The 68,845-nt window shown below is 56.0% G+C and overlaps 3 protein-coding genes across 3 annotated transcripts in view; 2 read left to right on the top strand and 1 right to left on the bottom strand.

The window, feature by feature from the left end:
- CCL21 (C-C motif chemokine ligand 21) overlaps positions 1-467 on the top strand; it is a 3,065-nt gene extending 2,598 nt beyond the window's left edge. Inside the window, exon 4 of the mRNA XM_074855545.1 lies at positions 1-467. This exon is cut by the window's left edge and continues 1,153 nt beyond it. The gene's annotated coding sequence lies outside the window, so the exon portion shown is untranslated.
- A 6,358-nt stretch (positions 468-6,825) lies between these two features.
- CCL19 (C-C motif chemokine ligand 19) lies at positions 6,826-10,008 on the top strand. The gene is made up of 4 exons (XM_074856212.1): positions 6,826-6,948; positions 8,045-8,168; positions 8,498-8,594; positions 9,126-10,008. The coding sequence occupies exons 1-4, from the start codon at positions 6,891-6,893 to the stop codon at positions 9,144-9,146; spliced, it is 300 nt and encodes a 99-aa protein (XP_074712313.1). The 5' UTR covers positions 6,826-6,890; the 3' UTR covers positions 9,147-10,008.
- A 21,913-nt stretch (positions 10,009-31,921) lies between these two features.
- Positions 31,922-56,307, bottom strand: IL11RA (interleukin 11 receptor subunit alpha). Its single transcript, XM_074856540.1, has 13 exons — positions 56,223-56,307; positions 38,096-38,195; positions 37,676-37,736; positions 37,395-37,561; positions 37,092-37,206; positions 36,155-36,187; positions 34,748-34,911; positions 34,444-34,607; positions 34,187-34,328; positions 33,632-33,727; positions 33,321-33,420; positions 32,541-32,623; positions 31,922-32,436 (listed from the first exon to the last, which is right to left on the bottom strand). The coding sequence occupies exons 2-13, from the start codon at positions 38,193-38,195 to the stop codon at positions 32,420-32,422; spliced, it is 1,242 nt and encodes a 413-aa protein (XP_074712641.1). The 5' UTR covers positions 56,223-56,307; the 3' UTR covers positions 31,922-32,419.
- Positions 56,308-68,845: the final 12,538 nt, after the last annotated feature.

The following is a 68,845-nucleotide window of genomic DNA, read 5'->3' on the forward strand; positions in this document are numbered from 1 at the left end:
GGTTGGTGGGGAAATGGCATCTCCCCATGGCTTGCAAGCCCCTTCCAGCATGCCGAGAAGGACCAATTTGAAAGGCTGTACCGCAGCTGCAGTGCTATCTGCTTGCAGAGACTTCAGACGTGAACTTTAGTCAGTAAAGGTCTATTAAGTCATATAATTGCAATAACAGGATTTGTAAGGCTTAACAGTATCAGCAAAGGCTGTGTGTTGGCTGGAGTAAAGCTTGTAGCTGAGTGTTTCTATCAAGAACATTTATCTGGCTTGATTGCTTATTAGACATACGTTTAGATCTACTATTTTAAGGCAGTGTAAAGAAACTGTGAAGTCCAAGATACCGGCCCTGAATAGGGGACGGGTGCTGAGCTGGCTCTGTGCTGCCCTCTCCTCCATGTGGGAGTGTGTGGTCGTCTGCCAGACTGGCTTTTGGACAGGATGCGAGGCAATAAAATATATCCTTTACAACCAAACTCACTTCTTCTGGCTGTTGTGATGGTCTTTGGGGGGAGCGGGAGGGACTGCATGAGTGTCTGCTCTCCTGCCTGACACACCATCATCCCCCAGGTCCTGGCCTTTGCAGCTCCCCCGGGTGCTGCATCCCTGGGGTGCAGGGGGTGGGAACTGCTGATATAGGGTATGGGGGCCGTGCAAGTCCCCTCTCCTGCAGCCGTGTTGCCCAGCAAGGTGAAGCCATTCTGTTTACTCATCCATCCCAGCCAAGGGGTCCTGAAATGTCAGCAAACACGGGGGCACAAACCAGTTTTGTATGTGGTGCCTTTTGCTCATGGCAGAGTTTTTCCCTCCAACTCCAAACTTCCCTGGACAAGCACTGCTTGCTTGAAGCTGGGGGTCTTTCCTCCCTGCTGCTTGAGGGAAACAGCATTAAATCAAGTTATTAGTGAGGTTGTGCTCTGGCCTGGGCTTTGCTGGGACCCTGGGAACTGACCTCCATGCATTGGGAGTCAACTGGAGTTCCTGTGGGAGGACTGGAGGCAACCCTGGATTTGCTGGGGACACACAGCATTCAGCCCTGTGAGGCTGGCCCTGCCTTCTGCAGGACTCCTTCTTGTACTGGGTGCGACGTCAGGAGATTGTGAAATGATTGCACAATCCCACTAGAAACAAGGCCCAGACAAATACATCTGCAACCACAACCAGAAAAGCACGAGTAGATGGCAGGAGCAAGCCAGCATGTGAAATGTATCCTGGTGTCTCTGTGGCTGCAGATGTAAACACTGCATGGGTGTTTTTTTTCCCCTCAAATGCTAGATGGGCATTAGGCTAAAGCAGGTTAAGAAGACATGCCCATTGGGGTGTTCTAATTTAGCCTAAATTTTATCCTAAAAGCAGGGCTTGTGGAAGACCACTGGAGTTTGTCCTGTGTGCAGGCACAGGTACCTGCTCAGGAGGGCACACGTGAGCGTGGACACAGATGCATAAATGCAGCTCCGTGTGACTGTGCCTGCACACACACGGGCATTTGCACACCACTTCCAGATTGTGTTTTTAAGCACATTACTGCAGAATGCTGCTTTTAAGGAAAATAAGGTGTCAGGGTTAATGGGAGTCTTGCTGATGAGACAGGTGGCCACAGTGCAGCCATAGTGAGATGGCACCAGGGAAACACCTCCGAGGAGATTCCCTGTGAGAGGCTGAAGGGAGAGGCAATGGGCTGGGATCTGGAGTGCACAGCAGGGGCCAGCACCCCTTCCTCATGGAGGAGCTGAATCCACAGACCCCAGCTGAGACCAGTGATATAAAGAAAATGCTCTACGAAGATGCCACAGTGAAGCAGCAGAGGAGGATTCATGCAGTTGTACCTCTGGGCAGGACAAATCCACTACTTCACCCTATGCACAAAGACAAGGCAGCATTGATGCAGCGTGTGCTGGGACAGCGGGCGTGCAAGGGCTGTACAAGCCATACTGACATTCTGCAGGGAAGGCAAGAAAGTTACAACCATGTCAAGCAGAGCAGAAAGTTAGGAGAGCTTGGCCACCCTGAAGCAGAAAGGCTTCGGTGACAGCAGAAAGTAGCGAGGCAAGACAGAAAGCACAGAGTTCAGCCAAGAAAAGGGAAGTCTTGAACCCAGGCCAAATGATTAGCTCAAGTTGTTAGCTGGCGCAGACGGCGCTCCAGGCTTGTGCCGTCAGCGGATCGTGCTGGGCAGCAATGCCGGGCTGAGCTCCAGCGAGGCTCACCTGGAGACGTGTACCAGCTCCGTCCATCCACCCTGCACTGTTCCTGAGAAGCAGGAGCCAGATATGCTGCAGCAGCCCCGAAGGTGCCAAGGGCTGTTTCTGGGGCTGCGTGGGTGCTAGAGGGGCTGTGGTTTCCAACTGAAGCTTCAAGGTGTTTTTTGGTGCTCTCTCCACCAACGCTGCCATCCTGGGGTCTGCCATGGTCTTGAGAGCAGAGAGAAGGTGGAGAAGTGGCTGGTGGGTAACAGGGATTCCCACCCTTCCTGCCACAAGGTATTTCCCAGTTCTGGCCATTCCTTGGCCCCCATCCTGGACTAATGGTCCCCAGCTCAGACCCTCCTCTCAAGCCCTTCTTCACCTACATGTAGTAGCTCCTAATTGCCCTCCTTCCCCCATTCTTCATTTTGCTGGCTGGAGACCTTTGGCTTTGGGGTGTCCTTGTGCTGCCAGTCCTCTTTCTGTTCCCCAGACACCCAGGTCCCTGTGCCTTCCTCCCATCCTGCTGGGGATTTCAGACCTGCTTCTGGGCTGAAGCTCTCCTAGGGACAGTGGAAGAGCATCTGCTCTCCTCTGAGGATGTCCTATAGTGGGGCCAAAGTGAGCCATATTCCAGAGCTGCACCAGACCAAGAGCCCTGCACCCTCCTCTGGCCAGTGTTGATCTAAAAGCCAACAGAGCAGTGAAAGACAGCAGCCTTCAGGGCTTTTAGTCCATCCCATGGTGGTTTTAGATCTGTCCACACATGAGTTTGGGTGCAACCTCACTGGGCATGCTTCCTGCCAAGTTACATGGGAGATGGCAAGGAAATTGCTGATGGGCTGCTTTTTGCACATGTCTTAGAGCTGTTTCCCAGCCATCCTCTCCTGAAACCTCTGGAGAGGTTGCAGAGAGGAGGACAGGCGGTGTGATGGCAGTGAGCCAGTGCTGGGGGCATCCCACCTGGCCACTGCTATCTCGGTGCCATCACAGCATGTCCAAGGTCATTTGCAGGAAGCACCTGGCTGGGAAACTGCGCAGCCCAAAGATGATGTTGAGGGACAAGTGTGTTGCAGGGACCCTGGGAGATGGGTGCTCACCTGGGGGGGGGGTCGATTGGGCCCAACTGAAGGGTCTTGGCTCTGCTTCCTATTGTCTACAGTGACCTCAACATCAATGGCACTGAATGCAACAGGTGTTAGGGACAGATGGGCTCTAACAGAGCAGGAATTGGCACCTTCTGTATCCCTCTTAGCCAGATCCTCAGGACTGTCTTTGCTCCCTCTGGGCAAAGTCATGGCTTGCTCTTTTTTTTTTCCTTAACTCCAGTTAAATCAGATTGATGAGGTTCCCTCAACTAGAAGAGATGCTGTGGGGCCCTGAGCCCTGTGGTCTGGTGGAGGTCCCAGTCCCTGTGCTGCACAAGGACTGGGACTGCAATGGGACCTGTGCGGGAGGCTCCCTCATGCTGGGAGTTGTAAGGGAAATTGGAACAGCTGCAATGCCTGCCCAGTATTTCCCAATGAGGTGAATGCAGCCAGACCAGATCCTGCCCCAGGGACTGGCTGTGTCTGGAATTTGCTGAAATTCCCCCTTTGCCCCTTCCAGGTCCATAGTTTGGAGGTGGAAAGCAGAGCACCGCAAGGCAACCTGGTGAGTGTGCTGGAGCCCACGAGCTGGCAGGGAGCAGCTGCCCTGGGGGCTCCTGCAGCTGGCAGGTCTCCGGGAGGGTGTCAGTGTGGCTGGTGCTCCCCAGGGAGAGCCTGGGGATGGAGGTGATGCTCACACAGCCCATTTACATCTTGACGGGTTGGATTTCCCATGGGGATCCCCCTTGTGCATGGTTTCCACTTTAATTAACAACTGCATTATCGAGGCTTCTGTAGGGTTGAGTGCTCAGGGGTGCTTCACTCTGCCTGTGGTGTCCTTGGGGCTGGAGTTCCAGTGCTCTGAAATTGCTCTGGATGAGGCTTAAGTGGGTCAGCGTGAACAATGCTTTTCCCTCTTGCTAAATTGCACTGGATCCCCTGACCATTCCCTGCCTGCGTATGCTTCTGAAGAGCCTGCACCCTGAAACATCCTCTATCCCCCATCTGTGCCATCTCTTCTGGTCCCCGAGGCTCAGCCCTGCAAGGGGGATGGGGTGACCTCCCTGCATACCACAGGGATGCACTTCAGAGATGACCACTCTCTTCTTAGAAATCCCACTGACCCCAGCAGAGGGGGGAAACCCGTCACATTCCCCTTTCACAACATGTGTGGAAAGCCCCTTTCCTCACTCTCCAGTGCCCCTCCTGGGGAGCAGAAGTGACTGGAGTAGCTGTGCTTTCACCCACTTGGCACCCAGACAGCTGCTGGGAGGAAGCAGAGCCTTTCTTTCCTGCCCATATGTTGGCAGGGTCTGCAGGCAGCACGAGGGCAGGGGGTCCCCTTCAGCCAGAGGCAGTTAAGGGGATTATCCCCAGAAGGATGTATTCCCAACACTGGACACGCTGCTTTCAGTGAGTGGCCAGCCGGGACCCTCCAGCAGGTGGGAGCTTCCTGTGCCAGAAATGTGTCTTGCTGCAGGGACCAGGACCCAAGCAGTTCCTGGAGGGGGGTCCCACAGGACAGGACCCCCAGCACCCCCCAGCACTCCTTTCCAGCCCGTTGAGCATGCTTTGGTAGATGTCAAACACACTGAACATGTGAGGAGGCAAGCATTTGGCGAGGGTCAGGGTTCTGATTTTGGGGCCCCCTCTTCGCAGGGGGCTTCAAGTTGTCAGTCCAGCCCCAGGGAGGAGATGACTCTGGGTTAGGAGTGACTGTGCCTGGAGGTCTGACCACCAGCATCAGCAGCCAGGAGTCACTGTCCTCCCTGCTGTGGCATCTCTTTGGCAGCACTCTGGGGAGATCAAGTGGAGACCAGGTCCCAGAGCCAGCCTGCATCCCCAAACCCGCAGGGAGGCTGGGGCTGATGACTGACACTAATCCTCTGACACTTAAATTCCCCTTCCCCAGCCAAGATTTGTCTTCAATAGCTTGTGAATGCTAGAAAAAGGTAGGTGCTGACTGAAGTTAAGCTGGCACATCCTGTCTGTGATGCTCATTTTGCCCACCCACCCCTGCCTAATCCCTTCAGCACAGCACCAGCTTGCCAGGTCACAGGAGTGGCCGGAGATGATCCTCTCCTGATGGAGGAGACCACCCCATGCACGAGGCTGGTGCCAGTGCCAGTGCCAATGCCAGTACAGGGATGGAACACCTTGGCTGGTGACACAGCTGGAGTCTCCTCTTGCTCCTTACCATGGAGCAGGGAAGGGACAGAGCTTGTTATCTGTTACTGCTGATAGGAGAAGAAACACCTACTGAGGTCCCCAGGTCCCAGCCCTGCGTCTTGTCCTGTAGATAATTTTCCCTGTGGAAGGGATGTGGAGTGCTCTCCACTGAGGTGTGAGGACAGGCTGAAGCTGGAGCAAGTGAGAAAGTAGAGGGATGAAGATCTTGCTCCAGGATTTTTTCAACCCTGTGGGGAACTTTTTTTCCTACTATTAGTGGGAATTTCCCTGGGTGCAACTGGTGCTGTTGCCTCTCATCCTGTCTCTGGGCCCCTCCAAGAAGAGCTGGACACTGGCACCTCTCCAAACCCCTACAAGGCAGCTGATGGCAGCAGTGAGACCCCTTCATCATCCCTTCCCTAGGCTGCACAACCCCACTGCTCTCAGCATCCCACATGCCACGTATCAGGGCTGAAGCAGGCTGGTTAAGGGACATCACTGCAGGTGGCACTGGCATGGTGGTGAGTCACTATACCAAGGAGGAACAGTCCCTCGTCCCTGCATTCCTGTGAAGGTTTGCAGTGGCAGCGCTGGTCTTCACTCCCTGCAGTACTCACACAGCTGGTGAGCTGCTGGCAACCTACTCCCTGCACACAGCCTCCGTGGGGGATTTCTGTTCTTGTGCTGAGAAAACCTGTTTCCAGGAAGATCTGTAGCTGCCTTTGGCCATGATCCTATTTGCTGGGACATCTGTAAAGCAGGTTGTCTTTTGGCATGTGAGATCGTGGCCCTGGAGCGGAGCATGCTGGCTGGGCTCCCCTCCATCCACCAGCTTCAGATGTGCCCCCACCCCCAGCCAGGAAGGGCAGGGTGAGCCAGACAGGCTCCTGTGACCAGAGGTGGGGGGGCTCAGCAGTAGCCAGGCATCACCCCAATACTGGTATATAACCAAAAAATGGGACTGAGGCAAGTTCTCCCCCCAGTACCTGTGGGTTGAGCCTATGCAATTTCTAATGAGAACAACTGAGAGATGTCTCAGAGGAGAGACTGGGAAATGTACAGGATTAAATCCTCCACATGCTTGCCCAGGGCTCAGGGGTGCTTTTGCAGGATGAAGGGATGCTGGAGATGCTTTGGCCCTGCCCAGCAGCCCCTGTGGTCCGGATGCCGGCAGCAGAGAGGGCAAGAGGTTATTTGACTGGAACCACAGAGCATCTGGCTACAGGGAAAGCAGGCAGGATATTCGGGAAATGCTCAAAGATTAAAATTCAGCCTGTGGCAAGACTTGTTGTAACTTCCCACCCTTCTTCTCCAAAAGAAAGTGAAAGCCACAAGCTGGAAGGATAAATAGGCAGCAGGGAGCACCAGCAGCAGAGCACAGGGAAGCTGTTTAGGGCTCACCTCTACCACCCGGAGCACCGTCGCCTCCAGCCCATCCTCCGCCAGACTCATCAGCAAAATGCAGCGGCTGTATCTTCTCTGCCTTAGTCTCCTGGTGCTGGGACGTATCCTGGATGGTAAGAGGGAACCTCTCGGACTGCCTTTCTTGCAGAAGGGAGAGGATCCAGTTTCTTGCTCTCCTTTGCATGTCCATCAGACTTCTAGAGGGACTTATGACTGGGGCTCTGTTGCAGCCCTCCCACGTACTCTTCTTGTAACCTGTCCCAGAGGGACCCTGTCCTGCCCAAAGTCCAAGCAGGAGCTTGCAGGGCACTGGGGCTGGAAAGCCGAGCTTGGGAAAGGCCATGGAGCAATCCTGCCTCCCAGTGCCCTAGACCAGCTTGTGCACACCGGGCTGGGTTCACCTTGGTCCCATTCTCCCCAGCACACCAGGGGAGCATCCCTGGCACTCTTTGGTGTGGGGCAGCCTGGCGACAAGTGGCAGGGCTGAGAGGGAAGGCATGTGTTAGGGCAGAGCCCATGTTTGAGGGGCTGCTGGTGTGGGACATGGGGTTTGCACAGGTCACAGCTGTCTGGGTGTGTGACACCAGGCCCTCTGCTCTGCTGTGAGGAGCTGGGAAGATCAGACACTTTGTGGTGTTGCACCACACCTTGCTGCCTGGGGTTACAGGCATCCCTAGGCACTGCCAGCCTTGATGGGCATTAACAGTGAATACAGCATTTGCTGCTCCGCAGTGAAGTACGGAGACCTGTGTCCCCCAGCTGTCACAGGACCGATTGGTATGGGTGGGCTGGTGATGAGGTAGCTGCAAAACCTATGACTGCTTCAGCAAATAAAGCTGAAGTCATTCTCAGCCCCTCAAGAATGGGTGTCTGTATTGCAGCGTTCTGAAGCCAGGTAAAGACCCCTGTCCTGCTTTGCTTGGTGCTGGCACTGGCCCTGGGGGTGCAGGAGGGACACAGGCATGCAGAAGGGTTGTCCTCTGCCATTTCGCTGTGTCTCATCTCCTTTGCTTTGTGTTGGAAGGAGGTAGAGGGCTCCTGGTGCTGGGGCGTGGGAGCAATAAGGCTCGTGCCTGTGTGTGCAGCCGGGGCGGTGTGTGAGGGCATCTCTGACGGGTGCCATCCTGCCCCTCCTCCGGGGAGGCTGGGTGAAAGTGCAGCCAACCCAGGGAGAGGATACTCAGCCTGACTGTTGTGTTCCTCCTCCAGTGCATGGTGGGAACAACGTCCTTGACTGCTGCCTGCGGACAAGCGAGATACCCATCCCGCGGCGGATAGTGCAGGATTACCGGCTCCAGTTGGTGCAGGATGGGTGCGACATCCCGGCTGCCGTGTAAGAGCCCTGGGGTGGTGATGGCTGAAGGACGAGAACCAATTGATGGACTCTGCAGGGAGGCAGAGAAGGGTGGTGGAGGGATGTTGAGCTAGGTTTGGGGGCAAGGGGAGGGTTGTGGAAGAGACCCTGGAGATCAGAGGCTCCATCAGAGCAGGATCTGCTGGGAGGGGGAAAGTGGGGACAAAAGTCAGGGAAGAAAGCCATCTCAAGGTAGAGGTGGAGGAGGGCAGTAAAGGGAGGCAGTGGGTGAGAGCTTGAGCTGTGCTTGAGTATCCCCTGGGTGTCCTACTCACCTCATCCTGGTTTTTTCCCCATGGACCTGGCAGGTTCATCACCACAAAGGGCAAACGTCTCTGTGCCCCTCTCCAAGCCCCGTGGGTGGTTCGCCTCCAAGAGAAGCTGGATGCCAGCTCTGCCAGGAAGGTAAGTTGTCCCTGTTCTCAGCTGGGAATGGGGGCAGCCCAGGGGTGGGTTTATCCACCACCAAACAGGCTTTTCCCAGTGTGACTGGGCTGCTGGGAAGAGCTGGGACATGCTCTACTGAGGGATGGGTACTTTGTTGCGGTCTCCATCCCTCCTCCTTCCAACTGGGATCAGTCTGGCTCCTTTGCAGTCCCTTTTCCACCCCAAATAAATGCAGTCTTGGGGCTGTTGCCCACTCAGGGCTACCCCGGGCTGAGCCTGATGGGTGCCACAGCAAATGACACTGGGAACAAACCCCTACCCACTTCTGCCCTGCAAGCTTGGAGCTTTCAACTTGTACATCTTCACTGGGAGGGCTTGCAATGAATTCAGTTGGTGCTTTTCAAGCCCTGTCAGGTCCCTGCTTCACTACCATAGTTTGGCCAGGGGAGGGCACCTCTTGGTGACCACCCTGACCTCGAGGAAGGGACTCTGAGGAGGCTCCTGTCCTGAGGATCACACTCATCAAAGATGTCTTTTTCACTTCCCCAGGCCAAAACCCAGGGCAAGTAAGCTCTGAAGAAGCTTGTGGCCAGTCCCAGCACCCGGAGTGGGGCTGTCTCCCAGCTGTGAATCCGAAGCTAATGGAGCCAACATGCTTTCACCTCTAGCCGACCCTCCTGGGGACTCGTGCCAGTGCGTGGGGCTGGGCAGAGCCCTGCCTGCTCTCTCTTCTTCCCTCTGTCTCTACTGTGACCCAGCAACCTTTGTCAGGCTGAGCCAGGGGCTACCGGACCAGAGACCCTGCCGCCTTCACAGCCTGGAAGCTGGTTGATGGACTGTTCTGCAAGATGAGTTTAGAGGGTCTCAGCCTTCCCTTCAGCACAGCAGCTGTGACCTCCAGCACTACTCTGATCTTTTTGGTTTCCATCGTCAGCCCCAAGCCTGAGCCCTTCTATATCCCTGGAAAGGGCTGTCAGGATGGGACAGTGTGGGGATGGAGGGGAGGGATGGAGATGTTCCTCACTGGCCATGCACTGTGCTGCTCCCTCGCTGAGCACAGCCTAGAAGCCTTTGGGCAGAGCATGGCTGGTGCGGTTCCTCTCTCATGCCCTGACTTCCCTGCATTGTTTCCCCTCCTGGACTTCTTTCACAGGTAGAAATAGAGCCAGTAATGCGGTGGCGGCAGAGCAGGCAGCGATGTTGCCCTTGGCCCCTGCTCTCCTCAGGGACAGTGCCCCCCTTCTGGGTCCCCCATCCCATCACTGCATTCAAACCCTGTCCTGCCCGGGCAGGGATGTGTGAGCAGTGTTTGCACCACTCTCAGGTATTTGCTGCTAGATCTGTTCAATGCAACAATTACAGGTGTAAGTTGCTTCTTTTCTCTCTTTTTTATTGTGCTGTGATTTTGTTAAATAAAAAGAAATGCCAGTGAGTAGTTGCCCTGCCTCATGTTTGAGACCAAAGGGCAGTGTGGAGCATGGGGTGTGCAGCCAGTGCTGCTGCAGTTGCAAGGGGGCTGCACTGGGGTGCAAGGTGGGGGAAAGGGGCTTTCATAGAAGTGAAGGACATGTTCTACAGCATCTGGGCTGCAAGTGTCTCCTGGGAGTTTCTCGGCACCATGGCAAGGCAGGCGCCCTGCTCTGCGCCGCTCAGCCAGGCTGCTGGAGTGGGTCCCCGGGGGGTTGTATTGCACCATCCAATCCAAAACACTTCAGTCCCACCAGCTCAGCTTCTGAGCTGGAGCACCCCAGCTCCCAGCTCCCAAAGGAGCATGGGCCATGGATGAAGAGCTACGGGAAAGAACCTTTGTCTTTGTGGTGAAGGGAAACTGAGGTACAGTGTGGCTGTTCAGTTCTGTTGATTGCCCCGGCAGTTTGGTGCTTGTTAGCAGCTGGGGTGCAGGTGAGGATAAAGAGCTTTTGGGGAAATGGAAGCAGGTGAAGACACCTGATCCTGGGCACATCCATGGATAAGGCATGGAGGACAGCCCACAAGCTCCTGCCCCTCATCATGGATGAGCTGTGAGTCCCTGGTCATTTTCCTCCTGAGCCCTGGGTCTCCGGGGTCTGCGCACCGGGACTACAGTCTCACTGCCCCAGAGTAACCTTATGTCTCCTTGGGAAGTGCCCTTTTGCCCAGGCCATGTGAGGTTTGAAAAAAGCTTCTCTGTTCAGCTGAAACATGGGCTGAATGTGCATGAGTGGGATTTGCATGGCCAACAGTCAGGCACCATGCTCTGCTCCTGAAGTCCACAGTGCCAGCCAGCCAGCCTGGGCACCTGGGAGTGAGACGACCCGGGACTGTTTCTGAAGGCAGGGACGGTGTGACCACCAGCCCCTTCAGAGGATGCCATCCACAGTGATGCAGTAGCTGGGCTGTCCAAGTGAGGGGATGTCCAGGCACCTGATGGCTTTTGCTGAGACCTGTTGAATGCAAATTTAGCCCCGGTCCTTTTTCTCTTCAGGTCTGCTGGCTTCCTTGGTTGGTAGCCATTAGGTTTCTTTTTCAAGTGTTCCCCCCTCGGGGGTCTTCCTCCCTGGTATCTGTGCACACACAGTGCCCTGGGTGAGACTCGTGGCGTGACTTTCCCAGAGCACCAGCTTTGTCCCAGCTCATTAACTATAGTGACAGCCCCAGCAATGCAATACTGAGGAGAAGGAAGAAGAGAAGGAAGGCTGGTATGGGAAGAGAGGCCAAGACAAACAGCGTGGGTGGGAAAGGAGGATAACTGGTGCTTGCTTGGGCAGAAGCCTTCCTGCTGCTCACTCAGTGACACGCGAGGGGCTGCGGCTGGGGAGGGGGAGGATGCTCCGTTTGGAGCTGCACCGGGGCTGAGCTGCTGCAGCTGGTGTGGGTCCCTGTGCAGGGCAGGGGCTGCTTAGTGTGGGGTCGATCAGGCTCATCTTTGGCTGGAGGCTACCCTGACGAGGAACACAGTCTCCTGGCCCAGTTCCTTGGGAAGCTGAGGGAGAAGGGGCTTGCACCAATCTCTTGGATGTTGGAAGTAGGTCTATTTCCATCAGAGTTTGAGGAATGGCTTGGCCAACCTGCCTGTAAAAGCGTGTCTGCAAAACTCATGGCTCCCATCTATTCTGGGAGCAGTAAACGCACCCTCCTCAGAGCAATGCAGCCATTCATCACATATCCCTGCCAGGTCTGTCTTCTGCGTCTCTCAAGGGGGTGGTGATCCAGGTCACAGCTCTGGCAGCAGGCTGCCCTTACTCCCCAGTGAAGTACAGGAGGAGATGCTGTCCTGGGCCAGGTATGTGGTCTTGACTCTCTGTCCCTCCTCCAGCCATGCAGCAGCTGTCCCTACTCCAGAACGTGACTCTTGGAAATCTGTCAAAAACTATCAGGGCTCAGCAATTCATAAACTACTGAGTGAGTTTTTTCTGATACAAAATGGCAATGATCTCTTTAGAAGGAAGCAGCCACTTTCCTTAAAGAAAGCAGCTAGTCACTGCCATGTCAGAAACCTTGAGTCCCAGCCAAGAACTAGTTTCGGTAAAAAATGTTCCAAGTCCTCCTGCTTCTCTCTCCCCAGCTGTGTTTTTCCTGCTCTGTGCCTACCCTCACTGCATCCTCAGGGAATGGTGGGTCAGGATCAGGATCTGTTGCAGTATGATGCAGATATGCCCTCAGTAGGTCTGGGGCTATGTGCAGCAATCACTTTGTTGTGAGGTATTCTGGACCATCGGCTGAATCACCTGCAGTCCTTTTATCTATGCCTGGGACCTGTATTTCACATGTGGGATAATAAGACATTATAACCGAAAAGCTTTCCTAGGGAGCTGACAAAACAGCTGCTCTCTTGGTGATGGTGCACAATGCCGGGAAAGAAAGACAAGGCTGCATCTATGCAAGCAAAATAAGAATGTTTTGTGTTGTTCTCTGGTTGTCAGGTTTCACAGCTGGGATCATGAGAGCACTCCTCTCTCTCCAAGGCATGGTGAAAGCTGTCTTGGATGCTTCCCAGGCTGCATTCAAGGGACACAAGACACAGCAGGCACAGCTGCTGTGGTCTCAGGGTCTGACCTGGCATGGACATTCCCAGCCAGGAGGTAGGATTGAAGGTCCACAGCAAAAACACCCGTCTGCTTCTCTGTAGCAAGAGCAGGCACCAAAGGGAAATGCTATGCTGGTCTCAGCTGGTGCCATAATACCCCTTCCAGGGGCATTACTGGAACTGGTTTGTCCCTTGCCTCCAAAGAGATGGTGTGCAGAGTCTTTTTCTGTCACCAGCATCCCTTGTGTTGTACATGTTGCTCCTGTAGTGACTGGGGATGAACTGGCTGCACCTTCCCCACAGGTACCCGCAGGCAAAGTAAGCAGCACTGCAGTGTCTAAAAACTGTTCCCTCTTCTGCAGCCCCCACACGGCCACTTCACGTCACTTCTTGGTGCAGAGTAGTCCATGGGCGCTGTGAATGTGCCCTAGGCATGTCTGCCACTACAAGAGCTGTTTTTCCCTTGTGCTGGTGGTCTCCTCTGCTTGGTGCTCAGGCAAGGGGCTGCTCTCCATGGGCAGAGCTCCCTCGGCACCAGTGCTGGACCCAGCTGGCAGGGGCTTAGGGACCTGCCTGGTTTTTTTTTATGAGATGGGACATGTGGATGGCTAGGAAAGGTGGGAAGCCAGGTAAATAAAAGCCCCTTCTCGTCCCATTGCACTGTTTGCTCTTGCCTAAACAATAAAGTGTGTGGGTGATGGAGAGGATCCAGGCCTGGCATCATCCTCCTCGGGCCAATGCTTACTCCCCTCTCATTCCCAGTATGTCATCACCGGTGCTGCTTGTCCAGACACGTTCTGCTGAGATGAGTCCTGTGGGAAGATGCCAGCATCCTTGGCCAGGCTGTGGGGCTCTGAGCAGGAGCTGGTGCCTTCCCTGCCAACCTCCTCCTGCAGCTGAGCTCTCCCTGGTGGTATCACCCAGCCTGCATCTCCATGATCTGGCTTCTTGGGTCTGATGCCCAGGACTGGAGCACGGGACCAGGGTGCTTTTCCTGGCCTGGGTCCCTAGAGTCAAACTGAGCCCAGAAGTTCTTTGATATGGGAATCCTTGTGTCCATGAAGGGCTCAACCCTGCGCTTTTACGAGTTGCAGGTACTACAGGTCATTGCATTGCAGGCTCAGCCATGAGTCAGGCGCACCCTTGCCCAGATCCCAGGGCTCAGAGCACCCTTTGAAAAGGGAGGGGTGACCCATCCTCTCTGCCCTCAGATGCACCCATCTTCTCTTTATGCACAGTAGCAGTAAAAACTGGAGATTAAAGAGAAAACCAGGAGGACAAGCAAATAGGAGACTTGTCCTGCTGCCAGAAGCCTCTGGAAAGTACCTTCCCCATTACCCATCCTGCTCAATGAACCAGTAGGCAGTGATGGGAGGCTTAGTGCAATTTCTGTGGCACTTCCCACTTGTCCCTTCTGTTTTCCTGCTTAGCTGTGCCTCTAAGTAAGGTTTTCTCTGCTTCCTGTGGTGTGCCCCCTGGCCAGGAGTCTGGGGGAGAACCTGCCCCTCCCTCTTTTCCCCAGTTGCTCTGCAACCACAGCAAAATGACACGGCTGCGTGGCAAAACAGAGCTGGGTCTGTAGAAAGTTGAGGTGAGGTGGCACCACCTGGCTCAGACTGTGGGGATGAGGCTTGGAGGGAACTAATGAAGATCTAGGAACTCCCTTAGCTCTGCTTGGGACCAAATGGGAGGGACAACCATGGGGCAAGAACTGGGCCAGGACAGCACCAAAGAAGAGAATATTTTGGAGTTTCTCATGTATTTGGGAAATTGATGTGCAACCTGAGGTTGGCTGAGATGCTTTAAACCCATAAGCGTGAAAAACCTTTCCTTGTCTGGGGTGGAAAGGGAGAGCCAGAAGATTGCTAGCAGTAAGGCAGACTCAGAGGCTCTTCTTGTGATCCTTGTTTAGCTCTGTCAAGTGCAAACCTCTAACCCTGGGGTCTCCCTTTCCCTCTGTCTGCTTGGCCTTGTGCTGCCCAGTTTCTGCCCAGTTTCCTTGGACACTTCTGCCCCAGGGTTTACCCGGATGATGACTATTCTGTGCCTGTCCAGGGGGATTTAGCAGCTGTGTTGTGTCACTGCAGATGTGTCAGGTGTGGTACGGCTGCTTGTCTTGGGACGTTCACCCTCTGCAGCCTTTGGTCTGCCTCCTCCACAAACACATCTCATTCTTCTCCACTTTCCCACAGAAAACAAGATTTTCTTTCTTGCAGATGTTTTGGCTGGGAAAACCCCTCCTCTGCTGGGCTGTGCACTGACTGTCCCCATACTGCAAGCACACAACTGTGTTTACATGCATGTTCCTTAATCTTGTTTAAATTATCAAGCCATGACTTTCTACTGTCTCTGGGGGGAGGGTGCTCCAGAAAAGCAGCGTTTATTATCAGGAGTCTCGTGAGCTGCTGAGGTGGTCTTTGGTGAAGAAATCAAGTGCTTTCCTTAAAAAACCCTGCAACTTGTAGATTCCCACCTTTTATTTAGTCGATGTGGCTTTTGGAAAGGCACCAGTCAGCATTTTCAGTGATGGATGACAGCCACTGTATTTCAAGGAACAAAAGCAGAAGTGTCCCGGATATGCTACAGCTACAGATTCACTCTCTTCTCACAGTGTTTGGTTTCATTTCCCAGCTACTGCGCAATGCTCCAGCATCCTCCTTGGCTCCTGCCAAGGCCAGCTACCCCAGGGAATTCCCGGTGTCAGAGCCTGCAGAGCTGTGTGTTTCATTGCCTGCCTGGGGCGAAAGAAGGGCTGAAGTGTGCTGGGTTGATCCCTGCTGTTTCCGAAGGCTATGTGCATGCTGTGCAATGGCTCTTTGCTGAGTGTGTGGGATTCCGTTGGCTTGGGCAGGGCAGCATGTCCTGGAGATCCTGGTACTCATCTCTGCCCTTCTAACTTAGGGCAGAGAGGGTCTGTCCTGTTTGTTTTGCATTGCCCCATATCTCGGCACAGACACTAGAAGCAGTAGGTATTTTGGAGCATGACAGGGGATGGTAGGAGGGAAGCTCTTTTTACCTTGGCCTGGTTTCAAGCTAAAATGCTCACTAGCCCTTCTGCTAGCAAATCCAATGCAGGTGGCTTGTTGCAAAAATTAGCATCTCCTGGCATGCTCGTATGCTGTAGAACCAGTGTTTAAAACTCTGTTACTGCAGACTAAAGCAAAAAATCACCACAAAGAGTCATTTGTGAGTCAGCCTCATACCAAAAGATGCTCAGATCTCCAGACCAGCTTGCCAGCTGGTGCAGTGGCAATGGGAGGAACGGGGGCTGCATTGGGATGAGGACAAGGGGGTACATGTCCTGCAAGTTGCTGCCACTGCCTCCAGGCACTGTCCCCTTCCCTTCTGGCAGGGACAAGCATTTTAATTTATCTCTGAGCTTTGTTCAGTGAGGATTTGGACATCATTCATGAGTGATCCCGTAGTACAGGAGTTAAGTTAGTCTTGGCGGGAGATGTGGTCCTGGGTGGGACAACTGAGCTCTGAAAAACCATGCACCCACTTGGGAGGATTGTGGAGGACAGCAGTGAGTTTGGTCAGAGGTCTGGATGACCTGGCCTCCAAGCACAGACTGAAGGAGCTTGGGTTTACCCTGCTTCCAGTAATGGATAAGATGGATACCAAGTACACAAAGTGATACTGCAAAGAGAAAGTGAAAAAAGTACTCTTTGAGTTTATTTCAGATAGGTCAAGAAACCACAGGGGTCCCTGGGGTCAGACTTTAGGGGGAAATTCCATTTAGCAGGAAGAGGCAGTGAAGAAATGCTACATCTCCACTGCTGGTAACTTTTATGGTTAGACCAGTGCCTGTCAGAAAGCTCTAAGTAGTGCTGGCCCTGGCTCAGCACAGGATGCATTAGGTGACCTGGGAAAGTTCTTCCTAATCCTTTTTTTCCTGTTATTCTGGCCTACTAGGTTCCTAGTGGGTGAGGTTGGCTTCCTCTGCCTTAAGATATTCCTCTGAGGGCTGCATGAAGTCACAGGGACCATGACCTTGGGAATCTCTCTAGAAGGTGGAGGTGGGAGGATGGAGTCACACTCTGAGCTCCCCACTCATTTGTTGGGTGCTTGATGTCAGACTGCCCATGGCCACAAGAAACACTTGTCTCTGGGTGAAAATCCAGGAACTGACCTAGTGCCCATGTGATGAAGGTGCCTTAGGATCATGGGGAGAGCTGGGCAAGCTGGACTGAAGGAAGCAGATCTTGTGTGGCATCCACGAGCCCCCTTTGAAGTGAAGCAGGCTGTGCAGATGCTAATAGCAGAGTGTGAGGTATTGGTGGTGAAAAAGAACGTCCTTTCTGTCACCATCCGGGCTACATGCTAGTGTGCTCCTGGCAAGGGCCTTGGAAGCCTTGGCTCTGTTTCACCAGCATAATTTGAGTTTGGGTTTGAGAAAAAAAAAAAGCAACCCAAAGAGAGAAAAGAGCTCTTCAGGGTGAACGTGAAGCCTAAGAGTTTAACATCAAATGCCTTTCAAAAGCAGCTGTGGAGCCTTGCTCCGAGATAAATAAAGGCTGGTTTGAGGCTGGAGAGCTAGCTGGCAGGACACACTGTTCCCATCTTGCCAAATGCTTCCTGGGCCACCTGTCCTTGCAGGGCTGGGTTCCCTGCAGAGCTGCCACGGTGCTGCACACTCTGGTGGAGGGGCTGGGTGTATTGCCAGGGTCCTGATGCTCAGTCCGGGCTTGGAGCAAGGGCAGGGCTCAGGGTGTCATGGGAAGGGGGAAGCCCTCGAGGGGTCTTTTCTCCCTCTGGAGAGCTCATAGATCTGGAGACCTTCCCACCTGGTGGTTTATCTTCACCCCTGTGAGGTTTTGAGGATTTTTGAGTTGGAGGCAGATGTGAGAGTTTGGCTGGCAGGAGATGTGCACTGCCTAGCCCCCTGAGTAGTACCAAGTGGAGGCTATGGTTTTGGGTTAGTGCAAGGTCTGATGCATCTAAGTTGAGGGAGTGTTAACCAAAGCAGGCCCTAAAGTGTCTGTGCTCAGTGCTTTAATAGAATGAGAAAGGGTTCAAGCAGAAAACATCTGGAACAAGATCAAATGCCAGACACGCTCCTAAACAAAGGAGATACATGGTCTTGGAGAAGAAAACAGACATGTAAATGGAGACAACAGGTTGGGTTTCTCTGGATCTCATTTGTCTTCCTTGTGCTGCAACTGTCTAAAGTCAATGCTGGGGGACTGTGGTGTGCCAGAACATGCCGGGGTCATTCATCATGGGCTGTGCTGGCAGTTGGGACAGGGACGTGACAAGCAGGAGCTTCCAGGGGCTCTGCCTCATTTGCATCATCAGTTTTGAGGCTGCAGCCTTTCCTGTACTGCATGCAGGCAGATGTGAGGAGAGAACAACTTCTTTCAGCAGGGCATTAACCCCTCCAAATGTGACTCTGCGGTGCTTTTCTACAAGGGCTCTGGCTGGGCTTCAGGAAGGTCATCGCTCTCTCTGCTCCCAGAAACCCTTCAGCTAAGTCCGGGAAGGGATTCCTCCTGGTCTGGATCTCGCCTCTTGTAGGGTATTTCTGGCTGCACTCACACAAGCCTCTGGGTCAGTACTTTCCAGTCTGCTCAGTCCCAGTCTGCTCAGAATTACTTCTCTCCTCTAGAAGCTGCTCTCCTTTTCTGGACAGGGTGTGTGAAGTTGGAGGGCAGGTAGTTCTGCAATGATTTCATATGGATCTGCTACAAAGGGCTTTCTCCAAAAGCCAGGAAACTGAGTCTGGGAAGAGCTCTGGTGTGAAGAGAGTGTGCAGCTCTGTGCCACACTTGTGTGGGCCATCAGGGACATCACGGGCAAAGAGTTGAATGTAGAAATTCCCAAGTGAGCCTTTTTCTCAGCTGCTTGCAAAGGGAGCTGGAGGAAGCCACAGTGGCTGGGCCTTTGGGGGCTTCCCCATGGAGTAGAGGGGTCTATGCTGCTCCAAAGGCAACATCTTCCTTCCCAGACTTCCTGTGGAATACTTCTGTCCAAGGATTTCCAGGCAGAGTATGACCAGGGCCAGGAAAAAGCCATCAAAGAGTCTACAGAGGCAGAGATGCCAAGAGTGCAAAGGCAGCACAAAGCAGGGGAGCAGGGGAAGTCGCTGAAGCAAATAAGATGTACCAGGCTGGTATTCCTACCAGGGCACAGCAGCAAAGAGTGGAAAGTCCCTGGCTGGCTCTTCTGTGTCTGATAAGGCAGGCTGGCTCCATGCCCTGCCAAGGAAGGACTTACTTGCGGATCCTTTTTTACAGGAAACAGAGGAGAGTCATCAGGATAGCAGTCAGAAGAAGGATGGGAAAAGAAAAGGCAGCCAGATCCTTCCTTCGGGCAGCTCCAAGCACAGCCATGGTGTTAGCTGGGCCCCTACACAGCATGCGGAAGCTCTCAGGAGGTCCTGGGCAGCAGGTCCAGGACTTCTTATCTGCAGGCTGTGAGTATAACATTGAATCCTGCTAAGCTCCTGAGCTCCCCTCTCCTAATGCTACCATGGTCCCCTTAGAAGTGCACTCCCCGCCGTACCTAGAAACCCTGAAAGTCTTTTAAATCCTCCTCGTGCTTCACGGAGGCTGGCTGAGGAACCCCCTTCAATTTTGGTTAGAAACATCCTCCTCGCACCTCCTCTGCTGTGCTTCCAGGGTGAACCTAGCTGCTGCTGTACTAATGCTGTCTGCAGGCCTAACATGAACTGTGTCCATCCCTGAAATGATCAGGTTGCAAGTTTAAAGCAAACAGGATTGCCCTTTTCACACCTTCTGTAGGTAAGTGATGGAAACCTGCAGTGCAGGGTGCTGGAGAGGCACAGCCAGGGGTTGGACAAACCCATCACGGGTGGGTGCACGTGGGTCCCACACAAGCTCCACCTGGGGAAACTCCTGCACTAGTGACTTCTGAGTGCTGGGAGAGGGGGACAGGGAAGGATGACTATCATTTACTCTGCTTCTTGTGCTTTTCCTTATGTATTTAGTAGTGGTCTCAGCTGGAGAGAAAGCCAGAGTGATACAGCCTCTGTCCTGACTCAGCACTGCTGTTCTTGGACTGTCTCTTCTGCCCTTTGCACTGCTAAATTTCACCTGGTATCTATTACATTCACTTACTCTTGTAATATATATTGCCACTGCTCTGAATCATCTGAGAGCATCATTAACCTGCTCCCACTTTTGTGTTGATGTCCTGTGACCAGCCCCACAAGATCCTGGGGCAGCTTGCTGATGGACCGAGCCCCACAGTTGCTGTTCTTTCCAAACGCCCTGTTAGCTGCAGCCACCCCTCACCCCCCAGCAAGGCTGGGATGAGGGGTTCCAGCAGAGGCTCCTCCCTGCCCTTCATCCCCAGGAGGTCTTTGCCTACCCGGTGGTTCTCACATCCTGAGGAAGCAGCTGCTGACAGAGGAGCAGTGAGCACAGTCTGGGAGGGAGTCTGCCGGTCCTTTGACCTCCTGTCCCGCGGGAATAAGAACTCTCCTGGCTCTCTGCCTTGCCCTAGCAATGCTTAACCAAATGTCCCTGCCTCCCTGAAAAATCCCGGCCAGTAGAAAAAGGCAGTCACCCGCCGGGAAGGAGAAGGAAGGCACTGCTGAACCTTTTCTTGTTATTGCTCGGACAGGCAAAGTCCAAGGCTAGCTATCTATCACAATGAGCTGTTACCGGCCATATGTGTGTGCCAGCACATCCCAGAGACCCACAGGAACTGTCAGCAAGGAAAAGCAAGCTGGAGAGGACCCAGAGGGGTCCAGGGCTCAGGACACCATGCATGAGGTTGGGCAGCCTTTTTTTGTGCTCCCTATGATGTTCTCCACTCACTGCGACAGTTAGGTCCTGGCTGCCCAGGGAGGTTGGTTGCTGAAAGGTCTGGTACAACGTTTGTGAGCAGCCTGGACCACATCCAGTGCTGACTGTGGAGCTGAAAACTGCTGATAGGTCACTCCAACAAAAGAGTATTTTGTGGTTTGGTTGTTATTTATGTTTGTTGGGGTTTTTGTGGATTTTTTTTTTTTAATTTAAAAAAAGAGTGACTTCTGACAACAGGGATGCTTGGGGTAAACATGGCAAGCCTCAGAGATTGACACAAAGTTGGGTGTTGCTCTGAGACAGGCTTGTCCTCCATCTAAATCTCTTGCAGCAGCTGATGCTGCATCCCAAACACCACTTCTGGAGGGGAAAGAGGGTTTGTGGTCACCTTGTGAAAAGACACCCCTTGTCACCAGTTCTAGCCCCAGCAGAACAGATAGGCACCTGCCTGTGTCAGAGAGTTTATCAGGCAGACGTGACTGCAGCTCTGAGCCCAGGGAGCACCTGGGTTCTGGGGGAATGACCCTGCAGAACTTTGGGTCAGAAGGGGTCATCCTTCTGCTGTGGTCCTGCCATGGTCTGTGTGTGTCGCTCGCTGTCCCTCCCTTCCCTGTGTAATGGAGTGACAGATCAGCTCCTCCACTCATTGCCTGCCTGGTCTATTTAGATGAGATTGTCAAGTCTTCAGGGTCCAGTGTAGGTCTGACATCACCCCTAAAAGAGTCACGATTCCTACATGGCTTGGGCAGGCGCACGTGGCTGGCATGTCCCTGCAGTCTGAGTGCTGATGCTCCTTGCAGTGTTCAGGAAACCCAAGCCATGGTGCTGAGTGCTGGCACTAACCATGGCAAATGTTTCAGCACTCTCTTTCTCCCTCTAGTGTCCTAAAATCCCAGGAGAAGACTGCCACAATTCTCCAGGCCAGGGGAGCCCTGCTTTGGTCACGTAATGCTTGTCTTTGCTGGAGACACTATTCCAAGGACTCTGTGATGTGCTGGGATGGATCCACAAGCCTTGCTCCCCGCAGCTGCCTTCTCATACAAACACAGAGCAAGAAGAAAGCATCTCCCAAACCTCCATCAGCACCAGTAGCGCTTGCAGGGAGGCAGAGGGAGCTGAACATGGGAGACCTCCACATGTGCCCTGCTGCTCATGGTAAAAGAGCTTGCTCAGCACACAGCGAGCATGGGAGGAGGCCAAAATCTCCATCCTGGTGGGTCTCTGCTACTCTTTTTTAACCTCCCATGCTGGTAGATGTAAGCCTGCATCAGTTCGGAGCTGACATCACATCAGTGCTCCAGACACATTCCCTAGTGCCATTCCCTGGGTTTGTCCCTGTTGACACCCTGAAAATACACCTCACCCTCCTAGCATGCCTGGCCAGCTGTCACTAGGTTGTACATGGCTCATGCCATGGAGAACACTGAAAACCACCTGATTTACAGCCAGGGATGGGGCAGGGCTAGTCTGCAGCACGTGTATGCCAGTGAATACTTCCCAGATAATCAAGGATGTTTTCCAGTGAGCTGCAAGCCACACACAGCTGATGTCTCACACCAGCACCATTTACCTCCACAGTGAAATAAGCTGCTGATTATGCAGCAGTAGATTAAAGGGCTTTTAATATCTTTATTGGGTACAAGATACACTAACTCAGCCTGGTAACTGTCTTCAAGGGAAAAAAAAGTGAATGTAAATCTAAATGATCAAGGGAGAACTCAGCGCTTTATGCCCCTTTTTACAATCTGCTCAGGTTTGCAGATTACGCAGTTCTGGGTGCATTTGCGTAAATATTCACAGTGATAAAATGAAGGTTCATATTCTTGAAGGGACACTTGCACCCCCCATATCTCAGTCTTGCCCTCTCTCTTCTTGCATTGCTGATGCTAATTTGTCCTTTGCTGCTGATGGATTGCGTGGCTGGAGAGGTACTTTGTCACTCTGCGTTCTGCCTCCTGGCACGAGCAGCGAGCAGAGGGGCAATGGGGGTTGCATCATCTCCTTATTGCTCTCGGCAAATCTGAGGAGCACAGGAATGATGTGTGACATCGGAAGTCCAGATCCTAGAGACACCAAGAGGCTGGGCTTCCCTTGGTGTGACAGGAGCGAAACACAATGGCTCGCCGGGCAGCACCCCCTCCTTGCACCTCGTGGGGTTTCTGCTCCTGCCCATCATCCCAACACCCAGCCTCCTTGTCTGCAATTTTTGGCCTTTCTTACTTTTTAGGTCCCATCTGTGCTCTGAGTAGGGGTATGGGGATGATTATACTAGGGGAATCACAGTAGTGGTTGCCATGGGCTGTGCTGGAGCCTGTGCAAAGGGAACTTGCACTTCCCTTTGCAGCCAGTGCCCCAGAGAAGATGGCAGATCCTTTCTGCTTTTTTTCTTTGAAGTGGCTGCCTTCACGAGGAAATGAAAGCATGAACCTTCAGGCACCAGTACCCTTCCTCTGGGCTTCAGAAGGCAGTCAGCAATTAAGTCTCTTACGGGTTTTCAGCCTGCAGAGCAGAGAGCACTATAGAGGTGAAGCATGTCTGCAGATCACCTGTCAGGTCTTCACCACGGATCCTCAGGCCATAGCTTAGGAACTGCTGCATTTAAAGGATCATGATGCAAAAGGGTGGAAAACAAGATTATTGACTGCAGAACTTGGCCCTGGAGCAGAGCCAATGTGCTTATGCAAGAGGAATAAGCAAACACAGCTAAAACCCCACAGGAAGCAGAGCCCGCTAACCCACTGCAGGACCTGAGCCTCCAGCAATGTCAACTCCTTCATTCTTTCCTTCACTCTGTCACTGCTGGGTTCCCTTCTTGTCAGGCAGCAGCAGGCTGCCATCCCGGTACTGGTGGCACACAGATTGTACTGCATTTCCTTCCATTTATCCTTCAAATGGGCCCCTTAACTCAGCAGATATCTTTAGCCATGCAACAGGCTGGAGTCTGAACTTCTTGACAGGTCCAGTGCCCCCTGAAGACATAGCAGTGCCCACCACAGGGCATCAGGGCTGTGTGGGTAACAGTAACTGAAGTAAATGTCCCCTTGTGATGGAGCACCCTCAGCATCCTGGTAAGTTTTGGCCCAGGTCAATTAGCCTGGGCAGTTGATCCCAGGCTCGGGCATCATTACCCACAGCCACTTTGGGTGCAGCCAAGGAGGGTGAAGAGAGTTTAATAGGGTGGAGGCTGGCTGTCACATGCCCGTTGTCCCAGGGCCAGAAAGCAGTCCCCAGCAGAGCTGATTTCCTAGCTGAGGTGCAGCTGAAGGGTCCCTGCTCTTTTCTGTGCAGTCCTGGGTATTTGTTTCTGCATGACGTTTGCTGGGGCTTTCTGTGTGTCATGGTTTACGGTTAGACTCGATGATCTTAAAGGTCTTTTCCAACATAAACGGTTATATGATTGTATAATTCAATGGTGAGTTATTGCCTTTATTCCTCTGGAAAGCAAGGTCAGCTGGGTCTGGAGAGGCTCATCCCTCAGCTCTGTACACAGCAAAAGCATTCCCCCAACCCCCTCAGCTACCTTGCTTGCTAATGCCTCTCACCCATCACCTGCCTTGGGATCTGAACCAGCACAAAGGGGGTGTTCAGCCCCACAACCCCTTTGCCACCACTGCCCCACACCATGCGTGTGGCCAAGACCCTGTGAAAGGCCACGGGGAGAGAGGTGCAGGTCCTTACCCGGAGTAGCTCGGTGCAGCTCCACCAGTGCCTCTGAAGCATTGGCTGCTCCATGTTTAGAGGATGTTCTCACCTGGCAGCAACAAGTGAGGAATGTGGATGGTGTCAACCTTGCTGCAGGCAGGAGGGGACATGGCTCACAGTTTGCTCAAGAGCCTCTGGCTTGCTGTTTAGTTTGGGACCACTTGGCACTAACATGAAAGCAGGCAACAGCCTCCAGGGATCTGAGAAGGGGAGAAAAGCGAGGTCAGGGGGTAAGAGGGTGCCTGCTGCTCATGACAATGTGCCACTGTTACAGATGCCATGCATAGTCAGGAAGCATTTCCTTGGCAAAAACCACCCAGGATGAAAAACCCAGAACCTTGACCCTACAGAGAAGGGCCAGAACCACTCCCAGGACCTGGACCGGAAAGCTGGAATCAGACATGCGTCAAGGTGAAGATGTGACCTCCTTAGGCAAGAGGACTTGTCCATCCCTTGGTGTCCTCAGGTCAGAAGTGAGGGTCAAACCCTTCTGGATCTGTAAATCTCACCTTCAAGAACGATGCAGCCACATCTATGCTGAACCACTGCTCTTCTGTCTTCGGAGGCTGTGAGTTTGGCAAAGGGATGGGGAAGCCTCAAGCCACAGAGGTGCACCAGAGCCCATGCCATCCATGTTGTCACTGCTTCTGCCCTGATCCCATGTCCCTAGGCCTCAGCACATGCCAATACAAGGGCTGGCAGGGAGCTTAGCTATGCTGGAGAGGGCCAGAAGGATGTTCTACCTGCTCTGCTCCTGGTTCATCAGTTGTCATGATGGGTCGGTGGCTTGCTGCCCTGAGTCACATGCTGCGGACTGGCTCACAACACCTCCCTCAGTTTCTATTCCCCAGTCACCCTCTTCCTTTCATTTTTCACACTTTTTGCCTTGACCATAAATAGCCCCAAGAGGGACTTCCCAACCCTCATGGAGGAAGAGGCAATAATCTCTTCCTGAAGGAAGTGGCCAGGACGCCTGAAAGACCCTTCTGACCCAAGTGTGAATAATACCAAACATCCCTGGGCACTAAATGTTGAAGGCAGCAAGGGCAGAGGATGCTGCCAAGAGCAGGGCTCATGAGCACTTTGTGGAGGAAATACAGCTGCTGCCCTTAGCTTGTTAACTCTCTGGAGGGTCTGCTGTTAGGAACTCGGCCATTGGAGTTCTCTGATGCTCCTGTCCAAGCTCTGCTGAGCTCTGGAGCCCCAGGTTTGCCACAAAAGCAGGTGTCATGCTGTTGAATGGCCAAGAGTCCCTCTGGGAGACTCCAAAGTGCTTTGAGTGGGATGGTTTACTACTTATTCTGTAGCTCTGCACCAGAGATGGCTGCCATCCCCTCTCGCCACCCAGAGGTCTCCGTTTCAGCAGCAAAATCCTCCTCTTAAGAGACTGTCTTCTTCCCCCTGAAGCTACCTACACAGTAGTCTGGGAGGTCTGCAGGAAGATCTGTGTTCAGGGTCTTTACTCTCGGCTGGTGCTGAGAGCTGCTGATCCTGTAGCAGGTGGGGTTGTACCCTTCCACAGACTCTCTTCTCCAGACAGGACAGACATAGCTGAGATGACACGCTCTCTCACAGCATTGTCTAATTGGCTTGATTTGTCCATATTAAACATTTACCATCCACAGTTAGCTCCTTCATTAGCTATGACACATCATGTTTAACCACACAGCAATATTGCAGCCGTGCCAGAGCCAGCAGCAAATGCTCAGAGAACTTCTGCACAAGGTTAGTACAGAGACTATAAGAAAATCTGGGGCTGAATTCAAACAAACGTACACAAGCCTGGAAATACATCTGAGCTGGCAGAAGATCTTAGGCAAGGGTGCACATCCACCTGCACAGCCTTCATCCCAGCCTGCTTTATTTATACCCAGCATAATGGCTTGCCTGTGGACCTGGGGGTTTGCACAGAGGAATGAGTGCACATTTGGCTTGCAAACCACAGCGTAATTAATTCACAGCAAAGTTTCTGAGTTTCTCTTTGTGGCTGTGGAAGTTCAAGGTGCTACCCAGGGTTAACTAGATGCCTCTCCTGCATGCCCAGGGCGCTCAGCCCCACCAGCACAGGGTGAGGGATAGGTCTTCCAGGACCAGGGAGAAACTAGACAGATGGGAAAGAAAAACAATTTAAGAAATGACAGAAGAAAACAAGATGAGGACCACGCCAGGGGTCCTTGCCTCCCCTAGCCCTGCTCCCGAGCAGGGTCAGTTCCTTCACCCCCAGGGTTTTAGCCTGAGGAAAGGTTTTCTCAGCTGCCTCTTGCAGAAAAGGAACATAATTCCTCAAGAGGCTGTTTTGAAGGCAATGTTTGCCATCTAGTGGGAAAACAGGGTCTGGGCAACCCTCTTGCCTGCAGAAGGATGGGGCTTGGGGTTGTTTAGGCAGGAGTTGGAGGCAACACTCCCCCTGGCCCGTAGCTGGGCAGCAGCTCCCAACCCCACTAGAGGGCTCTAGTGGGGAGGGAAATTGGGGCAGGTGGTGCTGGATCAGCTTCCTGCAGGCAGCTCACTGGGTTCTTTGCAGCCAGCCATGGATGCTTGCCTGAGTGTGAATCCCCAGCCCCTGGAGTGGTTGCTGGCTGACCTGGTGCCCAGCATAAGTGAGGAGCTGAAAGAAGTGCTCTGGAGTAGGGGAGAAAGTACCATGTCATAGATAAATGGTGCCTTCCAGGTCAGCACGCCCCTGGGGATTCGTGCCTTCCAGGTTGGCATCCTCCCGGACATCACTGTCTTCCAGGTCAGCAAACTCTTGGGGATTAATGTCTTTCAGGTTGGCATCCCCAGCATTTCCCTGGCAATCAGCACCCTTCCAGGTCAGCACCCTCCCTGGCATCAGTGCCTTCCAGGTCAGCATCCTCCTGATGATCAGTGCTTTCCAGGTCAGCATTCCCCCAGGGATCAGTGCCTTCCAGGTCAGCAGATCTTCCTGGGGATCAGTCAGCACCCTGCAGGAGATCCCAGGTGTAGACATGGATGTGGCACTTTTAGCACCTTACCGCTCCAGATCCATCAGCACAGAGGTGACTATGCCAGTGCCCAGCATGTACGTGAAGCTCAGCTGATGCCACATCTGGCAGATCTCCCAGCATGGAGCAAAGGTTGGGGTTTGCTTGTATGCTGGGAGCGCTCTGTGTGTTGTAACCCTGCAAAGCCACATGAGACTCCCAGAGTCACATTTAACTCTGGCCCATCATTTCCAGGATGCAGAGAAAGGCCCTGCTGTACAGGGTTGTCTGCCTGCCCAGCACCTGCTCTGTGCAATCCTGGAAACACGGGGAGCACTAGAGTCCCCCAGATGGCTGAGCAGGAGCAGGAGCTCCTGTCTAGGGCTGGGCCATCACCTCTCTTTGCTTGGTCTGCCCCTGCAGATGAAGCAGCTGACGTGGCAGTAGACGCAGGGGACCACAAGGTGCAGCTGGTGGGAGAAGAGCAGGCAGGAAGGCTCTCTGTGCCTCTCCAGGGAAAATCCCAAAATGTGTCCTCCATTTCAGTCCCCACAGCTCTGGAAGCAGCAGGAAGAGAAGATGGAGTTTCTGCCATGGGGAAGGAAGGAGATCATCTCCTCTGAGCCAGCTATATGGCAGCATCGAGGAGATACAGTCCTCACGCTGCACAGTAGAGGAGATGTGTGCACTGTGAAAAGTGATACGACGGCATGTGTCCTCCAGTGCCACCACACTTCATGGCAGGCACACAAAACACTGGGAACTCTTGCTTGGACAACAGGACTGTTTTCAGTGGAAAAAAACCTGGCAGTAAAGTCCTGGCCTCTGTGAGCTCATCCAAAGAGCTGCTGCTGCTTTGAGGAGGGAGCAGCCATTTCCTGAGAGCATCACGAGCAGCAGTGCTTGGGTACAGCTAAGCTGCTGGCTTTAGCCTCCCAGCATCTCGGTGGTCACGTGCTTAGCGCTTCCTGGCTGTGAAAGACCAAAAGCATGCTGGAGGCAGGGAAGGGGCCAGCCCTGGCAAGCAAAGAAAGAAAGAACCTATTACTGCAGGGAGAAGCCTACAATGGGGCAGCAAGAAGAGATGTCTCAGGCCTCTCCCCTATCCACATTTGTTTGGGTGCCAGCACATCTGGCCTGTCAGGTGATGTCTCCCCTTCTCTCTTTCAAGAAAGAGTGGATGCTGGGCAAGGAATTTGCAGGTCTGTGGCAGCTAGAAAGGGAAGCAGATGAAGAAGAGGGAGTATGGGTCTCCAGTGGGCTGGTTGCTTGGACCCTCTAGCAAGACCCCAGACAGAGGTATCCCACATGCAGGTGAGATGAAAGCTATGGCCAGGGTGAATGCTCAGTACTGAGTTTTTTAAGCATATATGTTTGGGTTCACTGTGTCCCCAGGGCAGGGTCCCTGATGCTCCTTCACTCCCAGTGCCTGGACAGTGTGAGATGGAAGTGGCTCCTGAGGGGGATGCAATCCCCCTGGAGATGCCCTGTGTTCTCTCCTGACACTCTCGGGACCTGCACTGGTAACAATTTGGGCTCTGTCTCCTCATGTCAGCTGTGATGCCACTTCCATGGGGACTGGGTGCATGGGTCTCACCTGGGACTTGTTCCCAAACACCATCCTTGCTCTGCCCATGGGCTTCCCTTTGCCAGCCTTACACAGTTGGTTTCCCAGCCATCATCACAAGTCAGCCTCTACATGAGCATCTTTGATGCTTAGGATGGCATTTGGGTGTCCAAACTGCCTATCCATCCATACATTCATGCATTCTTCCATATACCCATCCCTTCGTCCCTCTGCCAACCAATCCATGCATCTGTCTATACATCTGTATGGCTCCTTCCCTCAATCCATGCAGCCGTGCCTGTCTGCTGAACCACTGACTATGCATGTACCCTTTCCTTTCTCCCTCACCTTGTGACATATATGTTTCATGCCCTTGTGGCTTCCACGATCTGCTGGAGTTGCTTTTACTTCTTTCCTTGGCTCAGGACGTGGTGGAAAAGGAAGCAGAAGCAGCCATGAGAGGTAAGTTGAGACTGTTTTCCTTCACAGTCCTGTGCAAACCGCCTCCTCCCCTGCAAAATGAGGGCTGATCCTGGCAGCGAGGCAGGCAGAGGAGGAGGCTAGGCCTGAGGGCCAGCTCAGATATTTGGCAGGGTTGGTGGCAGTCAAGCAGCCCAGGCACCGCTGCACGACCATCCACAAGCAGTGCCCTGCTGCAAACACTTTTGCCCAGGCTATTGCTTTCCCAAATGAGCCCTACACACAGCTGGGCAGCTGGTGCACCCCAGTCCCTGCTCGAGAGATGCTCTGGATGGGGCTACCCTGTGCTGGATGGAGACATGGACATGGACCTTTCTGCACCTTGGTGCTGGGGACCTTCCCTGGCACGTAGCATTGCCTGCTGGAAATTTTGTACCCCCAGCAGGACCCAAGCTATGTTCTCCTGCACTTTTCTCCTGCTGGGCTTGGGCTGGTCCCTGTCCCATTCCAGGAAGCTGGACGCATCCCTGCTCCTCGTGGATGCAGCTCACAGGCTGCTTTGACCTGGCACAACCTCAGCATCCCCAGGCCTGGCTGGGGCAGGATCCTGGCACAGCATCCACCCTGGGGAGGGTGGGATACAGCAGCAAGGCAAGTTTGGAAGTGCTTCTGCCTACTCCGGGCAGGGTGCGTCCAGGCAGGGCTCCAGCCTGCAGCAGGAAGCCTCCTGCTCGCTCAGCGGCTGCGTGAGCCACGGAGGAGCCTGAGCCCTGGAGGAAGTGCCCTGGCCCCGCGGTGGGACAGGGAGGTGCCGGCGCTGGGACTGCTCTCATGGTTCCTTCCTGTTTTTCTTCTCCACGGCTTGATGGCAAAGTTGACTTTGGCATCTGGAGCCCTCTCCTTTGTCCCAGATTGCTGTTCACCCCAGCCCTCCCCTTGCATCTTCACTGGTCTAGTGAAAAGCCCTGTTCGCCATGTCCAGCACTAGGGCATCCTCCCTCTGGTCAGTTGGGAGTGCAGCACCCAGCAAGAAGCATATTTAGTCCCCCCAAGCATTGAACTTGCTGTTTCCTTGGGGTCCCCAATGCCCATGTGTCCCAAATACAGGCTGCTGGGGCAGGGAGCTGAGCCATGGTGCATCCCACCAGGCAGCCGCAGTGCGGGCAGACAGGACTTCACAGTGGCATGTAGACCTCTCTCCTGCTCTTGGTAACTCCAGCTGACAAATGTGTGGAGAGAAAAGGGGTCACCCTCCAGGGTCAAAGGCAGCAGGGTGTGGTGATGAGGACCAGATGTGCATCTCCTGCCCTCAAGCTGCCCTGGTCACCAGAACTGGATGTCCCCACTGCCTGGCCAGGCCAGCCCCAGCTAAGGAAGGGGACACAGGGCTTGGCACATGGGGACAGCACAGTTATGGGTTCCCTCTGCCTGTCATTTCTCATCTACCCATCTGAGCTTGCCTGCACAATGCAGGCATACATTACCTTGGATGGATGTGGTGGATGTGTGAGGCTCTGGTGGTCTCTGCTCCCCCTGACCAGCAGCAACACCCTTCTATTTGGAGCATGCCTGGGCTTTCTGGAGTTTATAAGCAGGCAGAATACAGGGGCCAGAGCTGCCAGCTCACACTCTCTCCCATTTTCTGGCTGTTGCGCTCCTGCGTCTTGAGCAGGCGTCAGACTCTAAACCAGCACCAGGTGCCGGGAAACCACTGAGCTCAGTGTGCAAACACTGGAGCCACAGCTATGGGATGGACATCACCCCTGTTCAACAGCATCCAGTGGACAACCACAGCCCTGATCCCCTCCATAGTGGCAGGGAAGCAGGATCTGGTGGTGAGAAGAGCAGGTTTCCAAGCGGAAAGGGCTGCCTATGCCATGCTGGGGACCAAGGGGAGACAAGGGTGACCATGACACATCAGAAAGGGTGCTGGCTGGGTTGGATGCTGGGGACTGGAGTCCAGCAGGTGATGGCAGCGTGACACAGACGGAGCTGGCAAGTTCTGGGATGCACCTGGGAGAGAGGGTGTGGCTGTTGGGCCCAGAAGGCCAGGCAGGATCTGGCCCCTCACACCTCCCCACCTTGGTGACTTGCCTTACTTGCTCTGTGGAGAACGCTGCTCCTCTCCAAGGATGGTGCCACCCCAGTAGCACACCATAGATGGAGGCCTGACCCCCATCTCCCCATCCAGGGGCAACAAGGGACTGGGATCCTGCACAGCCAAGCGCCGGCAGGGGCAGCCCCCATGCCCCTGCGCCCAGGGTGTGAGTGCGGAGGCACCCAGCAAGGGCAGAGGGGTCCATGGGCACACAAGTCATTGCAAAAGGCACATCCCTGCTGTGGTCCCCTCTAACCCAGCCCCCACGAGGACTCTTCTGGGACATGCTCCTGCTCCAGGTCCTCTCTGCACCCTGGGTTCAAGGGCAGCCCCAGGCCCCAGCCAGGAGTGACACATCTCCCCGGCGGGGCAGGCACAGGGACCCACCCCATGCTGGCTCTGCTCCCTGTGCTCCCCACGCTGCTGCTGCCTGAATTTCCACCCAGCTCCATCTGGATCTCATTGGGCTGCTGGCGCTGAGCACTGGGGTCGGGAGGTGCCAACACATGGAAGCCATTAGAGGGGCCGGTTTGAGGTGCGGGGAGGGGGCCACATGCTGAGTGTGGGGGGCTGTGCAGAGGGTCTTGTCCCTGCTGCTGGGCTGGCGAGGGCAGGGGAGATGTCCCAGGCAGCTGCCTGCATCCTCTTCTGGCACTTGACAAGGGCTGGCCCGGACAAGGGTCTCTCAGCACCTCCAAGTACCTGGGGAGGGGGCTTTGGGGACCATCCCCGCTGCCTGTGCACCTCCTGCAAGGACGGTCCCCAAGCTGGCATCTCACCCAGTGCCACCCACCTCTCCTCTGGCCCAACACCACCTACAAGGGGTTCTTGCCTGTGCAGTGCCAATGCTATCCCCTTTATTGACATCACTGCCACATCCAGCCACAGCATGGGAGAGAGGGGCAGAGGGACGGGACGGGGGTCCCATCTGCCTGCTGGTGGCTGGTGGGGCGTGACGGGCAGGGCTCAGCACCCCCCTGCTCACCCCTGGGAGCCTGCACCCATGGTCCCCCTCAACACTAGGCAGTGAAGTGGGGCTGGCTCAGCATCTTATCCCCATATGTTCAGCAGCGCCCGGCAGTGAGGCTGGCCTCTCGCCCCAAGTCTGAGGTGCCTCCAGCCGGCTCCTGGCAAGCACAGGCAGCCCAAAGCTCCTGGGAGCAGAGCCTCTCTCCTTAGTGTCCATCCTGCACCCCCAGGATGCTGGGGGGCTCCAGCAATGTCCACGGCTGTGGGGTGACCCAGGAGGCATGGGGTCCTTGGGGGCCAGCAGTGGCATCAAGTCCCACGCGTGGGCAAGCGGGTGCAGGGAGCAGGGATCGGCCAGGGCTCACTACAGGATCTGGGCCTCTGCCAAGAAAGACGGCAAGGGTCAGGGGGTGCAGTGGCCTCCCCCCCAGCCCCACACTCCCTCCCCTGCTTCCCCCCCATTAACCCCCTGCACCCTGACTTACTCGGCAGTGCCTTCAAGTGGGTGGCAGCAATCAAGAAGTTGTGGGGTTTGGTCTTGTCCTTGCCATGTTTCCTCACCCGGAGCCTGGGGACAAAGCAGCGGTGGCTGAGGATCCTGAGCAGCCCCCCTGGACACCAGGACTGCCTGCATCCCTGGTGATCCCATCCGGCATCCCCATCCAGCTGTGCCCAGCTGTGCCCAGACACTCCAGTGGGTCAGCTCCAGGGCTACAGCAGGAGCTGGTCACGAGATGATAGAGCAGGGCTGGGATGGGGACAGGGACTGACAGCAGAGCCACAGCATAGCAGGGAGACCCCAGCCGTGGCAAGATGAGAGGGGACCTGGGGACAGGACCAGTGGGCAGTGCGTGGGGGCAGGACTCCCAGTGGGCAAAGGCATATGGAGGGGTCTTGGAGGGGTCTCTGCGCTGACTCTGCAGCATGAGAGTTCCCAGCAAGGCATGAGCCTTTGCGGGGATGTTAGTAGCAGCAGCATGTTTGGGGGATATGGAGAAAGGTCCCATGAACGTGGGCTCATCAGAAAGACCCCAGACAGGTTGGGCATCACCGCAGCCAGTGGGGTGAGCTGGGAAGAGGCACTGGTGTGGCAAGGGGGCAAGGGGAGCATAAACCACCTCATGGGGCTGGCATCAAGTGTGTTTGGGCAGGGACCACAGAGCAGGGCTGGGGGGACATGAGGCACTCCATGCGGAGGGTTCAGGGGTCAGAGTGGGATGGGGACAGCAATCATCCGGACCCCTCTCCCTCAAAACCCAACCTACCAGATGAGGATGGTGATGACAAGAACAGCAGCCAGGATGAAGAAGGCGAAGATCCCGAGGGACACCAGGACAGCCATCTTCTCCAGGGGGTCGCTGTGGTCTGGGACAGAGAGACTGTCACAGCTGAGGGCTGCCACAGCCCTCGGCACCTGGGGGACCCAACTGCAAGCTCCTGGGCACCCCAGCACCCCAGACACACATGGACATGGGGCAAGAGACCCTTCCCATTGCTCTCCAACATGGGTGTGCCCAGGCAGGCAGCTGCCTGAGGGCAGTCCCCACTCCTGCCCGCCATCCCCAGCTCTACTCACTGATGGGCTCAGGGTTGGGAGCCTGGGAAGGCTCCTCGGCCAGGCTCTCCAGGCTGGCGTCTGTAGTGGTTTCTTTACTTGCTGCAGTGGCCAGGTCTGGAAGGTCAGAGGGGATGGGAAACACTCAGCCAAAAGCATGGGCAGCACCCCGGGGACCCACAGAGAGGAGCAAAGAAGGGTGGCCTTGTGCCCCAGGGATCCTACAAGTCCAAGGGTGCCCCTGTGGTGCTCTGGGAGACACACTATGCCCCGAGGCTGCTGGGGGTGGCATCCCCAAATGGCAGCAGCAGCCTGCAGTGGAGCTGGGAGATGTTTTGCCCCCTTGTAGCTCTGCCTCTCACCATGGGACCAGTTTGTGGGTGGTGCAGGGGACCAGCTCTTTGGGTCAACTTTAAGGGACCCTAAAAGATGGGACTAGCTCTGGGTGATATTTGGGGAAATGGGTGCCGTGGTGAAGGGGTTGGAGAGGGGCAGCCCAGGGTGCTGGATGTATTCTGGGGAGGGATGGCGCAACCCGGTAGGGCTGCTGGGGGCTGCAGCCTATCCCTCTCGCACCTCTGACCGGCGTTGCCCGGGCCTCAGCACTCCACTCGCTCCAGTTCCCCGCATCCAGGAAATCCTTGGCGCTGACCTGGACCACGTGCTCCAGCCCGGCGAAGGCATCCGTGATCACCTCGGACAGGTTCACCGTCTCCACCTGCACCAGGCAGAGGGGAGCTGTGGGGCAGGCAGGAGCAATCCTTGCTGCCCTCCATGTCCTCATGGCCACCTTGCTCCCCTGACAGCTTTGCCTTTCTTTGCCCACCACTTACCACAGACCAGGAGCGGTGGATGATGGGCCGGTACTGGAGACGAAATCTGAGCTGGAAGTGAGGTTCCTTGGGCCAGGAGGAGGGGTACTTCCAGCTCACATGGAGCCGCCGTGGAGCCAGGGGGATGGGCTCCACCACCAAGCCCTCCGGAGGGTCTGGCTTAACTGTGCAGGAGAGGAGAGGGAGCCCTTGTCACACTGGACTGCCATGCAGAGGGGTGTTGGTCTCCCTGCTACTGTCCAGGGCTGGATGCCGAGGGCATGGACAGAGTCCAGGACAGAGAGATGGATGGATGGAGACTCACTGATGGCCTGCATGGTGACGTCGAGGAGGCGGAAGCTGGAGCCCAGGGGGTTCACCTCGGTGATGTTCAGGCGGTAGGAGCTCCAGAACTCTGACCCATGGACCGTGCAGGTACCGGGGCGGGATGGATCCTGCAGGCACGGCCCCATGTGCCCATTCTTGTTCCTGCAGACGGGGAGGCAGGGTGGTGACAAGTCCCCCCCTGCCCGCCCTGCATAGCTTCCTGGTGCTGCCAAAGAGGTGACATGTGGGGAGACCCCCATACCAAGAGCTTGGTGGAGGAGGCAGCCCCTGTTACAGTTTAGTTGCCCTCACCCCTCCAGAGCCTGGCACGTCCCTCTGAGCATGCTCAAAGGGACCCCCTGTGAGAGACAACTTGTAACTCCCCCAAAACAGGGCCAGAGAGGAACAGGCCTTGAGAAAAAACAGCCTGAGAGAGATAAGGGATGCGGGGCAGTGGAGGCTCTCTGAGCTGAGGAATGTCTCAAATACTCGCAAGTAGCGAAACTATAGTCACGGGGTGGATCGTGTGGAGTTTGGAGCTGATAAGGCTGCCTGGATAGCACAGGATGGGCTGGAGGAGGGAGCCCTGAGGAGACAGGATGGCTCTGCTCTGGTGCATCTGGTCAAGTTTCAAGGACCATCTGTCCAGTTCATGACCTTTGCTTTATTACCCCCAAAATGAATATTAAAGTTGACACCCCTGAATATGTTAATAAAGATTAACAAGATCATGCTAATTACATCATCCCATGAAGCACCTTACTCCTCCCCATACATGGGATACGTAGGTAACTGGGTTGACCTGGGGGACAGACCTAAGGAAAACATGTATAAATTGAGGGGGGGTGAGAAGTGAGAGGAGAAAAGAAAAAAGACATGAAGAAGTAGAGAAGACAGATACATTCCTGATGAACTCGGACAGGATCAACGCAGGAACTTGGACCAGAGATCTCTATTTCTCTATTCTCTCTATCTCCCTTCTTTCCTTTTTCCCCTTTTCCCTCACTACCATTAAGTAACACAAGGCATACTGTATTGTTTGCTGTAACTCATAATACACTTAGCCAATTATTGTGCATCCAGTTAGTACATTGTGGGAAGTTAATATATGTCTGGACTTTGAGACTTGTCTCACCATTGTCCATTCCGTTGGGGATTTACGAATCCAAGTCACTTGTCTCCCTCATCTGAGCAGGGCACAGATGACACACCCATCCCACCCCCACAGTCCCTCCTGGGAAGGTCCCTCTCTGGGGCAAACCCTTCTCCCAGGCCCCCAGGCTTAGCTGGCTCCCCAATGGGGAACCCCAGCCCTTGCTTTACGGACCCCACTGAGGACAGTGGCGGAACCTCTGGGACAGGACCCGTCCTCAGGGAGTGGGACTGGGGTGGGAGTCAGTCCTACCTCCTCTTCTCTTCGCCCGTCAGCGACTTCTTCCTGCCATGGAGACAGTTGGAAAAGCAGATGGTGAGGATGAGGGGACAGCATGAAGCCAACCCCACCATGACCCAGAAGAGGAACAGAGGTCTCTGCATTGCAGAGCAGCCCCCACTCCCACACTGACGCACACAGGTGACACGCCACAGGGAATGGAGCTAAAACCATTCCCAGTCCTGCTGGCAAGCAGCCTGGCAGCACAAGTTGGGTGTCCCAGGAAAATGAGACAGTGGGGGTGCCCAGGAGGGTCTTCCCCAGAGGACCTCCCCTCCCTTGTCCAGGGTTTCATCATGTAGCAGCAGCAAAGATCTGGGGACACCGATAAAAGCAGATCCCCAGTAGCTGGCTTCGCCCTCCCACTATGGCCCCTAAATCCCTGCTTCCCATCACCTTCTCCCTGCCAAGCCCCTGGTGCTTCATGCAGCTCCCTCCCCACCAAGCCCCCAGTCCCCAGCTTCTGTAGCTTTCAGCAGGGCTGTACTTTATGAGCTCCGGCTGACTTCAAAGCAGCCCGGTAATTTGGCCTGCCGGGATAATTAGAAGCAGCAATGTTGTCAGGGCTCCTTTCATCCTGAAGCATGCCAAAGTGCTTGGTGGCTTGCAGATGACCTGCTTCTTTTTTTATAGCCCCTCTGGTGCTGGCAGAGCCATTAGCAGGGAGGGAGCCTGCCTCTGCTGACCCCCCAGTACTGATGTTGTGCCCCACTTGGAGCAAGCAAATGCTTGGTGCTCTGCTCACCCCAAGACATGACCTGCTCCAGGATGCAGCATGGTCCTTGGGGCAGGAGGTGAACCCACGGTGTGGGTTGGATGGCCAGAAGGATTTGATGGTTATCCTTGGCTGGGACCCAGGGTTCATCCCATAAACCCCCCAGCCCGTGCCCTGTAGGGATGAATACATCACCTGTAGGTGGTGATGTATCTGGTGGGGAGGAAGGTCTCCACGCTGGAGGTCCAGGAACAGGAGAAATTCTCATAGTCAGACGCTCTGCAGGACACAAAGGGGACTCCCGGCAGGTCTGGGGTCCCAAAGGGAGCGACAGTCAGTGAGGGGTTCCCCATCCTGTAGCCCAGCTGGCACGCAGGGCCCTCTGTGACACTGTAAAGTCCCCTCCTGGCAAGCTCCTGCCAGGGGTGCGGCCACCACTGGCCCATCCCTGTGGGGCCACACATCCCCCGTACCCCAGCCTGCAGACATGCTACTCACACCCCAGCCGCAGGGACACGGCGTGCAGGAGGCCACCATCCTCGCTGTGGCAGCTGTAGGTTCCTGCAGTGGCCAGGCTGGCACACGGCAGCACCAGGGCTCCTTGCCGGATGGCTGAGCCCTCCGGCAGTGCCGCGGCACCTGCCCGTCTCCATTGCACCGGCAAGCTGAGGAGGAGAGACCAGTCAGGCAGCGTTAGAGGACAGGGACAGTGGGTCACCTCCCCAGCCTGTAAACCATCCCATTGGATAAATCTCCCAGCGCGCACGGAAAAGACCTACCTGGCGTGGGTATCGGTGCACGACAGGGTCACGTCTGTCCCCACCTGTCCGTACTGCACACCTGGAGGGACACACACATCCCCAGATGGCTGTTAGCACCCTGTGCCACCTCATGTCAGGGCTGGGGGTCAAGGTGGGCAGCCTGGGGCTGTAACCCCCTGGGGAGCTGGGCACTGGCTGTGGGGTGTTGCTTCATGCAGCTACCATGACAGGGGACTGGGAAGGACTGGTCCCAGTTGGGGCTGGGCAATGGGCAGCTGCAGGGAGGCACTGGTCAGAGGACACCCATCGCTGTGGGGCTGTGTTTTGTGGACGTCCTGACTCTGGTAGGTCCGTGCCTGCCTGGGAGAAATGGGGTGTCCCCAGGGTCCCCATGCCTGGGATGTGGGGGGCTGGGCAGGGGGCTTGGTGGGGGCTCACCTTCCTCTCCCCAGCCCTCGGGGATGGCGAGGGAGGCTGATGCCAGGGCTGCCGCGAGGAACACCATCACCCTGCCCAGGCCTGGGATGGGACTGCGCATCTGGAGGAGGCAGAGCGGGGAGGGAGAGGGTGTTATCCCCTGCAGTGGGGCAGCCAGCAGGCTCCACAGCCCAGAGCACCCCTGCAGGACCATGGACCCTGCATCTCCCTCTTGTCTCGCCCCATCCTGGCAGGGACAGCATGGGGACTGCACCGCCAGGACCCCAGATGGGACAGCTGGCAGGGTCTGTGCCACTGTCACAGCTGGTCCCTGGCTGCCAAGTCCCCATGCCTGGAGGGGGAACACAAAGAGCAAACACTGACCAGGAGCTCAGGGCTGTGTGGGCTGGCGGGATTAAGGGCTCTTTGCCATTGCAGTCCTGTGCCGGGAGCCCTGGCTGGCTCCCAGCCCTGGGGTGGTCCAAAGACCTGCGCCAGTGCAGCTGGAGTACGAAGGGACCAAGGAGAAATTCTGGCCTGTATTTATGCAGCAGAAGACAGCATTTAGATCTGAACAGGCTCACACAGCCAGGGAGAGCAGGTCTGTAGGGTACACTGTGCCAAGAGCGGGGCTGGCTGGGGGTCCCATGTTACTGCCATCCCTGCACCAGCTGCAGTGCTGATCTGTGCCCTTCCAGGCCATCTGGGGTCTCTGGACCCAGGGAGAAGGGCCCTGAAGTCCCTTCCTCCCACTCAGAGATCACCAGTGGGTCTGGAGTGAGAAGCGCAGAGGATGCTGAGTCAGGGATGTGCACCCAACTGGGGTTTCCCCATCATAGCACAGCCAGCATCACCCTGTGGTGTCCATCCCAGTCTACATTGTTCTGCACATATCAGTCAGCGTCACCCTGTCCATCCCAGTCAGCATCACCCTGTCTGTGCCAGCCAGCACCACCTCAGAGCATCCATCCTGGTGAGCATCGTGCCATCCATATCAGCAGCATCACACTGTCCCTGTCAGCCAGCCCTGCCTGCCCCCAGCAGGCACAGACAGCTGAATCATTTCTCCCTGGAAGACCCTCCTGCCCATCCCTCATGAATGTGCAGGCCTATTTATTTACACCCATATTGTTGGGATCTGTTCTGGGCAGCAGGTGGGCAGGGGCTGAGGGCAGTGAGCTCCCTGCCAGCCCCAAGCACAGGCTGCAGCTTGTGGAGTAAACCCATGTCCCCCTGAGTCACCCAGTTCAAGAGCTGAGGGGCTCCAGGGAGGGATGCTCCAGACCTGTAAAGGCATCCCAGAGCAGTTGCCAGTTTCTCTCTGTGGGCAGGTGCCCATGGCCACAGACTAAACTAGGTGGCAAAGGAAACATGAACTACAAGGTGATATGCTGCAACCCAGCAAGTGCTGGGGGGCAGGCATGCAGCACTGTGCATCAACCCTGCCCTGAAAACACCAGGCAGCCGCAAATGCAAGCCCCAAACATAAATGATTTCATTAAACTGTCATAAGCTTTTCTTACTAAACCACCTGTAGAAATGTTCCCAAGAAGCATCAGTTAAAAGGTCTCTGACAAAACTATGTTGGTAACTAACTGGGAACATTTGGCCTGAAAGTAAAATATTTTGGTGATGGAAAAAAAAAAAACCCAAACCTAAAATACACTTAAAAGCAGCAACCAAAAATAACTGCAAACACCACGTGGGTCAGAGTTAAGGGGATGGTGCGGGGGGGAGCGGGTGAGGGAGAAGGGAGAGTGTGTTAGTGTGGAGAGAGAAATAGTTTTAAAATAAAATCGTTTCTTCCCCTGACTGCCCCGGGTTTTTGTGCAAACTCTGCAGAGGGTGAAGGCAGTGCTGCTGCACCCATTGCCCATCATGCTGCTGTGTAGCAAGGGGATATGCTCTGGGTGTTTGCTCACTGCTGACATGAGTTTGCTACGCCTCAGGGCCACTGACTTGTTCATGGCCAGTCTGGAAAAATGACCCAGCGGCTGCAATGCTGAAAGCAATCCTTCCCTACATGGATAAAGGAAGAACTCGGGGCATGGCACTATCTGCAGCCAGCTGCTGCTAAAGTCCCCGGGGAACCCTGCCCAGCCAGCCTGACTGTGGGTGGTATTGCCAACAGACGCAGAGGCACCCCAGACCCCTACGTGGTGGCAGAGGGCACCTCTGCAGACCCTGTCCCCAGCTGAATCCTAACCCCTGATCTCCACAGTGACCCCCCAGTGCCCCCCTACTGCTCACCCTGATGGCCACCCAGCAGCTTCCCACCCTTCAGCACCCTCTGTCCCAAGGCCCCCCAGTGCTCCCCATCCTCACCCACCATCCCATGAGCTCCCTGGCCTTGGATGGGTTCTTCTGGCCAGCTGGCCCCCTGCCAGCGCATCATGGAGGAAGGCAGCACTAAGCCCCCCCTTCAAACACACACACTGGCTTAGTAAATGACCTGCCTGAGCACTGCCAAAACCTAGCCATGACCGAGCATCATCACCACAGAGAGAAGAAACAGGGCAAGCCCTTCCTCGTCTGTCCGAAGGCCACAAACAAAAGGGGAAGGAGCCGCAGAGCGGGGGAAGACCCAGAGCCCTCGCCTGTCCCGGGTGTGGTGGCGTGGCATGGGGCCAGGCACTCTGGGCCAGGCACTGCTGCAAAACAGCCTGCCCAGAAAGGATCCCCTTACTTTCTGCAACCAAACTCCCTCGCCAAGGGGAAAAACGGGCGTGAAAATGAATGTACACACATGTGCATTTTCAGGCCACCTTCCTCAGCGGCTCTGCAGCCCCACGGATGGGCACACAGGCGGAGAAAGCATCCCTCTATGCTTGCACCGGCAGTGACACATCCCAGGGACAGGGAGTCCCGGCACAGTGGTCCTGGAGCTGAGCCGGGACAGAAGGAACAATTGGAGCTTTTCTTCCTCCCCACATGCTAATCCCGGCTCAAGAGGCATCTGCCGCCCGCCCGGGGCTGGGTGACCTCCCACAGTCATGGCTGGGGCAGAGGGACTCAGGCCAGCCTGGGGCTGTGGCTTGGAGGGCAGAGGTGCTGGACTCTGATCCTTCAGCACGGGATGCTCTCCTCACCAGCTCGGCCAGGGTGACCAGGCTCTGCATGGCACCCATGAATGTGAGCCAGAAATGCAAGGTGCCACTCTCCATCCTGCACTGACCCTGCTATCCTGCTGGATATCCAGCATTTGAGCTCATCCACAAGTTTTTTGGGAGCTGCGGGGAGAAATCCTGCAAACAAACCAAAAGGCTGCTGTCACGTCTCACTGCGAGCTAAAACATCCCCCAAAATCACAGCCATGTGCACTGGCACTGATGCCCACGTGGGGTGTGACAGTCCCCCCGGCCGTGGCCTGGCAAAGGCCAGCGCAGATTCCTGGGGGCGGCCAACTTTCCATTGCGCTCGGCGCTTTGAAAGAGAGTGGGTTTTGGGTTGTTTTTTCTTTTTTTGCTTTGCTTCATTTGAAGTCGCTCTTCAAAGCGAATTTAAGCCGCACGCAGAGCTGGGGGTGGTGGGGTGGGGGGACACAAGCAGATGATACCATGCCACAGGGCTGAAGATGGCAGCGGGAAGACACGTGATGCTCCCCATTGAGTACAGAAAGCTGGGGTGCCTCCTAACCTCTCCCCAGGGTGATCTGGGGCAGCATCGCTGCAATAGAGATGGGGCAAATAAAACAACCCAAGAGCACTTGACAGCTCTGCCCTGCCGGAGTCACCCACCTGCAAAAAGCTGCCCTGCAATGGGCAATGACTGATGCCAGCTGTCTCCAACACCTTTGAGATGGCATCACACTGTACTCCTGCCCCTGAGCTTGGGGAGCATCCCTGGCCCTGCACCCCAGGCCCTTCTGTCTGCCAGTGCCCGCTCTGGAAAACACATCCCATAGCCCGAGTCCATCCCTCTGGCCACTGATCTGCCCTGAAACCTGGCAGCATCAGTGACCTCCACCGTCATTGCATCAACATGCACCTTTGGGGTGGGGGGGGAGCACTGACCCCGCTGCTGGGACAGTCCCCTGCAGCGAGCCACCCATCACCTAAATGCTGTTGGCACCCTCCCAGCCACCGGGTGCCCTGTGAAAGCCCAGCAATGGGTGCTGGCTGGGAGGGAAGCATGTCCTCTACCACCTCCAGGGCCACAGGGGCCACACACAGTCCCCAGGACCACCGGCAGCGCCCCAGGGCAACTCTTTGCCCACCTTGGCCACTGGCAGGGTGATGCTCCCCAAGGCCAAGGGGAGAGCCCTGCTCACTGTCCCCAGTCCCTTGGGGACCTCAAAAAGGGCTGCTTACCTCTGCACTGCTTCGGTGGGGTGCTGAGCACCCATGGGCCCCCATGCCTGGGGGGGGGAACCATGCCAGGCTGAGCTGAACCAGCAACACAGACATGCACAGCTGCAGCTGGGGCAACCACAGCCAGTTTAACCTCAGTTAAACCAGTAAAACCAGTTGCAGTTTTTCCCTGTAAGCCTAGTGCAGTCCAATAAACCCCTCACCCAGCTGAATGTGGGGCTAAACCCAGTACAGTTGGGTTTAACTCAGGGCAGCCTAAACATGGGATTATACCCCATGCAGCTCAGGAGTAGGATTAAATCCCACTCAACCCAGGAACGGCATTAAATCCTGTGCAGTCCAAATTTGGGGTTAAATCTAGTGCAGTCCAAATGCATCGTTAAATCCAGCTCAGTCCAGGAGTGGGGTTAAACCCAGCTCAGCTAAAATGTGGGTTTAGACTCAGCACAGCCCAAACATGGGTTTGTGCAGCCCAAATGTGGGGTTAAACCCAGCACAGCTCAGGAGTGGGATTAACCCCAGTTCAGTCCAAACATGGGTTTAAACTCCAGCTCATCCCAAACATGGGATTAACCCCAGCTCAGCCCAAATGTAGGGTTAAACCCGGTACAGCCCAATCATGAGGTTACACAGTCCAAATGTGGGGCTAATCCCAGCTCAGCCCAAACACAGGGTTAACCCCAGTACCACCCAGGGAACCATTTCACCTCCACAGCCAGGTACAATGCACATCTTCATCCAACCCAGAGCAATCCCCCCATGACATCCCCTGGCGATGCCAGGCTGAGCAGAGTCCCACTGGGTGTCCAAAGCCAAGCCCAACCCTGCCCTCCCCACCCCATATCCCGAGGGGTCACCTCTCTCCTCCGTGGGGCTGGCAACTGCTAGTGGGACCCAGCGCTGGGGGGCCAGAGGGCCATCACACACCTCAGCATGCTGGTGGCTTTGTGGAGGTCAGGCTCTGCTCTTACCCTGGCCGGGAAACTCCCACCCCAACACCCCAATTTCCGCCCTCCCCTGCTCCATTCCGCGGGAAGAAGTCTCTGGCTCCCGGTTGTAAGCGGAGGCATCGGCAAGGGCCAAAACAGCGAGGGCTCTGTTAGCAGCCAGCAACCCCAACACCACGCCAGCTGGCAGTGCTGCATTCAGAGGGGGGAGAGAAGGGGCCCCCCCTCTCTGTCCCTATCCCCATACTCCCCCACCGAAGCCACGTGCCAGAGAAATTCCTAAAAATAATCTCCCAGCTGTAAAGAAACCCACCGGCACTGTAGCTACAGCACTGGTGGGTTTCTTTACAGCCGGGAGATTATTTTTAGGATGGAGGGATGGAGTCATGGGGGGGCTGCGTCCCCACTGTCCTCAGCACAAGGTTGTGGGACGGGGACGGGCATGGTGCCGGATCCGGGGACACGGGTGGGACCCGCTGGCAGGGAGCTGGGCCACCCTGTGATTAGAGCAGGGTGGGAAAGGCTTTTCCTGTCCCGGGAACGTTTTAGGATTAGGGATATTTTTCTGCTCCTGGGCTCTGCCCAGCCTGGCAGAGGTTTTGGTGAATCCACATCTCCTCCCCCACCAAGCAGCATCTGCATCCCCTAGAACAAAATCCCTCCATAAGCTGGCCCTGGAGCTGATACAAGAACATATGCATCCACATATGTAGGGCACAGACATATATATATACGTACATACATGTGAATGCCCTGTGCAAGCCCAGCTCCTCCTGATGCTCCTGATGGAACTACAGCCTTGAGCTGGGATCTCTAAGCAGGAGAGGGGCCCCACAGCATCCCCCTGCCTGGTGCTCCCCCCATCCCTCCCCGTGCTCCAAGGCTGGCCAGTGCCTGGGAGCCATTGGGCTCAGCTCCATCCCCAAGGCACGAAGGCGCCCGGGTCAGCCAAAACGCTGCGGGGCGGCAGGGCCAAAATAAACAGTTCACCGTACGCTCCCCCAGCTAGCAATTTGCTGTCACTCCTTTTGCAAAACAAAATCCCTTTTGGGCTGGAGAGGGATTTCTGGTGTCATTAAGGGCCACCTGGGCGGCCAAAAAAAGCCACCACCAAAGGGTGGCCCATTAACCCTTTGCACCCCACTGGCAGTGTCCCTGTGTGGGGGAAGGATGGCAGTTGCAGACCCCCAGCAATGTATGATGTGGGGATGCTGGTCCCAGGCTCTGGCACCTGGTGGGATAACCATGGCCTGTCTTCTCCAAGTTTGAAGGCAACCCCGCCTGCTTTGCTGAGGGGAGGCAGCCCAGGGGATGCAGCAGGGTGCAAGGCACATAGCAGGAATGGAGGCTGGGGAAACAGTATCTGTGCCCCCCACCTCGTGCCAGGTCAATCAGATGACTGCCCCCAAACCAAAATGAGAGGTGGACAAGTGTCAAGAAGTGGGGGGAAAGCTGAGGCAGAAGCCCACCACTGAGGCTGGGAGTTGCAGTGAAGGGCCAGGAGATGGGGGCTGAGTCCTGCCTAAGTTGAGAATGTTGGAAAAACACTGTCCGGCTCGTTTTCTGCTGGGGGAAAAAACCACCCAGCCAAGTTCTCCTGAAAGATTAAGTGCGATCGTATCCGAGCTGGGGGAAAGCAGGGCAGCGTGGTGAGCGTGCTGACACATCTCCTTCCACGATGCTGGAGAGACGCCCTGGCCCTGCTTGGGGCCAGCTCTGTTTACAGGCTGCTATTGTCTCTTTTTTTCCTTTTGGGTTTTTTCCCCCCTCCTCCAATGTTATAGTTCAGCGTAAACAAAAGCAAGCAGCCTCTCACTCCAAACATTTCAGCCATCCCAAACTTTCTCCGGAGGGGGGCTGCCCGTGGAATTTTCCTCGTCCAAAAGAATTTCGAAATGTTCCCGTTGCAGCCTGCTCTGACTGGAGGCCAAGGCAGCTCTGAAATCCTTCACAAAACGCTCGAGCTGCCCTCTGCACAGTCCTGGCTCTGGCTGGAGGCACCAAGGACCAGCAGCTGCTGTGCCCCAAAGCGCTGCCCCCCCCCCCCACCCCGCCGCCCCCATGCACATGGAAACCTTCCAGCCTGGCACACTTGCCAGAGGGGTACAGAGGCACGTCCCAGCCTGTACATCCCTCACCACCCCAGCTCATCACCTGAAGGGACCCAGCAGGTCCTAGTGAGGCCAGATCCTACTTTTTATATTTTAAATATAAAATATAAACTGCTGCAACAGTTATTATTGCCCTGAGATCACGATGCTGGTGCAAAGTGCTTGGGTACACCAGGGGTGAATGTGGAAGGGGATGTGTGTGGTGTACACCCCAAAGCACACAGTATTTCCCTTTGCAGGCAGCATCTCTACAGCACCAGCAGGACGGGAGAGGGTAAGGCAGCTGCCAGAGCTCCTGGGAAGAGCGGTCAGTAGCATCCCAGGCACTGGGAGGGCAGTTTGCATCAGTGCCGCCTACTTGCTGCTTGGGCAGATGAAGGAGGGGATGGTGTGCTGCATCCATCCCTGAGGATGGAGCAGGGGCACAGCGCTATGCCCTGCCCATCCCTGGGAGATAGTGCATGGGACAGAGGAGGAAATGTCCTCCAGGATGAGCCACAGTGCTGGATGCCACCCAAAGGTGCTTACTGCTCCTCACTGGCCCACATCACCCTGTTGGGGTGTGCACCCCAGGCCCAGAAGAGGTGGGACCCCACTGTGGGCAAGCAGAGACCCCCAAGAGCTCTCTTGGCTTTGGCTAGGCACAGATGTGGTGTGAAACCCATGGGACCCTGGCATGGGGCTGCCAGCTCTGTTCAGCCTGTTGGCAATGGGGGCACCAATTGGTGGTCCCCAAAACAACTGGAGAGAGAAAAGTCCAGACAAAAAGCCCTACAAGAAAGTCAGCAGTGATGGGAAGAAGCACCCGAAGCTCAGCCCAGCGTGGATTTGGCTGTCAGTGCAAGCTATTGTGGTGGCCTGGCACATTGATGTCCCCTGCTCATTTTCCCAAAAGGTCCCTGGACGGGTGTCACCAGGTAGGTGGTCCTGCAGCCTGACACACACCCAGGCACACTGGGGATACCCTGCATCCTCCCTCCCTGGGCACATGCAGATTTTGGGGGCTGCGACCCCTTGATGCCCCCAAGCTGTCACCCCAGGAGAGCAAAACCTCTCTGGTACCCATTGCACCCTCCTCCCACAGCATCCTGCCCTGGTGGGCACTGAGCCCTGTGCCACCGATGGAGCACTGGCGCAGGGCAGATACCTCAGCTCCACGATGGATAGGGGTCTTGCTGTGGGATGGGGCTCCACCGGGTGCCCCCACTGCCTCTGAACCATCTCCACACGCTGCCTCTCCGGGCTCTCCTCCTCTGCGAAGGCTGTTTGGTGGCTTGGCGTGGGAGCAGCCCTACCCCCCCTGCCAGCAGCCCCCTCCCCTATAAAGGGGCCAGGCAGCGGCTGTGTGGGGAGCAGAGCCCCCGGCATAGCAGATGGGGTCTGTAAGGCGAGGCTCCCCCAGGTGTGTTTGCCTTGGCCAGGGCTCAAGCCTGTCTAATTAGAGCTATAGAAAACATATATTAAAAAAAAAAAGAGGGGGGAAAAATAATCCTCTCCCCTGAACTGGGGCCCAGGGTTTGGCCGGGGTTTCTCGTCAGGCCAAGCGCAAGCGATACAGGCTCCGCTGGCAGCAGCCCGGGGAGGGAGGGGTGTTTGTGGATATTAAAATGCAGTCGTAAAGGAGAATAAAAGGGCAGCCTTGTTTCAGAATGAGTCTCCGAGGCTTTCCCCTCTCCCGGCATGCTCGGCACCTGGCCGACAGCATGAGCAGTTCCTCCTTCCCACAGCACCCCCCAGCCACCCCCAGCTCGCCCAAGGACCGGGGTGCTGCTGGCGAGACCCCAACCCTCACAGGGTGAAGCCCAGCACCTTTGGGTGGAAGCAGATTTGGGAGGCCCCCCCTCTGCAGCCACCCGCACTGGGTTAAAATTACAGTTGGTGCTTCTGGAAAACCCACCCCTGCACATCCCTTTCTCCACACCCCCACAAATCCCTGCCTTCCCCTGCCCACTGCCTTGCCTGCGTGCAGCTAAGGCTGCCTGGCCCCAGCTGCTTGGCAGCAGCCACATGGCAGCACCGCTGGTATTTCACTGCCTGGCCTCTCCCTGCCTCCCTGACGGAGGCAGAACAAGCCGGACGGTGTTTTGGCCGAGGCAACCTAAAATTAGCCCTGGGCACCCAACAGCCCCAGTGCCTGCGCAGAGCAAGAGGCCATGGCAGGGACCCATGTGGCTCCTTGGCACCTTGGGGTCTCCTCCCATTCCCAGCAACCCACAAACCTCTGCAGAAGCCCTTTTCTTGGGACATCTCCCCAGATCCATCCATGAAGTGGGATGCTGCCTCCCTGCAGCATCTCCTCTCCCTCCATGCCGCCATGCCCAGCTCCAAAAGGTCATGCCAGGGGGTTGGGGAGCAGCCGCTGGCATCAGCCCATTAAGGGTGGCCCTGCTTGGCCATTGATGCCCGGCACATGTCTGGCTTCACTGCTGCCCTCTGCCCCCTCTCCAGGGCAGCAAGGAGGGGACAGTGGGCTCTAAGCCCAGAACCACCCCCATCCATCCCTGCCCCATCCCTCCCCCTTTTCCCTGGCAGCATCCCAAAAGCACAGCCTCACTGAGCCCCCTGTCCCCCCGGCTCGTGGGGACCCTGGGCACACCCCGTCTCCAGCCACGGCCCAAATGACTAACGCCACAGCAAGCAAGCCGTGTGCCGTCCCTTGGCTGCGCTCCCTCCCCGTGGCGGTGAAATCACGTCTGGAGAAAGCATGGGGAGGGAGCCGCCGGGTCCCCCCCCCGCTGCTTCCCAGCGAGGATGCTCGCTCCCTGCCTGCTGGCCGGCTGCCCCCACTCTGCAAACCCTGCATCCCAACAGAGGGATGCTCCAGGCATGCAGCCTGCAACAGAACCGCACATCCCATCTCCTCCTCCTCCCATAGCAGCAACCCACCCACAGAAATGGCTGCAGGATGTGGAAACGCAGCAGCAAGCCCCAGGCACTCATAAAAGTGCTCCCAGGGAGAGGGCAGGAACCTCTAACCTCCCTCTAACATCTCTCACAGCAATGCAACCCCGCCAGAGCCTGGGAGGGCAAGTGGGGGCGGAAGGGGGACCACTGACACCCACCATGGCAGAGCAAACTGGCTCATGGAAGGAGCCAGTAGCCCTGTCAGGCTGAAAACACCCCTGGGCAGCACCAGAGGGGACGGTGAGGGATGGGCCACTGCTGCTCGCCTCCGACCTGGCACGCGGCACGCGCCGGCTGTGATGGGGGTGACTAATGCGGCTCTTTAAACGCCTCCGCCGGCACGGGAGCGTGGCTCCGGGTTAGGGTTTAATTATCTGCCTTCCTCCGCAGCCCGCGCTATCCTCTTGCTGAACCACCATGGGGACCCCAGGGATGTCGTCCATCCCCCCCCTGGCTGGGGCTGCTGGCACCGAGCGAGCGGGGCCGCAGCGGGGAGCTGGCCAGGAGCACGCCGAGGCTGCAGCTGGGGGCTATAAAAAGCACGGCTGTGGTATGCAGCGAGGCACTGAGAGGGGAATAAAATAAAATCAGGTGGTGGATGAGTCGGACGCTTGCTTCTGCACCAGGACTGGCTCCAGTGCTGCTCCCCATCATCTCTTCCCTGCTCCCTGCCCGGCCGACAGCCTGGTGAGGACGGGGCAGAGCGGAGACCTGAGATTTGGCAAAGGACACAGGGCTGAGTTGGCAGGCGACGGAGGAGGACAAGGCTGGGGGAACGATCGCTGGCTCGGGCATGTGGGCTCCTGCCTGGGATGGAGGCATCGCAGCCACCCCTTGCCCAGCCCAAAGGCACCGGATCCGGGCACCCAGCCTCCTGGTAGCTTGCACCAGAGGATTAACTGTGCCCGGATTCACGGCCAGAGGTGCCTTTGCCAGGAGAGGGCTGGCGCACGGACAGCGAGAGTGGGCGCCCCATCATCGCCCAGCACCCGGGTCCCAGTGGGGACCTCACCCAGAGGGGACAGTGACAGCACAAGCTGGGGGCAGACACGGCTCCCATTGGGCTGGTGGGAGCTCCCTGGTCAGGGACACGCCGTGTTTGCACAAGCCTGAGCGGGGGAAGGTCAGATTAATTTTAAACCTGAATAAACAAGGAGAGAAGGCAACGCCAGAGCTCGCCCTTCCCAGTGGGGATGCCCAGCAGTGGGGCACAACACCCACGGCAAGGAGTACCAGCAGGGCTCAGCCCCGGGGCTCACATCACCCTAGGAGAGCCAGGACAGACCCAAATCCCAAGCCCAGGGGCCTCCCTTTTCCACAAGGAGCTCCCGGCTGAGTCAGTGCTGGCAGTGGGGAGAGCGGCTCCCCCTCGCCTTTGCAAAATCCCTCTGGCCTCCATGGGGAAGCACACACCCCGGGACCCCCATCCCACCAGGAACAGCACCAGGGCTCATCTGTCCCCTGGCCACCGTGTACAATGTGGTCTTGGGAAACAACCAGGAGGAACAAAAAAAATATAATAAAATTGTTTGTGGGTCAAAAGGAAAATGGAAAAAATAAAAAAAGTTTGTGCTTTTCATGCCAAAAGGAAAATGAAAACCAAAACATTTTGTTCTAAATGATAGGCCTTGTTTAGTTTTCAGTGGTTTTACTTTTTTAAAATGGTTTGAGTTAAATTGAGCTAAATTTGGCTTCCAAACATTACCTTGGGGCGGGGAATAAATTAAAATTAAAAAAAAAATAAAATCAAAACATCTCATTTGGAAAATGTCAGAGTGAAACGCCACGGCTTTTCCAGCCCTGGGAGAGCCGCAGCCGGGCGCTGAACCCAGCCTCAGCTCACAGCTTGTGAAGGCCTCCCCAAAGCAGCCTTTTTTTGTAGAAAATAAAGCAACTGCTGTGCTGATTGACAGCCAGGAGGGCTCGTGCTCTGGTGCCCGGCTCCCATCAGGGACGTCCCCTCTGCCCGTGCCGGTCCCCAGGACTTGCCAGGGCATGGATAGACCCCACTGTAGCCGGCAGCCATGCATGTGAGCCGAATCCGAGCCGAGTTGCTCTCCAAAACTCTCTTTAAATGTCTTTTCTATTAGGTCAGCATTCCTGCGTCGCCCGGGGAAGGTGGTTACGGCCGGCAGCCCAGCACACAGGCTCCTCGGTGCTGGCTGCTGGCTCTCCGTCAGTAAGCAGCCTGCCCACGCTATTAAATTACTGAGAAAAATGGATCGTTTCACCAAAAATTAGGTGCAGGAACCTCTTGCGCGGTGGCAAGGCGAGCTGGTAATTGGAAATTCATAGAGCTGGCCACAAATGCTGCCTCCGGCTCCACTCCACCCTCCTCTGGTTGCGGCAAGGGATGGTGGAGAGGCGTCTGCTGCCATCCCTGAATTGCCACTGCTGATGGAGATGCAGTTGCCAAGTTGCCGGCAGCACTGTTGAGATCCCCCATGTGCCCCAGGAGGGTTAAAAGCTGCTGCGGTGTCCCTCTGCCCTTGGTCAGTGGGGAAAACAAGTGGGAAAAAAGCTCTCAGGTCCCTTTCCAGGCACTGGAGGAAGAAAATCCTCCATGCATGGCTGGACCCGCTCGCCATTAACCACCCCATTGGGGACATGTCTCATGGGAACATTGTCTGGGGATGCCCCAGCACCCATCTCGCTCTTCCACCTGCTCCCCGGGGTGAAAACCAAGATGACCTTCCCCATGGACCTGGCCTTGCTTACATCGTTCACCCATCCCATGCACAGCACAAGCGCCGCTGCTGCTCCATCTGAGTCCAGACATCTCAGCATCCTTCTCCTGGACCACTCCAAGTCCAAACCTCAGCGCCTCGCTGGCTGGGTGGAGCCCTCCAAGGCATCTGCGGGGCAAACCGCCTGGCTGTCAGAGCTGCCAGAGAGCCTGGCGTCTATCTGCAGCCTCCAGTTGGGAAGGAGGGATGGGGACGTGCATCAGAACAAGAGCTATGTCAACAGGATGCTCCGGAGACCGGCCCACGGTCGCAGGCACTGGGTGGCCGCATCCTGTTCCTTGCATGCACTGCCTGCCCAGCAGTCAGGAAGCCTGAGGCACTGAGCTGTCTTTTGGGTGCTGGGGTGCAAGGACCATGGGCACAGACCCAGCTGGAGAGGAGAAATGGAGCCGGGCGCAGAATCAGGGAGGCCAGGGAAAAGGGGTGCTGCCCTGGGTGCAGCCATGCTCCAGCTATAAAGCTGCAAAATTCAAAGCTGAGATGGGGTGGAGCACCCTCAGGGGAGCTATGAAACAGCCTTCTGGGAGCCTTGCAGGAGCTAAAAAGATCAAAAGCAGCCAAAGCAACGAGGAACCCCCTGGGGGTTGCGTGTTGGCCCGTGCAAGACAAGGATGGAGCAATAGCTGGTTGGGTCCACCAGCTCCTCCTAAGCCTTGAGGCCTCGGGCAAAACTCATGGAAAGCAAAGGAAAGGCTCCTGCAGACCTCTCCAGGGGCTGATGGCTGGCCCTGCCCCTGCAAGAAAGTCTGGGGAGATGCCAGCTGGCCTGGGTACCCTACGTGACAGCAGCTTTCGCAAAGCCAAGCCGGGCCACCGCGGCTGACCATCCCTGGGGACATTTGCGGGGCTGTTGCAGCACAGCTGTTGGGAGCCCTGTCGCAACACCAGCACGGCGCAGGGCCGGCTCACAATGGAGACCCCGCATGATGGCACATTTTGTTTTTTTCTAGCTACTTTTGCAGGAAAGCGAAGGCTGAATCGTGCCTCTCATGATGTTATTGAATTCAAGTGGCACTTGCTGACCTTCATCAAAGAGGGGCTGGCGAGGTCCCTGGCTCCAGCTGCGGTTATCGGTCTGGCCAGGATGAAGTACGTGGTGCTGTTGGTCCCAAAGGAAGGGGCTGGTGAAAGCACAGGAAGGAGAAGGAAACAGCTGGATGGGCATTGCCGCACCAGCCCCCGGGTATGTGCTCCAGGGATGCTGTGCCAGCCCCGTTGCCTCCCACGTGCTTTTCTGCGGGGACATCCATACCCTTAGGGCTGCCAGCAGGATGGTAGGCGGCAGCCCTGAGCCCTGTTCGGGGCTTCCCAAGGTGATATGGGACTCAGAAGCAGTGCCTTTCTGCTGAAGTCAGAAGACCCTCCGCAAGCTGCCGCAGAGATGATGCTCCCCCGAAGCTGGCAGCTTCTCCCATCCCCTCTTCCCCTTGCCTTGGTGTGCCTCCAGCGTCGTCTCTTCAACAAGGCTCGGGATCCCTTGTTTTCAATTTAGGAGGTGGGGTAAACCAGAAGATGCCCAAATAACCTTCTTTCCACCATCAGGATTTCATGAAGGGTGCCCTAAACTTATCCACCTCTCCCTACAAGGCAATCTCTGTGGGTCCATAACTGTTTTAATTAGGCTGTCTCTATTTTGGCCGTCTCTATATTGAAAGGAGGAGACCAGAGCCGAGCACCCTCTGGGGAGCCCCAGGTTGATTTCCAAACCACTTCCAGCATCTTCCCGTCTCCTGGTTGATACACTGTCTTACAAGCGGTCCCCTGGCCATCACCACCTGCACAGGCCAGCCCCACCTCTAACCATGCCAGGTCTTACCCAAGGTCCCTCCAGCCTGTTGTCCTCTCCAAAAGCATCTTCAGGAAACGTGTACGGGCAGGGCACTGGCAGATGTGACCTTCCGCTGGCCAGACACTTCCAAAATCCCTCGTAAGCTTTTTCAGCAATGATCAATCCCCGCTGGAGCAAGCCCAAGCTCTGCTGGTCAGATGTGACCACAGTGCACAGTCCCAGTAGGACGGAGGTGAATCAGGTCTTGATAGACTTCTTGTCCCTCTTCTCCTGGATCTCCCCCACCCCAAACACCAGAGGAGGAGGAGAGGTTTACCACGTTTTCTTCCCATGTCCCAGACTCATACCACTGGAGAGCAGGAAGAATCACACCTTTCTGCTCAGCCCTACACCTGTACTGGAGAGCCTAGCACATGGTCCAGGGGCTGTGGGTGCTGTGACTGTCTGAAAGAGCCTGAAGCTCACCCTGTCCCACTCCCCTGCCAGGGTGAGTCAGAGACTTGACAAGCAGCCAGACTTGGGAGATAATTCCTATTAACACGCTGATCCCTGACACCACAGACCTGCTTCTAATTTCCAGAGGAATTTTCCTTTTTCCATGGAAATGATCCATGGGAATCTGTCTGTTGGAGAAGACGACTCAACCACAACTGCAAGGCATCTGCACCCTTCCCCACCTTCACAGCCTGGATGGGAAGAGAAAATCATCACTGGGAGGTACAGAGAGATCTGCTGGTAAAAAAGGGTCGTAAGGTCACTACATCCCCGGCTGGAGAGATTTGGTGATTTTCACACATGCGATGCTGTTGTAACCACAGGAACACTTAGAAAAACCAAAAGCTCTCTAAACATCCCAGCGAGTCACCCCAGACATCCCAGGGCTAATTCCTGATGCTGGCTTTGTATCAGCATCCCAAATACCGGCAAGGCCCCGGCACACTGCCCGTAGGGAAGAGCTCCCGTCCCATCCAAGCTCCGTCCTTGGATACTTCTTCAGCAGGGGCAGAGCCACCCTCTCCCATGCTTGAACAAGAAGAGAGGAAACAAGCTGGGAGAGGTGCTGAAATTTTCCAAAGGGAGAAAAGCAGAGCCACAAGCCAGCACCTGCTCCCTCCTGTGGGAAGCATCTCGCAAGGGGTTTTCCTCCAGAGCCAAACCCGCGGGAGAAGAGGAGGCAAGAATCCTTCAACTTGTTTAACCTAACGAGGAAGCTATAAATACAGCAGGGTAAACACCAGAGAGAGAGAAGAGGTCTTGAACTAAAAGCACAATGTTGGCACAAACCCACGGGGGAATAAGCTCTCCAGGAACACATTTGGCAGGAAACCGGAGGGAGGTTGAGCCCTGCATGAGCAGGAAGAGTCTGGAGTCGCTTCTGAACGTGAGCGGAGCAGAAAGACAGGGTTTGAACTGAGTGCTCGGCTAGTTCATGGCAGGTGAGGGTGCTGCACACTCACCATCCATGGGGGTTTCCCCACTCAGGATGGTCCAGGCAAGGCGGTGGAGAAGAAGAGGAGGCAGGGTACCTGCGGGCTAGGGGATGCAGGTGTGGGCTGCCTGGGTGCCCACCCAGCATGATGGCTTCTGATAAACCCAGCAGCTGCAAAAGGGAACTGCTGCTGCTGCCACGATGAAGACGGCGGGGAGACTTGCCGCACCATGAGTCATTCATTCATCCTTCACAAACAGGGCCCGAACTCAGCCAAGCATCCTCCTCCCCCCACTGCCGGGACAGCTCTCTGGGATGGGGAAAAAGTGGCTTATCAGATATAATCAAGTCAAGTTTTCCTTTCCCCGTGAGGTTCCTGTTCATGGAGCAGGAGGCAGGGAAAAAACGGAGCTGCTCTTCTAACTTCCTCCAGGCAGTGTCTGCCTTCAGCTGTAACCCCCAGGGACCACTCCCCCCCACCCTACTGCACCCCACATCCCCTGTTCACCCACTGCTGGTGACATCCAGCCTTGCGCACAACCCTGCTGTCACTGCTCAGCCCCTGTCCCCTGACTCTTGTCCCAGTTCGACTGCCAAGGTCAATTCGCAGCTCTGCGGAGAGGAGATACGGCCCTTTTCACTCTCCCAAAAGAGAGCCAGGTCGTGGAGCAGAGGGTGCGTGGGTACTGGGGGGGGACATTATGACCATTTCCTGTCCCCATCCCTGCTCCGGGAGGGACCTTCACCAGCTCAGAGCTCCCCGTGAAGCTCCTCTGCCCCATGCCAGGCTGGGATGCCATGGGCTCCGTGCGTAACCACGCTGAGACCTGCCCTCCTGTAAACAGGCAGAGTGCAAACACCCCACCTCCTCCTGCAAACGCGGTGGCCAGACGTGGCTGCAGCCTGCAAGGAGCGGGCACCTCCCAGCACCCCCCAAAGTGCTTGGCCAGCCCCGGGTGGCTCAGCACCATCTACACCACCAACGCCAGTCGGTCCAACCCTGGTTTGGGCACGGCAACATGTCTGAGAGCTGCTGCAGCTCTGGGTTTCTCTCCATGGAGACCAGGCACAAGGAAAATGAGATTTCCAAGGCATCCCCAGGCCCCATCACAGTGGGGTCTCGGTTTGCTGAGAGCAATGTCTGAGACAAGCTCAGCCCTGTGGCCCCCTTTGACATTCTTCACCAGCCCGGAGCCAGAGCTCAGAGTGGACCTGGGGGGTAGCACTGCCAGCCTGCGAGGTTGGCAGTGGACACAACCCAGGGCTGGCAGAGGACAGAGGAGTTGTGATTGAAGCAGCATCCCGGGGCAAGGAGGGACAAAGCAGACAGAGAGCCCTGCCAGTGCCCGCGCATGGGAAAGCGCCTCTTTCCGCGCCTCTCGTAATTGGGAGCAGCTTTTCTCTCCCTGGACCCCCCAGGAGAAGAGGGGGCCCTGCCAGGGGGGCGCTTTGACTGGTGTTGTTCCACCCTTTCTCCAGAAAACTCCCCCTGGAGACGGAGGGGGTGTCTAAATTCGGGGTGTGATGCGGGGAGAATCTCCGGAGGCCCGGGAAGGGGCTCAAAGATCCCACCTCGGCAACCCCGTCCATCCCCCGCGCATCTCCGGGCAAGGCAGAGGCGCGCCGGGCGGAGAAGGGGGAGCAGCACCGGGTACCCCCACGGCAGGCAGGGGGAAAGCGGGAAGGCGAGACTCTCCCAGCTACTTTGCGAAGGGACACACACACCCACACACGCACCCCTAACTTTCCCCCTACGAGCAGCAAAGAGCCGCGGGGTGGGGGGAGCCGCCTGCCTGCGCGGCGCCGGCAGCCTGCCCGCAGCCGCACGCCCCTCACCGCGGCGTCGGGGCGGCGGCGAGCCTTTTTCTCTCGGGGCGCGGGGGGACGGGACACACACACACGCTTTCCTACCTTCCTGAGTGGCACCGCGGCTATGTGTCCATGGCGCTCGGCGGAGCGGGTCCGGCGGCGGGAGCGGGGCGCCCGCACCGGGCTGGGCTGGGGCCGGGAGCGCGGGCGGTGCGAAGCCGCCGGGGCGGCCGGGGCCGCCGCCGCTCCATTGGAGCAGGGCGCTGCCAATCTGCCGCCACCGCCCCAGGACGCTTCCTGTCTGCGAGCCACCCCCCGTAACCGGGGCGGCTCCGGGACGGCTCCCCCAGGTCCCCCACGGGGTGCGCGGGGTGTCCCCCCCCGCCCCCGACCACCGCTCCCCGCCCGGGGTCCGCCCCGAGGGGCTGGGCTGGGGATCCCCCCGGGGCGACCTGGAGCACGGTGCCCCCCACCCCTCCGGAGCACAGGGGTCCCCCCGGGGCGCAGGGACACCCCCCCCCTCCACGGGGCAACACCTCTTGCATTGGCCAACCCTGCCTGCCCCTCTCCCGGCATCCCGGAGGAGTCGAGATGGGCAGGTCCTGCCCGTGACTCAGTTTCCCTTGCCCCTGGGAGGGGCATTTCTTTGGGGTTTATTTTTATAGTGGTTTGTTTGATGGGGAACGCGTAGGGTGAAATCTGTCCCCGGGGCTTGTGTCTCTGAGCTGAAGAAAAGCCTCGTTCCTCCTCACAGCTTCTGGTGCATGTTTGCGTGCCCCTTTTGCAGCACCCTTCCATTGCCCTACCTGCATTCCCTTGGAAATGGGTGTGTTTTGCAATTTTATCACAGTGCAAATTTTCAGGAGGGAAAAAAACATTGGAAGCTTGCAACAGGGAAACCGACTGGTGAAGACCGATCGGGAACTTTCCCCTGCTCTGGCACCTGGGGCCAAGTGTGGTCTGGGGTGCCCCTGAGACACGCTGGAGGCCCCAGGTGATGCCATCGGAGCTGGCGCTGCTGGAGCCCGGGGACAGACCCAGCGTTCCCCTCTCCGCTGGGCACGGCACCTGTGTGGAGATAAGGGCCACGTGCCCCGGGTGCGCGCAGCACCCACGCAGCACCACTCTGGCAATCCTGCGACAACAGACTGCTCTGCAGCCTGGCAGGAATAAAGAGGGTCGCAGCCCCCCTCTGCAATCCTGCAATATCAAACTGATCCTTGTCCGTGTCCTGGCACACCTCTGCAGCCCCGCAGTAACAACCGCTACCTGCTGCCGTCCTAGCCTACCTTCGCAACCTCGCAATAGCACGCCTGTGAGTCATCTCACCTCCTGCATAACCCTGCAGTAGTAAACTGGTGTTTTCCTTCGTCCCAGCCTCCCCATGCAACCCTACAATAACAGACTTTGGAAGAGGTGGAGGCTGCGTGTGGGGTGAGCGTGCCCAGCCCAGCGCCTGCACTGGCTCCTGGCCGCGCTGCGGATGTTGCGCCCAGCAGTGGTTGAGGCTTGGTGCCCACATTGCCCGAGGAATAGCCCAGTGCGGCACATCTGCTCGTGGCCTGGGCTGCCGCCTCACCAGCCACATGGGGCTGGATCCATCCCGCCTGCGCTACAAGAGCTGGGGCCGTGCCAGGGCTGGGGATGTCCCTCCCTGAGCCGGCTCACGTGGCTTCTCAGGTGCTGAGAAAGAGGGGTCTGGTCCCACCAGTCAGCTCACATCTGCCCTTAGCTAGTGGCTCACGTGGATTTTGGGAGCCAGGGATGTAGGAGGGGCTGGTCCTGAGCAGAGAGAGGTTTCCCCATCCAACTTCTCACTTTCCCCTTCCCGCCTCCCCATGCCACTCTGCACTCTACAGTTTGCATTAGCTGAGGGATGCGAAGCATCTTGCAGGATCAGGCCCTCTGGAAGGAGCGGAGCTGGGCGGGCTGCAGCAAGGATTTGGCCCTGGGTCCTCCCCCGGGAGCAGACCCTGAGCTTTCCCCAGTGCTTCGTGGTGCTCGCTGGGCGCCGGGAGCTCGGCTGCTTGGCGCCAGCGCTGGCGGGGAGCCACATGCTGCTTTCTCTGCCGCTGCAGAGTTGGAGAGCTGAGCTGAGCTGCGGATCCCGGGAATCCCCCAGCTCTGCAGGGCTGGGGCCACCCCTGAGACTGGGAATCTGAGAGGAGAGCTTGGTTTGGAGGGGTCTCTGTGTGGGAGGTTGGAGCTAACAGACACCCCGCTGGGGTGCTGGCACAAGGGACGCGGAGGGGCTCTGGGCTATGCTGTGCCACCGGCTCTGAGCAGAGCTAGTGAGCTGCAATGTTGGATGAAGAAGGAGCAGGTCTGGCAGGGGTGGTGTGGGGTCTGCCAGGTGAGCAGGGTGCTCACAGGGGCTGCCTGCATCCTGAAGTCCTTGGCACAGGGTGAGTGAGATTGGCACACTGTGCAGCTCAGACATTGCAGGTCTTCCCCGCCTCCATCCTCTAGCTCAGTTGAGGATCACGACCTCCACGCACCTCCTGGCTTGTCCATTCTGCCATGGCACAAGAGTTTATGAAAGGACGTCTCCCAGGCTGGCTGCAGCATCCCATCCAGCAGCTGGTCCCCTTCTCAGCATCCCAGAAGGAATGAATTTGGGAACTGTAGGGTCTCTCTTCCCTCTGTCTCTCTTCTGAGTAGAGATTAGGCCAGAGAGGGAGCTGCCAGCTCTTGTCCAGGCAAGTCAAGACTTCAACACACGAGCAGATGGCTGAGGGTTATATTACACTATCACATCCCCACATAGTACCTGCTGAACTGAGACCATATGAGCTGTGCATTGCTTTCCCTCCCAGTCCACAGCTTTGCCTGACTCGCTGCCAGTATCTGCTCAGAGATGCCCTGAGCTCTTTGCCGGGAAGAAGCAGCCACATCCGACTCCCACTTGCTTGACTGGGTGAAGAGCTTGGGAGGCCCAGGATCGGAAGCTCAAGAGCTGGGATGGGACCAAACTTGAAGCGAGATATGTTGTGCTGATGTGCAGGTGCTGTGCCATGATGATGTCCTGAAGGACACCAGACCTCAACCACGCTGGATGAGTTAGCACTTGCTGAATTGCTGCCTGGATGGCATGAGTGGAGCAGATGGACAAGATGGAAGAGGACAGTGGGGACTGGAGATGAGCATATCTGAAAGCTGCAGCGTCCTCCCACAGTTTCTGTGCAGAGGGCACTGCCACAGGGTGCATCTCCCCCAGTGCAGGGCTGGCTGGTGGCATGGAGGTCTCCTGCTCCGGTGCCCGTCTTAGTGCTGCCTGAGGATGGTCCATGACTGTGCAGCCTGGGCATGGTTGGGGTTGGGGTAGTTACAAAGTGCACACATGCTCCAGAGGCCAGACCCGGTGACTGTCACTGACATCCCAGAGGCAGGGGTGACTGTTCCAGAGGTGCAGGTGCCTGCTGAGTGCAGGGCATCGTGGGGCAATGGGGCTGCACTGATCAGCACCAGCCTTTTTGCCTTGTGTGGGACCTGTCCTGTGAAGCCTCCAGCTCAGCGGCTCCGCTCACGCTGGCTTGGCGCGTGGCTGGGCTCTGGCTGACGTGCCGTGGGCATGGCCCCGTTTGAAGTGCAGGCTTGTTGTGTGTTTACCCTGGCCAGCCTGAGGTGTACAGGAAACCAGAGAGCTCTGCTCTCTGGCTGTTGCTTTATTTGTTACGGTCACAGCTCAGGCTGCCCACGCTGTGAAAAGAAGGTAGCAAAAACCCCAAGCACTGCAGTGCAGTCCTGCCCTGCCAGCCCTGCTCTGCTCTGATTCGTACTGCTATCCTGCGGCTGAGAGCAGTCCTGTCCTGGAGCGGGATGGTGGCATGCTTGGTGCCATGCAATGCTTGTCCTGTCCGAGAGCAGGGTGGCTTGTCCCAGAAGTGTCCAGCCACACCATGCCAGGAGAAATTCTAAATGGATGCCCAGCCCAATGCCACACCAAAGTCATTACCTGCATTAGCACCTGGGTGTCTCAGCCTGGCGGCATCTTCCCTGTCTCTTCACCTCTGCTCTGCAAAACATCAGTGAGCATTGCCATAGGTCTCCATAGCTGCATCTCTGCTCCAGGGCTTTCTCTTCATCCACCTCTGTCACTCCTGGGAAGGAGGCACAGGGGACACAGTCCAGCTGCCATGCCAACATGCAGAGCCTAGGGCTCACCAGCTTTTAGGGCTTGTGGGGCCTCAGCTGTTTCTTCCCCATGGCTAGCAGCTCCACACAGCCTGCTCCAGCCCTGCTGCCCTGGCAGGTCCTTGTCCTGGAGAGGACATCACAGTGGTGATGCATTAAGGTTGCATTAAGGATGGGGTTTAAGGATTGGAGGCTGCTGAGGGCTGGGAATCCCCCCCTGTGGGGCTTGGTACAGGTACCTGGATGGAGACTCGAGCCACCCGAGCTACTCCCCACCACTGTGCAGTGCAAGCACCCAGGCGGCAGCGTGCAAAGTACTGCATGCTGCAAGACACGGGCAAACTCACAGTTCAAAGAAGTGAAGAAGAGAGAGGCGACATTATACACATGGCTATTTATAGGGGCTGCCCTTCTGCCAGGACTTGACTGGCAGCAGCAAAGGCTGGGCTGGCATTTAGGGAGCTCAGTCCAAAACCACCAGCCAACAACCTGGGGACATGAGACAAAACCTCCTGGTGCTTGGAGGGCTCCTGGTCCCCGCAGAGTCATGTGGCTTGCCTGGCTGCCTTGCTATTAAAGGGAGAAAATGCTAGTGAGCCAGTAAACAGGGGGAGGTGAGCCAAGCTCCTGAAACCCAGGGCGATTTGGCAGCCCTCCTCCCAGAGCAGGCAGCTGGGTGCTGTAGCCCACCATGTGGGACTAAGCATTTGGTCTGAAATCATCAACAGAGTGGTTTGAACCACAGAGAGTTAAATCTGTGGAGGGCACAGAGAGCTGCCTGTAGGGAGGATTTTTAGAGCTTGATATTAATTTCGTTGTGTTTGGGCATCTTAAGTTTGTGTTTTCCACCAAAAGAAAGTCCAGGCAGGGATTCACTGAAGGACAACATTTGAGTCTGACTTTCTGAAGACATGAAATTTATAGTGTGAGATAGTGAGAGAAAAAAAAAAAAAAAACAAATCAGAGAAGTGGAACATTAGAAGTTATTTAAAAAGGAAAAACTGGAATGTTTCCTTCCAGACACTGCTAGACTCCACCTCTCCTCCCCTCTGTGTGGATAGTGGATTTCTCTCCTGGCTCTGGGCAGCATGTCCCTGGTGCCAGCCCTTGGCAGCTGGATGCTGCCTGCAGAGCCACCCTCTGGTTGCTGCACAAGGAGACCCTTCCCATGGATGAGGCTCAGCTCTTCCCAAAGCTACCGGTGGCTACAGGCTGGCTTTTGGTTGTTCAGACCCAGGGAAATATCAATCACATACCTAGTCCTCTGTCTCTTGGCAGAATAACTCTCCATCTGGGGATGGTGTTGGGACCAGCGCCGTTTAACATCTTTGTCGGTGACATGGACAGCGGGATTGAGTGCACCCTCAGCAAGTTTGACAACATGAAGCTGTGTGGTGCGGTTGAAACGTTGGAGGGAAGGGATGCCATCCTTGACAGGCTGGAGAGGTGGGCCTGTGCAAACCTCATGAAGTTCAACAAGGCCAAGTGCAAGGTCCTGCACATGGGTCGGGGCAATCCCAAGCACAAATACAGGCTGGGAGATGAGTGGGTTGAGAGCAGCCCTGCGGAGAGGGACTTGGGGGCATTGGTGGATGGAAAACTGACTGTGAACCAGCAATGTGCACTCACAGCCCAGAAAGCCAACCACATCCTGGGCTGCTCCAAGAGAAGTGTGGCCAGCAGGTCAAGGGAGGGGATTGTTCCCCTCTACTCTACACTTGTGAGACCCTACCTGCAGTGCTGTGTCCAGCTCTGGGGCTCTCAGTGTAAGAAAGACATGGACCTTCTCGAGCAGGTCCAGAGGAAGCCACGAAAATGATCAGGGGGCTGGAGCACCTCCCCTGTGAGGACAGGCTGAGAGAGTTGGGGGTGTTCAGCCTGGAGAAGAGAAGGCTCCAGGGAGACCTTATAGCGACCTTCCAGTACTTAAAGGGACTACAGGAAAGATGGGGAGGGAGTCTTTATCAGGGAGTGTAGGGATAGGATGAGGGGTAATGGTGTTAAACTGAAAGAGGTTAGACTGCGATTAGATATAAAGAAGAGATTCTTTACTGTGAGGGTGGTGAGACACTGGCACAGGTTGCCCAGAGAAGCTGTGGCTGCCCCCTCCCTGGCAGTGTTCAAGGCCAGGTTGGACGGGGCTTTGAGCAACCTGGTCTAGTGGAAGGTGTCCCTGCCCATGGCGGGGGGGTTGGAACTGGATGACCTTTAAGGTGCCTTCCAACCCAAACCATTCTATGATTTTATCTCCCCAGAAAATCTCAGCAGAGCCAAAGCGATGCTGCTGTTCCTGGGACACCCGCCTTCTCCAGCTGGAGATGCTCTGCTGTGCCTCCCCGGACCAGCTCCACTAATGCCCTGGCCCTGCTTCTAGCTGTTGGCAGGTTGTCTATAGAGAGGTCTCCTTGAACCCTTCCAGGCTCGTGTAAAATCAGAGCGGACCCATCCCTGGGACCTGCTACCGGCTGCAGACCAGGGCAGGATGGGATCTCTTCTTATGCATGTTCTCTTGGAGGCTGCTCCTGGTTGTGGCCCACATGGGATGAGAAAGGTCTTTGCGCTGATGTGAAAAGCCCGATTGCTCCTGCCCCCATGAGCCTGGATCATTGCCTTGGGACTCTGGGTGATGCTGCGGTGTGGAGCAGAGCTGGGAAATGGGTGCAAGATAGGGAGACTCAGAGCCCGGTGCTCAAAACCCTCCATCCTGATGGATCATCTGCTCCGTCACAGCTTGGCGTTGCTGGAGGATGGGGGGTTTATCAAGGGGACGGGCATGGCACCCATGTGTGCCCAGCCCCGGGGAGAGCAGCAGCCCCCAGGCTGGACCAGGGAGTGCTCAGCAAGGGCTGGGAGGCTGCGGGGCTGGAGCAGGAACAGTCCCAGGATGCAGGCAGCCTTCCCAGCTCTGCTGCTCGGGCTGCGGCTGCCCTCTCCCGGCTGTGGACCAGGGCTGAGCTTTGCTTCCCGGGCAGCATCCATCTCCTTCGGGGACCAGGGTTGGCTGAGCCTCTCACCCTTCTGTCCCCTTTCCCTGCTCCACAGGACCAGCAGCTCTCAGTAACTCTGATCCATCAGACTGGAGCTTCCCTGGGCAACGTGTGACTCCTCTTTCACTGCTGAGAAAGTCACAGGAAGGGTGAGGACAGCATCAGGCTTCAAATCACCAAAAGCTGCTCCTTCCCCCTTGGTGACTAAAAGCACTGTGATGCCTAATGCCAGGGATGTCACAGTGGCTTGCTCTACAGCCGGTGACAGGGGCACCTCTCCTCCATGCTCCAGGTCTCCTGGGTCCCTGATGTTCAGGCCTGTTGCAGTGGGACCCTGAACCAGTCAGAGCTTTGGGGATATTTGGAGTTTTTTCCTCGAAGAAAAAAAATACTCTGAGCCAAGTTTTGGAAAGAAAAAAGCCAGAAAAACTATGGTGGGAAGGGCAGCGATGCTGTGTAGGCTGTGGCAGGTCACAGCCCTAGCTCTGGGCAGGGCAGGGAGGTGCCTGAGTTCAGGACCCAGCAGGCATCACAGAGGATGTCCCTGTGAGACAGAGATTTCCTGAGAGGAGCCAAGCCATATGCTATCCCCATTCAAAACTCCACCACGGTTTTGAATTTTGCAGGCACATCCGCCAAGGATGATGCCTCAGGCAACAGCTTTCAAGTCTGGAAAAAGGCAAAAATATACAGTTTTTCTGAGATGTCACCGCTCCATGCTGCTCCAAGCAGAAGGGAACACCTGAGAGAGAAGGAGCAGCACCTTCCAGGGCATCTGCCTCTGTGGCACAGGGTCATGAGAAGATAGACCTTGAGCTAAGAGGCACAGGGAAAATGAGAACCTGGCAATTAATAGCGAGTGTCCCTTAAGCAGGGGCAGGTCTAGATGGAGAATGCCCCCCCCCATATTGAAAGGGACAGAGCAACAGCCCCCCTTGTGCCAGGAGGAGATGCTGTGGGCTGGAGATTTACATGAGACTTCAGGAAAAGCTGATGTTTCCCTGTGTATAGCTGGATTCATTAACCCCCCCATGAGAAACAACACCTGCAGAGCAGCAAGTGCCATTCACAGGGGTGTGAGAAGCATGGCAGGTGTGTGCACGGGAAGGAGGGAAGATGGAGAGATGTGTGAGCAGAAAAGAGGGATTTATGCATTGTGCCGTAAAACCAGTATTTCCAGTAAGTCCCTGGAATTTGCTGTCTGGATGGATTGTAGCTTATTGCGGGAAGCTGGTCTGGACCTCTTTCTTGGGGTCAGGATGACAGGGTGGTGTGGGAGAGGGGGAGATGTCTCTGTCCCTCACCGAGGGGCTGTGTGAGCTGCCCTGGTGCAGAGCACCTGCTGCAGCTCCCAGGCAGTGTCCCCAAGGCGGAGGTCTCCGCAAGACATATCACCTGCGGGGTGGCATGTGTTAGTAAATCCGTGGTTGTTTGGGGGTGTCCTACAGGCTTTGCACTAGTCCTGGAGCACAGCCTGGATCTATAGGTGCATTTGGTTGGTGAGGACCTGGCTTCTACTGAGGAGGGTGGAGATGTATTTCAGACCAGGACCTTCATCCATCCATGCAGGCGCTGTCAGGTGTGGTGGGAGCTGTGGCACCGGCTGCAACAGGGACCCCACGCACACACCCCAGCCACGGTGCAAGGAACAGAGCCAGGGAGCAGCGGGACAAGCTGGACAGAAGGGCTGTATATCCCGGCAGGACCCACGCAGCATGCCCAGCCTGCAGTGGAGTGCAGCCGTGCGAGGGCAGCACAGACCGCTGCCCGCATAGCAGCAGCAGCAGCAGCAGCAGCAGCAGCAGCAGCAGCAGCAGCAGTAGGAGCAAACCAGAGCCTGCACACCTCTTGCTGAGGACTCGCTGCGCAGGTCCCTCTGGGGACCCTTGCCTGGCTCTCCCCCTCCAGCAGGCCACTGCTTGATCCGGCTGAGTGGAGCTGCTGCAATGCCTGCTGCTGGCTCAGGAAAAATTTTAGATCCTTTCCCTGTGGTGGACGAGACACAATGACCAGCCTGGTTGGGCACTTGTGTCTCCAGCTGTACGTCATCTGTCTCAGGCTTCGGGAATCCTGCTCGTTCACTGGGGAAACTGGGCTGAAAATGGGAAAAGACATGAGAAAAGTTGACAAAAAATAAAGTTTTTGGAATCTGTGTGGGGACCCCTGCTCACCCAGAATTTGCCTTGTGCACCAAGAGGCCACCACCCCGCACCATGCTGGGGACAGGGACTGGAAATGTGTCCATGCCAGCATCATGCCTATGTGGGCAGCACACTGTGGGAATGGGAGGGCAGTCTGACCAGCCCGCTGCCCCCGCAGAGCCCCACAGGGGCTGGAGGGGAGGTTGCCCAGGGCAACTTGAGCCTCTCTGGTGTGACAGGGGATCTGCATTGCTCCTACAAGGGATGGGGATAGAGGCTGAGTCTGGGGAAGGTGACAGGGCAGAAGATGTGGGGGCTGTGAGCTACCAGAGGGAGCAGCAGGCTTTTGGGACCAGCTGGCAGTCAGGAGGGTGAGAAGATAGGGGATAGTTTGTGTGGGATCCTGTGCTAATCTGGCAGGTATATCTCATTGTGGGCACTGTTCATTAGAGACAGGAAGGCACAGGGGAGTTCCAATGTTTCCCAGCTTCAGACAGTGTTTGGAGGAGTTTCCTCTTGGGAAAAAGATCCCTGCTGGACACTGGGACTGGGCTAACTCTGCATTTCTGGGAGTAGAGCCAGGACTGTGTGAGGAGAATATATTATCAAGGCTATCCCCCTGCCCAGCCCAGCCCAATCAGCTCCCAATGGATTGTGATGGGATAGACTCTGATCTCTGCATTTGCCAAAAGACACCAAAAAGATACAAAGGCACTAAATTTGGGCATTGGTCAACTTTCGCCTTGACTGAATTACCTAGAAACATTTGAGAAAGGCCTATCCTCCCCACTGTAACAGCAGGCAATGGCACCAGCAGGTTGTCCTATCCAAGAGGTTCCCTATGCCAAGAACAGTGAAGGTTGCTCCATCTTTGGAGAAGCTAACACACAGGGAGAGCATCTACCCATCAGCTGCAGCTAACCTTGATACCTGCTTGGGTTATAAAGTTGTGTAGAACTGCAGCATCTCTTCTCTGGATTTGACCTTCCTTCCTTTATGGTTCCTGGAAACATTCCCTCTTTTCAGAAAAAGTGCTCTTGGGAATTTGAAGTACGCGGGGATAGGAGTCTGCGTGAATCTAAATACGGCGGCAAAGTGAACATCACCCCATCACAGCACGGCATACAGATGGCGAATCACCGGCCTCCCCGCTGGGATGTGCCGCAGTAATTACACAGTGGCTCCCGCCCCAGCTGTTGGACTGAACGCAAGTGCCTCCCCCGCTCGTTGGAGGCACGAGGCTCAGGGACAGGGCATGGGGTGTCTTTGAGAGCTGCCAGCTTCAGAAAGCATCAGGGTTCCAAGAAAGCCAGGTCTGATGCTGCAGACCACCCTTGGATGGGTGAGCTGGGAGCACAGCTATGGGCCCGTATTTCCACTGACATCTGGAAGGGGTTGCTGCTGGGTCCCATGACTGGGTCCTCTTTCCCTCCTCTGCTCCTTGACTTTTCTCAAATCCCGCCTCCACTGAAGCATAGAGTAGTGTTACATCCTCTAAACGCCTTCCCTGAGGGCGCCCAAGGCAATGGAGGAAACAACATTTGTTCCTGCCCCTGTTCTTAAGCCACAGCCTTGTCCATGCTGAAAGCTCCAAGGTGATATCTCTGCAGGTTTCCCTGCACGAGTAAGTGGTTGGTCATCCCAATAATCTCATCAAAGCCGGAGCCACCATGCTCCCACTCAGGCATCTCGCTGCCTGGCACAGCCTGATAACGTGGCTTATCCCTAGGGCTTACCAGGCACAATGCAAAGGAGCTCAACCTGGGGCAAACATCTCCTGTCGAGCAGGGACTCTCATAACTCTGGCATGTATGAGGCTGGGGAATCCACAGCCTCCCTCGATTTCTCCTTCCAGGTGATTTGCAGATCGTGACGACATCCAGGACGGTTTATTCTCAGCCATCTGACGCTTTCTCACTCGAACGTGCTCCCACGCCGAGGGAGTGCTCAGCAAAACACACTTCTGGAGGAGAGTCCCCTGAGACTGCAAGAGTCCATGGGATTTATCTCTGCAACTTATAAAAGTTTTACTACAAATCTTCTGGCCCAAGCGAGCCAAGAGCTTGCTCCATAAATTACTACCAAGCTAGGGATTAGGAGCACTAAAACAGACGTACTTCGCAGCTAAAAATAAGGCACGGCACAAGCTTGAAGATTTGTTCTGCCTGGAAGTTTTATTGCACCCAAACTGTATGAGATAATGTGCAACAAAGAAACGCTTAGCGGATCCATCTGCTTTTGGACATGTTCGCCTGCGCAATCGCTCTGGAACGAGGCAATGAAACCACAAAAGAAAGTGGAGTTAGACGGTGTTACCCAGCACAGTAAAACTTTCTCCAGACAAAGGGAACAGTGACCCCGTCCCCTCCCAGTGCTGCTCTTACCACAGCCCTGGGGACGCTGCATGTCAGGTGCTCTGAGGACCTCGAGCTTGGGCAGCGTTGGGGGAATTTTACAAAGGAGTGAGCCCCACCAGCACTGGTGCTGGGTGTTGTTCTTGCTGGGTTCCTTCCTGTCCAGGGGGCTTTGTGCAGAGTCCTAGCCCAGGTTTGGTGTCTGAGCCCAGTTGAGGGCATGTGAATGAGAGGTCCCTTCCCTGTCTGGGGATGGGCACGGGAGCTGTTGAGGTCCAGCCAGGCATAGTTAGGTCTGGACTGGGGTTGCTACCCTCTCTCCACAGACATGTCTCCACCATGTTATGTCGGGTCCCTTAGCCCATGGATGTGAACAGGCTTTGAGAAAGGGTTTCCCTTCTGCTAGGGCCTGGCTGTATCTCCAAGGGGGCCCATCTTCTTGCTTGCTGGGTGACTGAGAGTAGCCCTGTCAGCCTGCAAAAAAATACAATGAAAAAATTGTAATGCATGCAAAATTGTTCACAGAATCACAGAGTGGCTGAGGTTCACAGGGGCCTCTGGAAGTCATCGTTGCTCAAGCAGGGCCACCTAGAGCCAGTTGACCAGGACCACATCCAGAGAGCTTTTGAATATCTCTAGAGATGGTGACTCCACAGTCTCATTGGGCAACCTGCTTCCATGACTGGTCACCCTCACAGTAAAAGAAGTGTTCCCTGATGCTCAGAGGGAACCTCCTGTGTTCCATCTTATGCCCATTGCCTCTTGTCCTGTCACTGGACACCACTGGAAAGAGCCTGGTTCCGTGCTCCTTAGACGTCCATTTGGGTATTTATATACATTGATAAGATCCCTCTGAGCCTGGAGAAGAGAAGGGAAATGAAGGGAAGGGAAGGGAAGGGAAGGGAAGGGAAGGGAAGGGAAGGGAAGGGAAGGGAAGGGAAGGGAAGGGAAGGGAAGGGAAGGGAAGGGAAGGGAAGGGAAGGGAAGGGAAGGGAAGGAAGGGAAGGGAAGGGAAGGGAAGGGAAGGGGGGGAGGGGGAGGGGAGGGGAGGGAGGAGGGGGAGGGGGAGGGGGGGGAGGGGGGGAGGGGAGGGGAGGGGAGGGGAGGGG

The sequence above is a fragment of the Strix uralensis genome, chromosome Z, assembly GCF_047716275.1.
Source record: "Strix uralensis isolate ZFMK-TIS-50842 chromosome Z, bStrUra1, whole genome shotgun sequence".
Taxonomy (NCBI): Eukaryota; Metazoa; Chordata; class Aves; order Strigiformes; family Strigidae; genus Strix; species Strix uralensis.

What these genes read in the sequence shown, in the direction of transcription:
- CCL19 (XM_074856212.1), top strand. Translation starts at nt 6,891, where the DNA reads ATGCAGCGGCTGTATCTTCTCTGCCTTAGTCTCCTGGTGCTGGGACGT. An exon ending in TGCGACATCCCGGCTGCCGT is followed by an intron (nt 8,169 to 8,497) that starts GTAAGAGCCCTG and finishes TGGACCTGGCAG; the next exon opens with GTTCATCACCACAAAGGGCA. An exon ending in ATGCCAGCTCTGCCAGGAAG is followed by an intron (nt 8,595 to 9,125) that starts GTAAGTTGTCCC and finishes TCACTTCCCCAG; the next exon opens with GCCAAAACCCAGGGCAAGTA.
- IL11RA (XM_074856540.1), bottom strand. Translation starts at nt 38,195, where the DNA reads ATGCGCAGTCCCATCCCAGGCCTGGGCAGGGTGATGGTGTTCCTCGCG. An exon ending in CGAGGGCTGGGGAGAGGAAG is followed by an intron (nt 37,737 to 38,095) that starts GTGAGCCCCCAC and finishes GTGTCCCTCCAG; the next exon opens with GTGTGCAGTACGGACAGGTG. An exon ending in CGTCACCATGCAGGCCATCA is followed by an intron (nt 34,608 to 34,747) that starts GTGAGTCTCCAT and finishes TCTCCTGCACAG; the next exon opens with TTAAGCCAGACCCTCCGGAG.